Genomic DNA, 60,462 nt, shown 5'->3' with positions numbered 1-60,462 from the left:
GGTTTAAATAAGCTGTATATCCCATTCCTCTCCGAAAGTATGTGTAAGCGGGAAGTGCTCGCTTACACACACACGCACACACACACACACGCACACACACACACACACACACACACACACACACACACACACACACACACACACACACACACACACACACACACACACACACACACACAAGGTACTCGCGCATAAACAAATTCATGCTCGCACGCACGCACGTACGCGCGCACAAATACACAAAATCCCACACACAGATATGACACACGTTCACCCGCATACACATTTACACGCGCCTACGCATGCACACGTGCGCCAAAATGTACGTCCGCACGCATACGGAGCTGTATGTGCACAACCGCGCGTATGGCTGGATATGTAAACACTCACGCTTGTGCCACTCAAATTGAAATATGGAGACAAGAATACGCGCGCTAACACAAATGCGAGTACATAGGCACGCAAGCTTAAGGCCTATACACTCCCTCTCCTTCCCTGCTGCCTCATAAAAACATGCGTGTACAGACTGAGTGGCACTCGCTTTGCAATTGCCGCTCAAACTCCAGCTGTAGTAAGTCGATTTACGGTTAAAATTTGGCCGTTCTTCGAGTCAATGTACACTCTGCCGAGAGGGTGCAAAACGATTTGCTCCTGTTGTGTGACATAACCACCCATTCCTGAAAAACGCACTGCTTCAAAGCACCACCGATGTCCGACTACGTGCCATAAATACATACCGTAGAAGACACTACTCTCTCGATGCAGGCAGCTGAAGGTTGGTGATATTCGGTGATATATTGAAATAAACTTTTCTAAAATTTTGCCTATTCAGGTACGCAAGTGCATTGCCGTGAAGTTCCACAAAATGTTGATTGTCCAATGTCTAGAATTCCTTACTACCTCCATGCCACAAGGCATGATATCTTTTGGGCTTTTTTAACGTAATACCAAGACATGCGCATGCTTGTTGTGATGGTGTCAAAGAAATAAAATCTGATAATAAATGCGATGACTTAACAAAAGAGGAACCCAATGCAATGATTCAAAAAGTAAAAATAGAAAATATAATATTTGAAGAGCACTCCTGAAAATACCAAAACTTGTTTGCGCACAACAAGTATCAATACAAACCCAAATCTTAAGTTTTATGTTCAGGCCTTGTGGTGACAAACTGTCAAATTCTGTAGTACGTGGCGTTAAACGAACTATCGCGTAAGACGGTGTCGAACCTCTGTTAACCTGATGCGAGAGAATAAGTGCCAGCGAATAAACCATTCGGCACCGCTTTCGACTCTTCCTCATCGATACGCTTGGGCTTTTATAGATACCAGGTTAATTTGCACCACTGTATTGCGCCATTTCTAGAGACTTGAGATAGATAACACTCGAAAGGCTGAGTCTCCAGACAACACATGCTGTAGCGGGTATTACGATAGCTGCCATACTTTTATCACAGCTACCGTCTTTGTCTCCTAGGTCGAGCACAAATTTTCCTTGTTCCTATAAGCTTCCATTGCTGAGCCTTTAACCGCTCTGGGAACAAAATTCTTGCTAGCCACATCTGACCTATGAGCCCTGCATCTGGCTCAGGTGGTTTCTCTTTCAGAACATGTCTGTCATTATGGTAGCTAGCGTAGTTTCATCCCAGCTGCCGCCGTTGTCTCGAAAATAGAGTACAAACTTTTGTCGTTTCTCTAGTATAAAAATTATTAATTTCATGTACTCTGGAAAAAAAAACTGTAGCTGTCCACAGCAGGATCACTGCATTTGTCTCGTGTGGATTGTCTTCTAAAATATGACTGTCACCTGCCTTTATCAATAATGGACCTGCAGCTTTAGTCATTCGCAAAAAAAGCTTGTTCCCCTAAATGTGTGCTACCTACTAGCCGAGGCCACTTGGGGCGCTAGTTGGTACGTGTCCAGAAAGGAGGTATAATATGGCGTTCCTACGAACTGCCCAGTCACTGCTGTTGGTAATAGCAGCGGCGTCGTTTCCCTTCGGCCTCCCACGAGCTCTGCCTCTGACTTTTGTCAGCGTCGTTCGGCCAGTCACTGGCAACCTTCTGTCACTGATTCTTACACCGTATGATATGAAGGTCTTCATCATCATCAGCAGCAGCCTGGTTACGTCCACTTCAGGGCAGCGGCCTCTCCCAAAGTTCTCCAACTACCCCGGTCATGTACTAATTGTGGCCATGTCGTCCCTGTAAACTTCTTAATCTCGTCCGCCTACCTAACTTTCTGCCGCCCCCTGCAACGCTTCCCTTCCCTTGGATTTTTTGCGTATTCACCCGAAGCCATCGCAATACAGTATTAAGCACACCAAAATATTTGCAGAGTATGCGATGTGTATAGTATATATGACCCCGTTTTAATGCACTGAGGATGACATAGACAAGTCTAGGCGTTGTGTCAACGTGCAGCTAAGGGAGCACCTGGCTGCATATAATTCGTCAGGAACGACACATCTAGCCGCCAACTGTAAGGACTGCGGCTCTTGGCCTTTTTCGAAGTTACTCAGATTATCTTCAAAAGCACTAACCATCTAACCCGTGAAATGGCAGAGGCTTTCCACATAAAAAATAAGCAGATAACTGCATCAGCCCCCGTCGATCTTGCTACATGAGAAGGAATTCAGGTTTCTTGATAATTAGACTTTCATTAACTTGTAACTTTTCCTTTGAAATTACTTAACCCGTGATCCTTGACACGCGTGCGCAGCCGTCGTACTCCATTTTGTGTACATAGTTGTATCATTTCAATAAAATTTTTCAGTTCTTAGTAAGCACCTCACCATCTCCATTCTCTTCGTTCTCGACTTTGCGCGCTTTTACAGTTTCAACATGGAAGTAAACCAACAAGCCCAGTTATCGATTCTGTCACCCGTATGTGGCGCCATACCACAGATGAGGCACCGCAGAAAAGAAGAAGCTACATGGCATGATAAGAAGGTATATAAATACGTAAGTGGAGTTATGCTAAGCACGAGCACGGATTAACTTCTATATCTGGGACTGCACAAGACACTATAGACCTTATCAAAAAGCAACGTATAGCACAATACTAACGCCTCTCCAAGACCACACCACTCAGCCACATCCTATATAAACTAGGCATCCGCTAATTACTTAGCTTGGTATTTTGGTTCATTACATGCACTTGGTTCACGGGATAGCTTTGACCGATTGGTTGATAAACTTGAGCGAATCGTAAAACTATGCATTGGTAATTTTGATTGCGTCAAGTCTAAAAAGAGAAATTGCATTCCTTGAATGAATTGCAGCATACTGCGAACATCACGTCGCGTTCTTAGTTTTCGACGACTGAAAGAGGCATGTTACCTTGACAGTATCGTTCGCTTTAAAATTTCATACAATACAATTTTCATACGTAGTTCATTCTTAGTATGATGATAATAATGTTGCTTCATCATCATGATCCTAAGAATGAACTACGTATGAAAATTGTAACAGCTAAAAACTTCTATTTCCATGTTGAACTACAAGGATCATAAAAGTCTAGCCGACGCAAATTCTAGAGTTCTATCACTCAAACAGAAACTGCTGCAGATTTCCTTATATCAGATGGTTCAGGTATTTCAGGGCCCAGGGAAATAGCTAATGCGTTTAATGTCTGCTTCCAGTCAGTGTTCCCGCTCTGCAACAGCTCTGTCCCACTGCTGACAGGTACTAATCCTGAGCTCTGTATCGACGACGTGATAGCCAATAAAAATACTGTCCTAAACTTCATTCTGAGTTTACACACAAGGACGTGCACTTGACCTGACGATATTCCGAACAGCTTCTGGTCTGATACTGCTTCTGTCGTTCACGTTATTTGGCAGGTATTTTCACAACCTTTCACTTCAAGCATTGTCCCCCAGCCGTGGAAGCTTGCCAAGGTCCTGCATGTGCATAAATCTTGAGCAAAGCAACTTCTCTTAACTAAAGGCTTATATCGATACCAGTAAGGTACTGGAGTATTTTATACACAGGCATATAACAGACTACCTTGAATTGAATCATTTTTCTCGAACATATAAAATGTATTTCGTCCCCTTCTCAGCACAACACAACGGGCGAAATTTCCACATGACATTGCTAGCACTCCTGATATCGGCAAATTCATGCGTTATTTGTGCACTTTTCTAAATAATGCCTTCAACTCCGTTATAGACAACCATCAACTAAGTTAACTCAATAAATTTTATATATTCCTCGACTGATAGACTGGATAGCTAGGCAGCCATCCAATCGATATGCATCTAGTGCAACTGTTGTCCGGATTGATAGATGTACATAAACTTTTGAAACACCAGAGTTGTGTTATTTACGGACCGCCATTTTCGTCCACGGAATGCGGACGCCTTCAACAGAATTATGCCCGGAGCCCACATGTACAAATACCTAGGAATAATCTTCAGATACTACATGCAGTGATCACAGAATTTCGATCACGTTACACCTAAAGCACCAAATAAATGAGATAACTTAAAACGACCGTTACTCAAATCACCAAAATACACTAAGTTGCCAATGTGTAAAAATGCAATAATAAAACTGAATGTGTACAAAGGAAGGGGGTAGATTTCATTTCTCATCGCTACGATCGCGATTTTTTCATCCTCGTCGGCAACGCACCTTTTCCACGCACCTTTTCTACGCACCATGCGGGTTACCGAGTTCGTGAAGCTATTACATTAAGTTTTTCACACGTGCCATGGTTTTTCATTTTTACATTAAGTTTTTCGCCATGCCATGGTTTTTCCAACGAGACGTTGTCGTAGACTCAACGTGGAGCTTGTCTTTGCGCGCACTAACATTATAATATTTAGTTATTCCTCAACAATTTTCGAATGCTGCGGCGACTTACCCGGTTCTGTTGCTTAAGTGGCATGACCTGATTTTATAGAAGCGCTTGCGCGACATATCAAGTGTAGATTTATTTTTAATATGATCTACTACATTTATGTGTGTTTCTTGTATTTGTTGTACTCCCCTCCTGCAATAGCTCTGAATATGACTCTAATGTATGAAACTAAATGCACAGCTTGCCAGGTTGGCACATAAACCAATGCCGTTAAAAAAAGCAACCAAGCAAACGAAAACATAACGCGACATCCTGTAGGCCTTCACCGACATCTGCTCATATACCCTTTCCGCTCCAGTCGCAGCGCGCGCATCGTGAAATCGCTCTGAACGCCGCCATCGGAAGCCATGCTTGCAGCCCTACTTTTGAGCGTCATCGTCGGGTTTGCTGCATGGTTCGTTATGTAAGTACGGCTATACTGACATGTTGACTTGAAGTATACCTTGCCAAAAGTAATACGTGTACCAACCAAATAAATCTTTAAAAGGCAAGACGTTTCGGCTTCCATGGGGAAACACATGTGAACAAGCCTTTCGCATGGAAGGTGAAACGCCTTCAGTTTTAAAATTCTTTTACATCTGCTTACATTTTAAAAAGCCTGTATATAACAAACAGACAGATTACTCTTGAAGTCGCCACTCCAAAATTCTTTATTATTCTCTTCTCGCCCAGCGGCCCTTACTGCTATTGGGTAGTGTCTCCATCTTCAAGGCAGGTCCGTTGTCTGACACTAATGCTTTCATGTTGTCAAACACCTCTAGGCTTTTCATGGAGATAAGAGTACCGGCGTCCACCTCCCCACTTTTTGTACCGCCATCCTGGAACACTAGTCCACACACAACAGGAATACCTGCGTTTTCTTCGCGCTTTGAAATTTTTATGTAAATTTTTATGTCCATGTAAATAAATTTTAATTGCATAGTTGAGTGCTTGGGTAATGTAATCTGTTGAGCGGGTGCTTTAGACTTTATTGACCTGGCATTTGTGACACGACTGCACGTATCTTTTTGTGTAATCTTATGGGGGACCATGCTGACATTTTCGCCAGTTTCATGTAGGTCCGCCAGAGACTATGATTATCAATTTAATGTCGGCTATTGCCGTAAAACTCCAAAATTTTCGGAAGCTGTGTGGGAGGCAATGCAATTCTACCCGTCTGTGTATCTTGTAAAGATTCAGTTCCTTCCCAAATTTTTCTGGCATCTATTGCTTCCTGTTTCACATCAACAAACTTGAGCCCTATTTTGCATCTGTCATGCAAGCTCCTGAACGGTGATTCACCTGAAGTCGGTCTGTTGAAGCTCGCTGACCCGCCAGCTGGCATTTCCTTTCGGCTCTGCAATGTTCGAAAAGTGGGTGAGCAGTACTTGAGCTGTGGGCAACTGGTATCTTGTACCTTCTGGATAGGAACGGAAGCGACGAACATCCTTTAAAGCTGTTTGACCTTTCTTCTCTGTCATCAATTAGTTCACCTCCGCTTTTTAGATGTGTATCTCTGGTAGCCAAATGCGCATACTTAGCGAATATTATCTTGCTTGCGTTTTATCCCTCCCGTCACGTAGTGCGAGGCATCTGTGTTCAGCTCAAGAGACAGAGTGGCTACCGGAATTATGAGGACTGGTTCAGAAGAGATAACTTGTACAAGATCTTTGTCGGTCATTCCGCTGTCACCCGTTAAACAGAACGGTGCATCTTCTTGTGTTAGCCTAGTCAGCAGTCTAGTTTTGATAGCATAGTCGTGTATAAATGCTCGATAATGTCCTGCTAACCCTACTACCTCCCGTAGTGAGCGAAGATCAAAAGGTTCAAACGTTTCGCAAGCGTGCCACTGATAATTTCTTTGTATTCTTCACCCTCTCATGCAGTACTTTGTCCAAGAAGTTACCTTGTTCTTAGAACTCACCTTTACGATAGTTTCTGTCAAAGCTAAGAGGACATATCTCAGCGGTTGTTAATTGAGACGGTTGCTTTTAGAATACGCAATATTGTCTACGTAGACATTGCAGAAACATCCAATGAAGGCTGAACCATATCAATGATTTTGTGAAACCGGCGTTGCAATTCCATCCATCCGCAGTGAAGACGGTTGTATTCGCTGATGTGAAACGGAGTTATGAATGCCGTATACTGTTCTTTATACCCTTGAAGTCGTACTTGCCTAAAACCTTTCCAAGTGTTTATCCAGATAACTGAGTACATCCCTCTTTATCGCCAATTCTTCCATCTATTCTAGGCATATGGAATGAAAGGAGCTGTGTCAGGTTGTCAATTGTTCTATAGTCTGTGCAGAATGGCAGGCTCCCGCCTTCCTTGGCTGCTATGATGACCGGCGATGCATATGGGGGTGCTGATCGACGAATGATACCTGCGTCCAACTTATTCGCAAGCTCTCTTTCAGCAATGCTTCCTTTTCTCTGGTGAGGATCTAAGGTTAAAAAAGAACTTCAAAGTTTATGGTACCTCGAGGATATCCTCTGCAACAGCATAATTCAGCATATATTATAGGAACGTCCACTTTATTTTTTTACAATGCGAATTTCTTTCTGATTCCACACAAATTCCGGCTGATGGAGATCTTTGCTCACAGATCCAGTGTCACGCCTATTTATGCTAAGGTTCTGCAAATCATTAATAGGACGCAAGAGCCTAAAATCATACTCAATGCCTTCTATAAAGTGGGCCAGTACTCCTGCAGCTCGTGACAGATACTTTTTCCTCTCACTCCACCCGTATCCCTGCCCAATGACTGTTTTTCCTGTATATATGTTATCTCCAATGGCTCTGCTTTTTTATATTATTGTGACCGAAACACCACTGCATACACAAGCTGGCATCGTCTCACCATCCTCATGAAGGTGTACATGAAATTAACTAGATGACATCAGTAGGACGGTGTCATTTGCTGCAGAGACAAGTTTAAAATTTGCCTCTGCCTTTTCCCGCTTTTGAACTTTTGACTGTGGGGGTTTCTTTACAGGAGTTATAGGTGTTGCGATGCTCTTGCCAAAGTAGACCTCACATCTTCCAACACGACGGATCCTTCTCATCCCAGCGATTCACGCTCGTCGTCCCTGCAAGAACTTGTATAATCTTCTAGTTTTGTTCAGTCAAGAAATGCGCAAATAGCTTTACTAGCTAAAAGAGCGCTTCCAGTGTTTTTGGAGCTTTCGCTAAAACTTTTTACCACAAATGTCTAGGTGAGCCGTGGATGATAAGCGTAAAAAGCAATTACACCAAGAGTGCAGGTTCAGGAAGGCGAAGAAGTCGCTGTTTCTCTAAAAATGCTCGAGTGGTTCTCCCAACTTGAAACGGTACAATAGTGCTTAGTGCCACCTCTCACACAATCTCATGTTCAAAGTCAGAAGGAAACTCTCCTTACATTTAATCGAGCGTTCAGGCTCTTATTGCGAAAGTCGCCAGTCATGCCAATTTGTTGCTATCCCGCTAAGGAATTGTCGCATGTTATCACTAGGTCTTCATCAGACAGCCTTCCACTGTTCTTCGCAGCTTATTTATATAGAGCTATCCACCATTGCAAACTTTCAGATGAGCCGTCAAACTTTTCCGCACTGACTACTCGTGATGAATGATTTGCCCACTTGTTGAAAGCAGAAGCCAGTCTCGACAATATAGCCTTGTAACGAAATTTGCCGTTGTTGAATTGATATGATGGATGGATGGATGGATTAAAAACTGTATTAGGGTCATTTGGGGCGCGCCCTAGCTCGCAGCGGGTCGCTCCCACGTCGGGACAGAGAGGCCGAGCCTCTCCGCTGTGTCGCGGGCCCGTTGGACAGCCCATAACTGTTCTTCGAGGTTGGGGCTGCGTAGGACAGCATCCCACCATGAAGAAGTGTTACTTTCATCGCCGCGTAACGCGGGGCATCGCCAGAGCATGTGAGGTAAGTTCGCTAAGTCACTGCATAGTGCACATGCATTTGTCGTCTGAATTTCGGGGTACATCTTGTGAAGAAGTAGCGGGTTTGGGTATGCCCCCGTCTGTAGAAGCCTTAGTGTCAAAGCCTGAGGTCTATTGAGTTTGCAATGCGGGAGTGGGTAGATCCTCCGAGCCAAGTAAAAGCGCTTGGTAATTTCGGCGTACGAGGAAGGAGAGTCCCGATTGTTAGTACCCCCGGCGTCACGCTGCCCGGTAGCTACGCGGTTGATGATCCGTCGCGCAGCTCCGTGTGCAGACTCATTGAGGTTGGGCGGGGCACCCTCGATCTGTCCCATGTGGGCTGGAAACCAGATTAATGTGTGGGGCTTGATCTCTTTGCTTCCTAATATCCCTAGGGCCAGCTCGGATATGGTTCCTTTGGCAAATGCCCTAACAGCTGCTATCGAGTCACTGTATATTGATGTCCTCTTGTTGTCTAATAAGGCCATCGCTATTGCAGCCTGCTCTGTGATTTCAGAGGACGTCGTCCGAATCGAGATTGCGTTCGTTATTTGGCTTTCATGATTTACGCTAACTACAGCGAAGCCCTGTCCGTCGGCGTAGCGGGCAGCGTCTACGAAACTGTTCTGTGAAGCCCGTTCACGAGCCTTTTCCAGGAGAGCCTTCGCGCGCGCCCGACGTCTTCCCACGTTGTGTTCTGGATGGACGTTTCGTGGGATCGGCGCGACAGTGATGCGGTCCCGCTGCTCTCGAGGAATGCTGCAGAACTTTGTTTTGATTACTCTGGAGGGAACGCCCTGCTCCTGTAAGATGTGTCTTCCAGCATGTGTGGTAGATAGCCTGATGAACTGGGCCCTCTCCTGTGCTTCCGCTATTTCCTATAGCGTGGTATGCATGCCAAGTTGAAGTAAGCATTCCGTGGGAGTGTATATAGGCAGGCCGAGAGCTCTCTTGATTGCCTTCCTGATTAATGCATTGAGCTTATCCCTCTCCGATCTTTGCCAGTTGTTTATGGCCGCGACGTAAGTGAAATGACACATTACGAACGCATGTACTAATCTCACGAGGTTATCTTCTCCGAGGCCTTGCTGCCGGTTGGCCACCCTTGTGATTAGTCTGATGGCATTGTCCATCTTCTTAGTGAGTCGCAGCACTGTCTGGTTGTTTGAACCACTCGACTCTACCATCATGCCGAGAATCCGGATAGCATCCACTCTCGGAATATAGTCTCCGTCTTTTGTGCGCAGTTTTGTGTCGCATTCGGCGACTGGCTTCCATCCCTTTGGTTTCGGGCCTCTGCACTTGGGTCGATAAAGTAGCAGTTCCGACTTGTGCGGTGAGCACCGAAGGCCCATGGAGTCAAGGTATCTCTCGGTAGCATCAATCGCCTCTTGCAGGGCCGTCTCTACCTGACCTTCACTACCTCCCGTACACCAGATGGTCACATCGTCTGCGTATATGGTATGACTGATACCGTCAATAGCAGAGAGTGTCCGGGATAGACCGATCATGACTAGGTTAAAGAGAGTTGGGGATGTGACTGACCCTCGTGGCGTCCCCTTAGACCCCAGCTTGATCATGTCTGAAGTCAGGTCCCCGATCTTAAGGGTGGCTTCTCTGTCTGACAGGAAAGATCTCGTGTAGGAATGAAAGTGCTTCCCCAGGTTTAGGCTCGAGATTGTGTTTAAAACGCACGAGTGAAGAATGTTATCAAATGCCTTTTCCAGATCTAGACCTAGTATGGCTCTCGTGTCCCGCGTAATACAGTCAATATTGTGATGCTTGATGAGCTTCATCGCGTCCTGAGTCGAGAGTCCGACCCTGAAGCCGATCATGTTGTGTGGATAAATGTCATGGTCCTCCAGGTAGCGTGAAAGCCTGTTTAAGATTGCGTGCTCAGCAACTTTCCCCACGCACGATGTGAGCGAAATTGGGCGGAGGTTATCGAGGCTGGGCGGCTTGCCTGGCTTGGGGATGAGAATGGTGTTGGCAGATTTCCACATTTCCGGGACTTTGCCACTGCTCCATGCTTGGTTAATGATGTCCTTTAGGTATTCGATGGACTTCTCGTCCAGATTCCGTAGAACTTTGTTTGTGATCTTGTCCGGACCCGGAGCCGATCTGCCGTTGAGGGCGTGAGCTCGTCAGATGTAGCTTCCCGGAACATGACAGTTCTTTCCAGTGGTTATTTTCCTTTTCCACAAGCCCATTACAGCGCATTCTGCCTTATTTTCTTTCAACTGCATGACCACAATTCGCATGTCCTCCTAATGTCATTTTTAATCCCAATCCAACGCGCTTATGTTGAACTCTCGGCTAAATGTATACCTTAGTAGAACGCATGGTTCCGTGGTAGTGGAAAATACTTCATATTCAAGGTTAGATACATCCCATAAATACTAACGAAAAACTGTATTGCATCCCGTCGACAGCAAACGTTGTTCTATGTTTTTCAGACAACGGAAGAGACGACTGTCATTGTTTAAAGATCTCGGAATCCCCGGACCTCCTCCAAGTTTTATTTCAGGAAACCTTTCTGAGGTGATGCGGAAGGTAAAGCTTGCTTTATAAAAATGGTATTTAGAAACATAATAATTAAGTCGGTACAAAACAGCTAGAGGTGAGCATGTTTTGAAAAGTTGTGGGGCAATGTTCTTCAGCTGCATGAATACAGTGACAATACTGTTTGCACAAATCGCCTCTTTGCTACGTTAAAACGGTTGAAAAAGCGTTCAACGCCGGAAATATTCATCAGGAGTATGGTAATGTTAAATATCAATGTTGCATCAATGTTAAATATAAACGTTCTGTATTATTGAACGCCAAGGCGGCCGCATTTGGATGGGCGTGAAATGCCATAACACCTGTGTTCTTAGATTTATGTGTACGTTAAACAACCCCAGGTGGTCCAAATTCCCGTAGTCCCCCATAACACCGGGCATCATTTTCAGATTGCCGTTTTGGCACGTAAAAACATATAATTTTTTATTATAACAAAATATAGTTGTTCACGCAAGTAAAATAATTCCTACGATTTAACAATAAGGAAGCATTCATGCTCAAATAAACCTCACTAGCTTCAGCACAATAATAGATAACAGAGGACTTACTGATTCAAGCATAAGAACTGAAGCACGACACCTCAATATACAAACTTTGCTTAAGAACGACCCCTAGAAAGTTCGATTCACCTTCGAAAGAGTGCTGAACTATGCCAAAATGAATGCAATTACCATGAATTTCTGTTTCGTGCTGGAATTACTTCAATATTTGTTAGATTCGAACAACTTTAGAGATGAAAGGGAAAATTGTCGTTCACCCAGTTGCCGCATGAAGCAACAACATTACCTCGGATTAGGCAAATTTTCTCTGACTGCAAAGCTTACTTTCTTGGAAACCCGTAAGAATGTGCCTTCTATATTTTCATGCTGCAGTCGGGTAGATAAATATTTTATCTTTAACGAAAAATCGTTCTACTGGCGGACTTGTGCAGAACTTGGTTGCAACAAAATTGGTATAACGATACTGTAAAAGTAGCACTCCCCATTCTGTTACCAGGTCCCTACTAGGCAGCGTCCATAAATAAGTGAAAACAACATTTTCTCAACTTCAGACATTGATGTACGCATTCTCGCCAAATTTAAAGATTGACCATTGCTATTCTTTTCTCATAGTGATCACACTCCGTACAAATATCGGCTGTAAGAAGTAAGGTTGCACATATATTGCAAGGCTAAAAGGACCTTTCGGAGATTTAAAGAAAACGTTCTCCTCACCTAACACACATTTAGCAGCACGCGAATGTTGATGTGGAGAAGCAAGTCATCTTTCGCAGTTGAGCAAGCAAGAGTGACAGATGTTGTACTGCCCAAAAATAGTAATTTTAGTTCGGATGTATCGTCCTACTCCCAAAAATAATGTATAATAGATGTGTTATACGATACGCTCTTCTCAATTCAAGAAACAAAATTCACACAAGTCCCATAGTACAATTCGTTGTTGCTGCGCCAAGGAATAGAGTGGCTACCTGGCTACAGCAGTTTTTTTCTGGTGGTTATCTTTAGGGAGCACTGGTCGCTTTCAAGGAATGGCTAGACAAATACGGAGACATTGTAGGGTAAGCGTTTGTTGTTCTTTTGTTTGTTTTCAGAAATAAATATAAAGGAATATATACTAATGCCATGCGGCCCACAGGGTGAATAAACAAAGAAACTGTGTATCTGATGCCCTAATATTGCCTGGTTAAGTTATTTCCTTCCTCTTCAATACTTAGCAGTTCGTTGCTATTGTTCGCTGTATGACGTCCGGAAAATAATAGGCTGCAATGCATAATCATGCCATCTTTAGTGATACCGTGTTATCGCTCGGGAGGTTTTCTGTCCATTCATGTCTACTATTAACCTCCGGACCCTGAAATTTCCTCCCATAATTTCGAAAAGTGATGTGTTGCGCGAAACTACAGATAACCATACGAAAAATACATTACACTTACCGGTTTCTGGAGCCGTAATTCCTGTTTATGACGCCATACTGTCAACCCAGTACCGTATACATTAAATCTTCTACATGTATCCTTACTTTGTGGCGTGACGTTTTACAGATTCTACAACGGGGCTCATCCGTTTATTATAGTGAAAGATCTCGAACTAATCAAGAAGATACAGATAAAAGATTTCAACAATTTTACAAGTCGAGGAGTGAGTACAAATGTTCAACCTTCGTGCTTCTTCATTTTAAAATACCTATTCATCATCATTTATTGTTCCCTTAAGGGTCCCTTCATGGACATTACACAAGGGGGGGGGGGGGCGACAGCGATGGGAAAGAGCCATGCATCAGCTCAAAAAAAGAAAAAGAAAGAAAAAGTACAAACAAACGTAACAAAAAATTAATAGTAAACTGTAGAAAAGATCAGGTATAAACAGAACAATGAAAATATCTCAAACTGAGTAGCAATAAATTAAAAGAAAAGTGTAGACCTAAATGTGAAACACGCTAAGCATAAGTGGCAAAGAAGAAGAGAAGGAAAAATAGGCGATGACAGAAGCAAGTCGGATTGCTGGGAAAGGAAACGTGAGGAAAAGTTGCTATTTTGGGCTGAAATGGTCTGAAAGTAACTGTCTAAATTTGGAGGGTATTGACTCTAAGACCACGGCTTCGGGAAGATTGTTCTATTCTTTTATGGCGATGGGGAGGAAGGGTTTGTTCAAGGCGTTGGAAGAACCATGCAAACGCTGTACGCTAAGGGAGTTAAGTAAACGTTGGGATGAGCGTAACGGAGCATGTAAAAACTCGCGCAGTGCAGGAAAGTTAAAGTATAATTTATGAAAAAGACAGAGCACTGCAAGTTTCCGGCGGAGTGCCAGGGGTTTGAGTCCGAGAGACAATTTCATGGCAGTAATGCTGTGCCAAGGTGAGTACTGGGAAGTTATGAAGCGGGCTGCCCGGTTCTGAGTGGCTTCGAGCGACTGAATCAAGTAAACCTGGTGAGGGTTCCATAAGGCTGATGCATACTCCATTTTAGAGCGGACGTATGTTTCGTATGCTAGTTGCCTGATGGATGGAGGGGACATAGCCAGAGATCTTCGGATGAAACCAAATGTCCTGGAAGTGTTTGCACAAAGTTTGGTGATATGGTCCACCGAAGTTAGCTTGTTAGTAATTTCGACTCCCAGGTACCTGTATGAGTTTGTTACTGCTAACGCCGTTGAGTTCCGCGAGTATGGGACAAGGGTAGTGGAACGCTTACATGAGATGTGCACGCATTTATATTTTGAAATACTAAGCTGCATGAGCCAGTCGGAACACCATTTCTGGATTTTGTTCAGGTCGTCTTGTAATGATTCCTGGTCGCTATTATCGGAGATGCGGCGATAAATGACGCAATTGTCCGCAAAAAGACGGACGGATGACGAAATCCCAGATGACAGGTCGTTGATGAAAATTAGGAAGAGAAGCCCAGCAAGAACGGAATCCTGGGGAACTCGAGAGATAACGTTAGTAGTTTCAGACGCATGACTGGCGATGACGGTGAACTGTGAGCGGTTAATTAAAAAGCAGTGAATCCAAGATAAGATAAGAGGATCGCGTGATAAGCATGGAAGTTTACACAATAGACGTTGGTGAGGAACGCGGTCAAATTTTTTTGAAAAATCCAAGTAGGTGACGTCTGTTTGGAATGAAGAACCTAAATTAAGGTGGAGATCGGTTGTAAATTCGAAAAGTTGGGTTTCGCACGAGAAGCCTGCCCTGGAACCATGCTGTTTGGGAAAGAAGAAAGAATTGTGATCGAGGTGATTCGCAATATGGGAGTGTATTATATGCTCGAAGAGCTTGCATGAGGTGCATGGTAATGAAATGGGACGATAATTAGAGGGGTCAGCATGGTCGCCGCTCCAAAAAATTGGCACAACCTTGCTTGATTTCCAGACATCCGGAATTTGACTGATATTGAGGGACTGGGCGAAGACGATTTGCAGGATTTGGCTTGTGAAAAGTTTCGTGCCTTTAAGTATTTTAGCAGGAATGTTAACAGGTCCGGGTGAAGTGGACGGCTTGAGGTTATCGATGGGCATTGAAATTCCCTCAGATGTGATGGTTACGGGTGGCATTGGAATAACATTTAGGCTCGGTAAAGTAATGCTCTTATCCGCTGGCTCGTGAGTGAAAACTGAGGTGAAGTAGGAATTCATCGCGTCTGATCGCTCGCAAAGCGGAACGTCTGTGCCGTCTTGTCTTTTTAAGGATATGTTATAGGACCTGTTCTTGTTGGGCTGTAGCAAATTCCAAAATTTCTTGGGGTCAACACGCCATATTTCTAGAAGATCGTGACTGTAGAATTTTCTTGTGGATGACCGCAATAATCTAGTGTATTCGCGAAGGATGCCAAAGTAGTTCTCCCATTCTGCAGGTGATCCGGAGTTCTTGGCATTACGGAAGAGGCGCTTCTTTTTTCGTGATAGCTTACGCACCGAGTTAGAATACCAATGCTTAGCGGCATCCCCGCGGATGCAGATGAGTGGGACGTAAGCGTCTATGAGCGATAAGGTTGTATGCCTAAAAACACAGAAATTTTCGTTCACGAATCTTGTAGCTGTGGACGCATGAAATGTCGTGAAAAAGTGTTCGGGGTCGGAGTTTATGCTCGCGAAGTCAGCTTTACTGTGATCACGGATGTACTTGATGGACGGTTGACAAGGGGAGACTTCAATCGTGAGGTTAAAGAACAAGAGATTGTGATCACTTAGCCAACTGTAATATGAAACGGATTGAATTAACTCAGGAGTGGAAACAAGGATGAGGTCAAGAATATTTCAGCCTCGTGTTGGCTTGTTTACTGCTTGGAAAACATTTGAAGGGAGGACCATTTCAAGTAAATCTTTAGGCCCAAACAATGAAACGTTCGTTTCCTTCGAGCGCTTCCTAACCTTACGTGAGGCCTCCTTACAGCGAAGGACCGATGGAGGAAGCAAGCATACTCTGAAAGCTCCCTTCACCCGTCCTCACGTAAGGAGCGGTTGCCGCCATGCCTGGGTTCGAGATTATCTCTTAAAAGCTTTAGGCGAACACCAGAACACCCCTATTCAATAAAAAAAGGTTGTATCGTCGCACAAGCTCTAAGTTCATGAGCTAATATAGAGAAGCGTGGACGCTATTTTTTAGTTTTGTTTACTAAATCTAAAGAAGCAGTGCATTACAGTGCGAAACTTGATGTGCTCCAGCAACGCTGGCACGCCGGCGTCGTGCAACGCCTAGCAACGCTTCCATGCCGCACGCGTGACTGAAACGAACGTGCCTGGCAAAACGTACCGTGCTCGCGCTTCTCCGAAAGTGGGCGGCAGCGCGCACGCGCAAGAAAACGTCACGTGGTTAAGCAGTGAGGCGAAGTGCTCGTTCAGGGCCAGGAGCGGCGTAAGGACGCATGAAGGTAGCTTGGCCCAAACAATAAAACGTTCCTTTTAGGGGTGTGCGAATATTGAAATTTTCGATTACGAATCGAATAGGAATAAGGCGAAGAACTCTCTTCGAATATCGAATCGAATATCGAATACATATGTAGTATTAAAAAATTGCAAGAGAGGTAACAATAGCTTTATTACTAGGGGTGTGCGAATATTCGAAATTTCGAATACGAATCGAATATTTTCCTTATTCGAAGCGTATTCGATTCGAGAAATGCATATTCGGAAATTCCCGAATATTCGAAGATGGCCCAATAACGGTAGAAACGGCGAATATTCTGACAGGCGGAATAATTGAACAATCAACGAATTATATGCTTGCTCCGCGTTCTCCTCAGAACATGTTTATTCACTAAGAACTTCGCATGACCGGCTCATTATTTGTATGCTCTGTTTCAGTCTATCTGCATGACGCCCGTGAGACACGATCAGTTTCAGTTTATTTTTACCAACCTTTATTCTATGGCTCTTTCATAACCATATATGATGTCCTTTAGGGCTCTGTAACTATATGCGATGAAATATGTACCCCCAAAGCGTTACCTGGACTATCTTTAGATGTTTGGAAATTAAAAAGAAATAAATATGTCCGAGGAGAACGTTGCATCGCCATCGACGACTCCTGCCTTGTGTTCCCGCTTTTCTCATGTAATCGCGGCTCTCTGCTACCTGCTGCGCTTCTTCTTCTCGAGGCAAACACAAAACACGCTAACTTCGCCACTGCGCTATTTGCAACTATCTCAGTGCTGATACAGCCCTCGATCAGGCGTGTTCTCTAAGAATGGCATCAACTGCAGGTGACGAGCCACCGAGCAAGCAAGAAAAGAAAGCCGGAAGAAGTCTCCTTTGGCGGCACTACACAAAGCTCTCGGCGTCGACAGCTCGGTGCAAGTCGTGCGAACATACTCTTGAAACACCAGCGGGAATGACCACTACTATTCAAAATCAGATGAAGCAGCACCCTTTGGTGATGGAAGAGTACCAAAAAGAGGCCATTTGAAATCCTCCATTGAAGAATCAACCGACACTGGATGATATACTTCAGCAGAGACAGCAGTCATTGTCTCAGAAGAAAGAAAACGCACTTCAGCAGAATGTGGCAGCCATTCATTTCTCCACCATTTCTGCCACATCAGTTCAAAGCACTGGTCGAAGCAGCTGTAGAGTCGTGCTACAGTCAGCCACCTTGAACAAAATTGTCGCGTGTGCTCGTCCCGCGCATGTACAACGGCACAACAGCAAAGGTACGACACGAGCTGCTAAAAGTACTTGAACATGGAACAAGCACTCTCGCTATTACGAGCGATATCTGGACGTCGCATGCCAACGAGGGGTTTGTAAGCCTCACGTGTCATTTTCCTGCGGTGAAGTTCGACATGAAAAAGTTGACTTTGAACACGCGACACATGCCGGAGAGTCACACGGCTGTGAACATAGCTGCGTCATTGGAGCAGCTATGCACCGACTGGGGGATACCAATCGACTGCGTGAAGTACACCGTGACGAACAGCGGCCGCAATATCCAAGCGGCCGCAATATCCAAGCGGCCGCAATATCCGAGCGGCTGCCAGGAGACTGCCTTAGCTCCAGCGAGCCTGCTTTGCGCACACTCTGTACCTAGTGATCAGCAATGAAATGTCGTGTACTCCGACAATCAACACACTCTGCAAGAAGGCTAAAGCGATTGTAGAGAACTGCAAGCATAGCCCTAGTGCACACAAAAGACTGATCGATCTGCAGACGTAGCTGAACAAAGACGTGCTCTATGTTGTGTAGGATGTTGACACAAGATGGAACAGTCAGTACCTCATCCTCTCAGGGCTCCTTGAACTCTAAGAGTCTATCAGACTTGAACTCACATTTTCGGACACGAGCTTAGATATCTTTAACTCTGCAAAGTGAAGAGATGCAGTGGAGTTCTTGGAGGCATCGAAGACCTTATTTGACGCAACTGTGATCTTAAGTGCTGGAAAGTACCCCTCACTGTCCTGTCAAATTCCAATTATTTTTGGAATGCTGCATTGCCTCGAAGATTGCAAAGGCAACTCGGCGTTTGCTAACAATCTCGCAAAATCTGTCAAGACTCGTTTCGCTGAGTGAGAATTTGACGAAGTGGTCAACCTGTTTCTTGATCCAAGCTTTAAGTTCATCAGGCGTCTGGTTAGATTATCTGGCATTGCAACAAGGTAGCTCCGCGCAGCGTAGAACCCAGTGAGGACACTGCCATGCCAGCGTCGTGTCCTGGTGTCCACTGTATGGAAAGCTTTTGACGGTCTAGTGATGAACAAGGAGAACGCACATTTGGTGTCTGCCTCTCAGAGGGAAGTTACAGACTATACGGAAAAGCATCTTCTCGAAAGGGGCAAGGATCCTTGTGAGTGGTAGCAGTCCATTGGCCGCTTCACGTACTCGCCCACAAGTACTTCGCCATCGCTGCCATTTCAGTTCCAAGTGAAAGTCTTTTCTACCGTTTGAATTGTTGTCACAGTGCATACAGCGCGTTTACTTTCTGAACATGTTGAGCAGTTAGTTTTCCTTCATGATAATCACTGAAAAGTGCATTACTTGACTGAGAGCATTATCTGTCATTACCTGTGCGCATTATCTGTAATGAGTGTCTTTTTAACCTGCAGCAGCGTTGTAAAATGCAATATTTTTAACAAGCGTTATAAAGCTATTGTTACCACATTTTGCAACTTTTTAATACTACGTACGTACATATTCGATATGCGATTCGATATTCGAAGACAGTTTTTTGTCTTATTCGTATTCGATTCGTATTCGAAAATTTCAATATTCGCACACCCCTATTTATTACCCTTTTAAAAATAACATTACATTTTACAAGGTTGCTTCAAATTAAAGAGGTACTCAATTATAGATAATGGACTCAGGCAATGCCCTCAGTCAGGTAAAACGCTTGTTACAGATTGTCGTGAAGGAAAATTAACTGCTCAATATGGCCAGAAAGTAAACGCTCTCTATGCACTGTCACATTTCTACCGGTAGAAAAGACTCTTTCACTAGGAACTGAAGTGGCAGGGATCGCCAAGTACTTCCGGGCGAGTGCACTTAAAAGCGGGTACCTGAAGCGGCCAATGGACTGCCACCACTCACAAGGATTCATGCCCCTTTCCAGAAGAGGCTTTTGCGCGTAGTCTGTAACTTCCCTCTCAGGGGCAGATGCCAAATGTGTCTTCTCTTTGTTCATCACTAGATCGTCAAAAGCATTCCATACACTCGATGCCACCAGTGGACACGAAGTCGACGCTGGCACGGCGGTGTCCCCACGGTGTTCCGCGACGGCTTCCTGGAGCTCCCTTGTCACAAGGTTTTTCAGCCAGATCATCTGACCAGATGCCTGATGAACTGTGGCCATAAAGCGCGGATCAAGAAACATGCCTAGGCTGGCCACTTCATCAAATTTCCACTCCGCACAAAGAGCCTTGATACATTTTGAATCAATGTTAGCAAACCCTGAGTTGCCTTTGCAACCTTCAAGGCAATGGGGCATTCCAAAAATAATTGGAATTATAAAGCTTGGTGAAAAAGAAACCGAAAATGATCATGTCTCAAATGCCTGAAGCAGATAGACTGAAACAGAGCATACAGATAATGGCAACTCAGGGTTGCAAAGGCAACCCTGAGTTGCCTTTGCAACCTTCAAGGCAATAGGGCATTCCAAAATAATTGGAATTATAAAGCTTGGTGAAAAAGAAACCGAAACTGATCATGTCTCAAATGCCTGAAACAGATAGACTGAAACATAGCATACAGATAATGAGCGGATCATGCGAAGTTCTCAGTTAATAAACATGTTCTTAGGAGAATGCGGAGCAAGCATACAATTGGTTAATTGCTCAATTATTCGCAGTCTATCCGAATATTCGCCGTTTCCACCGTTATTCGGCCGTCCTCGGATATTCGTGAATTTCCGAACATGCATTTCTCGAATCGAATACGCTTCGAATATGGAAAATATTCGATTCGTATTCGAAATTCCGAATATTCGCACACCCCTAGTTCCTTTCCTTCGAGCGCTTCCTAACCTTACGTGAGGCCTCCTTACAGCGAAGGACCGATGGAGGAAGCAAGCGTACTCTGAAAGCTCCCTTCACCCGTCCTCACCTAAGGAGCGGTTGCCGCCTGCCTGGGTTCGAGATTATCTCTTCAAATCTTTCCGCGAACACCATTATTATATTAAAAAATGTTGTATCGTCGCACAATCTCTAAATTGAATAGCCAATATAGAGAAGCGTGGACGCTTTCTTCTAGTTTCGTTTACTAAACTTAAAAAAAAGTTGCGCATTACAGTGCAAAACTTCATGTGCTCCAGCAACGCTGGCACGCCGGCGTCTTGCAACGCCTAGCAACGCCTAGCAATGCTTGCATGCCGCACGCGTGACTGAAACGAACATGCCTGGCAAGACGTACCGTGCTCGCGCTTCTCCGCAGGTGGGCGACAGTGCGCATGCGCAAGCGAATGCCACGTGGTTAAGCAGTGAGGTGAAGCGCTCGTTCAGGGCCAGGAGCGGCGTAAGGATGCATGAAGGTAGCTTTATAGCTACCTTATGCTGAGGAAGCACCAAGGAAGCCTTCACCGAGGGCCCCTCAGTAAGGAAGCTTTCAGAGCGACATAAGGTAGCCTCACCCCAATGAAGGCTTCCTTAGAGAGGTAAGGAAGATTTCATTGTTTGGCTTCTTATGCTGAGGAAGTACCAAGGAAGCACCAAGGAAGCCTTCACCGAGGGCGCCTCAGTAAGGAACCTTTCAGAGTGACATAAGGTAGCCTCACTGCAATGAAGGCTTCCTTACTGAGGTAAGGAAGATTTCATTGTCTGGCCCTTAGATTGGCGAGGTGACGCAGTAAGAGCCTCCCAGTCGATGTCCGGGTAGTTAAAATCACCGCAAAGTATTAGATTGGCATGAGGAAATTGGGATTGCAAGTCTTGAACTACAGAGTGAAGGCCCGTAATAAAAGAATGATCCATGTCAGGTGCTCGATAACATACAGTTAGTACATCGGTACAAGAGGGAAGGCAAATTTTCAGACACATTATTTCGCTGTGGCTGTTTATGTCGAGTAAAGTGGATCAAAAAGTTGAATTCAGAAGAGCAAGAATGCCGCCTCCCCGGCGATCTACTCGATCTCGCCTGTAGATATGAAAGGACCGGTTGCTGTGGAGCGATGCTCTATCGTTAACATCAGGTGTTAGGCAAGATTCAGTAAATAAAGCGATGTCAGGTCTATGGTCTTCGAGGACGGCCTCAACTATTTCTTTTTTTCGGCAGGTCGCTACTTATATTTGTCAGTAGGACAGAAATTTTGCTAGTTTTAGCTGTGCGCAGGCATTCTGACAGCTGGACCTGCGGCAGGGATGTGTCGCACGGCATTTGCGTTAACCGCTATGAATGAAGTTCTACGACGAAATCTGTTTCGGCGTTGTAAGTGAAAAGTTTTCTGCCGATAACGACGAACTTATCAAAGCAGATCTTGAATGAGGCGTTAGTTTGTTGTCCACAAGAAAAAAAGCTTTCTTTTGGGCTAGCCGAACTTTAGCTGAGTAATCCTCACGAACTGAGAATAGGGTTTCTTTAAGTTTCTGCCCTGCAACAAGAATTCTTGATTTAGCTTTCAAGTGCGCAAGCTCAACTGTGATTGGGCGGTTTTTACCTGACTCGACACGACCTAGTCGGCGTGCACGTTCGATATCTTCGCTACCAATTGTACTACCTACGTGTTCGGAGCAGAAGGAAGTAATGTGCGCTTCAGACTGGTCCGGGCTTTCGCCGAGTTCGTAGAATACTCACCGACTCACAAGCTACGTGTCGGAATTACATGAACCGCAGAATAGGACGCAGAGCGCTTCACATCCTCCGCTCCTGCAGGGCTAACAACATAGTCAGGCATACAATTTTCAGGGTACCGGGACACGCTGGAATAGAAGGGAACCTAAGGGCGGACAAGGCAGCTCGAGAGCACACAAACCGAGCGGCCACAAGCACCGACCCTGAGGAACCCATACCAGTCAACCCAAGCTACTCAGACATTCTGAATTACTATAAGGGTGTCCGAATCAAAGAGCCTCCATCCCACAACAGCCTAAATCAGCATGAAGCAACCTCTTGGAGGAGGCTGCAAACAGGAACATACCCAAATCTAAACACACTAAGTAAGATTATCCCAACCCAGTATAGAGACATTTGCCCCTGGTGTGGCGCCAAGCCCACCTTATACCACCTTACATGGGAATGCGTTCATAATCAACGATTCCTTCAAATAAAAGACCCGAGTGTGGAGCAGTGGGAGAGGGTGCTCTCCAGCAGTGACGCGAAAGTCCAGCATGGACTAGTAAGGCACGCTCACCGAGTAGCCACCCTCAGTGGTACCCTGGAATATGGGCGTCGAGCCTGTGCAGATGGTGAAGAAGACCGTGAAGACGGCCGACCACATCTGCGACCGCTAATTTCTAATCAATTAAAGCAAATAAAGTTTTTCCTCCTCCTCCTGAAGTCCGAGGAACATTAGGTTTGTGCGTCGCAAGCGGTTTTCAGCGTGGTCGCACTTGTTTGTCAGTGCTTTAACGTCTGAAGCAGGCTGGGCCAAGTCGGTCGTTGTTTCGGATGCAGCTACTTTTTCTGGGTTTGTTTCGATAGTTTTTTCGAGTATTTCGACGAGCGCTGAAAGACGATGCAAGAAGTCTTCAACGTTTGTTTGAGCGGACCGGATCAAGCCAAGCTTGGCAAGTACGGTGCTCTGAGCGGATTCAATACGAGATATGGCTTGGTAAATTGTTTCCAAAGACGGCGGAGCTTCGTTTCTGTTCAGGCCTGGGTTTAGTTCGACATCACCAGACAAAACGAGGAGAAGAGAAATAAGGTAGGCGTTGAGCCAGTGGAAGCGAGCAATACGCAGCATCCTTTGACAACACTCGATGGCGTCTTTGGTGCGCGACACCGCTAGCAAAAACGGGTTGCTGGAGCGACAGTACGTGGCATAGGGAAGATAACTAACCTGCAGCAGATGAAAAAAGGGCGTCTGCATGACGAGCTGCGATGCGGTGGCTTGCCCCAAATGACTCCAGTGGTACAGCGGCTTATGTAGGTGCCGGATTACCACGCTTGTGCCAGGTTACCAGATGACAGACTGGTCCATCGCTGGAAGCAGCAGATGCCGGTCGATGTGGTCATTGTCGATGTAGTCGTCACCAGCTGGCAGCCAGGCGATTTCGTTGACGTCATGTGGCCCAAAAAAGCCTGAGCTTTCGGCGTTGGAGCGTGAAGTTTTTCTTGTTGTGGTTCGGTTTAGCTGATAAATTAAGCGTTGGGAATCATAATCGAAGAGCGGCGTGGTGAAAATGATTTACCCTTGGTTTTGGATAAGTCAGCGCTTTTGTCTGCATCAATAAAAGTTTCCGTTTTCTAAGTGTGCTTGCTACCACAATCGGAAAAAAGCAAGACGCTTTCGAGGGAATCATGAGAGATTCAAGTATCCTAGCCGGTGTGGTCGTTTCTTTTCTTTCGAGCAGGTGGCACCGCAAGAAACAGCCTGCAAACGTACAGGATAAATGAGAAAATTTAGATATTTTGCAGACTCCTTGATGTATACTATAAACGGCATTGCGCATCTGGGTGAAGTCAGAGCGCTGGCTGCCGCTAGCAAACGGTAATACAAAGCTGAAAATTTCTCGTGCCCTAGAAGCTTGCGCCTATATTTGGAGCGCAAGCACAATCTTCAAAATACTCCGTTTGGAAAAGTAGGTTTTCTGTTTTTTTTATTGAGTGACAATGGAATAAGAACTCGATTGAGCGACAGAACGGCCCACGCCGAAACCAGGAAAGTGTACAAATAAGCATTCGCTTCAAGAATAATTTGCCAATAGCTCATAGAGAGCCAAATGAAATGTGTTCGCTCAAGAGGCGGGAAGTACAGAGCTAATGCTCACGCAGCAAGCAGCACGCGTTCCTTCCCGTTGGACAATGAACGTTTGCGGCCAATCCTCCCGAATATACCAAAATAAAGAGTTCACTTCTGCCTCTTATCGCCGGAGACGAACCACCACGTGACAAGTGCGTTTAAATCCGGCTTGATTTGTTTCTTTTTACTCCGCTGAGAACAAGGGGGCGCAGGCTTTCATGTGAGTGTTATGCTTTCTTCTAAGAAAACAACTGGTGAAACACTCTGCAGGAATAAAGATGTGACATATGAACTGACCTTCTCTGCATACAATGCCCGAAACTAGACTGGTGTAATGTAAGGAGCCATTCGTTCGAATTCTATTCTTTTACCAGCCTCCGCTCATGACAGCCTGACGGTGGTTATAACGCAGACACACCCTGCCTCAAAGCTGTTCCAAAGGTAAAAGATGCGGAACACCATTGTTACATCCTGCCGGCTTTGATGGAGTTTCTTCTTAAGGCTTAGACAAAAGCAGCTGCAATAAATCTTTGAGAAGGTATTTTTAACCCATTAAGGACCAGCGTGACCATGTGGTCACGTTAGTCTGCACAGTGGATTTCAATTAATTAAGGTTAAGAAAACGGCACCAAAATCGCCTTTGACATGCCGATTGACAGATTAGAGTCCCCTTTATGGATACCAAGTGTCAGCAGCTGTCAGTCGTTTTGTGGGAGCCCCTCGCAGAGGCGTGAATAAGTGTTGCTATGCGAGTAGCGTCGCGATGCATCGCTCCAAAGGTTAAGTGTTTTTTTTCTTCACTACTTGCTTAAGCAATTGTTGGATATCGTTACCTCCATATTGCTCTTTGAATATGTGACCTCCGATGAGCATTTGGGAAAGAATTATGTTTGATTTATCCATGAACGAGTACGTTATCTTGTGCGTTGCCATATGGTCACGCTAGGCCTTTAGGATACCGAACTTTTTGGTTTTTTTTCAAACTGCATTCTCATCTCTTGCACGGCTGCTGGCGCGTTCCCACAGTAATACAAAGCTGAAAATTTGTTATTTGGTTATTTGGTGTATATGGTGTATTTGTGTATATGGTGTTAATTTGTTATTATTGGTTATTTGTTATTTTATTGTCTGAATAGGTAGACGTTGGAAGAAATAGCGAAGATACTCGAAGAGGAAGATGACGATGTGTCAGTGATTTATATCGAGCTGCCAGATCTGGCAGCTCGATATAGGCTAGCACCTATTTGGATGAACACTCGGCCGATGAAGACTCAGACAGGCTCATTGAGAATCTAAGCGGGCGGCAGCTATGAGCCGGCGCTGAAGCTGTTTTCTCTGACGGACGCAGCATTGGTGGATGCGAGTCTGACCACAACGACCCCGGCGGGCAAAGTGACGGAACATCAGAGGTGTCTTCTGCTGCAGTTCATGCGGCCATTCCTGCGAAATTATCCACTGCTTCTAAGTGGACGAAGGGTGGTCTCCAGAAAAGCCTTGGCATATTTCCCGACCCAAACTTTGCTGCTTAAAGGGACTTTTCAGCTATTGAGTTGTTCGAACTCTTTTTTGACGAAGCCGTCGTGGAGCTGTTAGTCGAACAAACAAGAAACGTTATATTGAATATGCCTGATCCAAAGGTTACCAAAGAAGAATTAAGATAAGTTTTCTCGGAGTACTTGTTTTTTTCCGGCTATAACCGCTTGCCAGAGAAAAAGTGCTATCGGGACAGCGGCACGGATATGTGCAACACGATGACCTAGAATGCTATGCGAAGAAATCGCTTCATACAGATAATGTGGTTCCTGCACGGAGCGAAATGCAAACCTAACGCTAAGTGACAATTTGGCAAAGTTGCGCCCATTGATGGCACTATTGAAAACAAGATTTCTGGAGCACTTTCAACCTGTGCGTCACCTGAGCTATGACGAAAGTATGATTGAGTATTATGGTCGTCATGACTGGAAACAGTTCATACGCGGAAAGCCTATCCGCTTCGGGCATATAGTATGGCGGCTACATGCCAAGAACGGATACCTTGTAAACCTCAAAGGCTCTCAAGGCAAGCAGGGGATCTCGGAACATCTAAAAATATGAAAAGAACTTCGGAAAAGCAGCGGCGCCACTTCTTCAAATGCGGGGTGAGCTCGCAGCAGAGACGCACAACCTTCCTTTTTTTTTCTATTTTGATAATTTATTCACAAGCATGCAGCTACTCAAGCATCTCAAGGCACAGGGCTACGAAGGCACGGGCACAGTGAATCAGAACCGTGTTCCCAAAGAATGCCCTATCGCTGGACCAGAAATCGTCAAGCGCCAACCTCGCAAGCACGAAGAGCCCGTGCTGAGCGACAATGGGATAATTGTTGTCCGCTAGATGGACAATTCTGTAGTAACGATCGTAGGCACCATTCAAGGCGTAGAGTCAATGTCATATGCAGACAGGTACTCTCGTATTCAAAAGAATCGAATCAAGGAGGCCCGTCCAAACACTGTTGCTCAGTACAAGATTTATGGGAGGTACGGACCAGATGGATGCAAATGTAGGTGCCTACAGGTTTGCAATCCGTGGTAAAAAGTGGTGGTGGCCGATTTTCACTTGACTTTGTGATGTATCTATCAGCAACACTTGGACGTTAATTCGTAGCACAGGGCTCACCGTCACGCACGTGGAGTTCCGCAGGCAAATTGCACAAAGCTACCTGATGCGCGATGGGGCAATAAGCCTAGAGGGCCTGGTCAATGCAGAATCCCAAAGACTGGTGATGTCCTGACTGGTACAGGGTATGACCAAGTGGCCCACTTTGTTGCGCCAATACCTAATGGCAAGAGGTGGAGGTGTGCATGAGATAATTGCAACAACGCGTTGCACCCAAAACGCACAAAGTATGACGTCGGCATATGTATTCCATGATTTAAACCATATCACACTAAATAAGTGCTCGACTATTCGCTATGTATGTTTTTTGTGGCGTTTCATGGCTTGAAATAAATGTTTTTCACTGCGCGCATTTTGCTGCAGCGTAAGGGCCCAGCGTGACCATATGGTCACGGGCTATATTTCAAAAACTAATTAGGCAAGAGTATTAATTTTTTGCATGTGAATTATTAGTATAAAGGTAAGTTAATATATTAGATTTATTTCAAGATAGCAAGAAAAAAAAGAAACCGGTCCCTAATGGGTTAAAAGAAGCCTCATCCACCACCTGCTGTGGGTTTACCCTGCATTAAAATAGACGAGGCTCCGGCACCTTGTTGGAGCGGTACTTGTTACCATTTATTACCATTTTTCTGTGGGTACACGCGTTTGCGTGAGCTGCTTCTGCGACCTGGCAAATATTCATATCTTCAGGCTCATGGCCTTATTCTGTAAGTTTTTTTAGCAATTCGATTTGTTTTAAGGAATGCGGTGGTGTTTGAACACTTACAGATGATGCCGGGCCTCACGCGAACCCACCCGATCCTCACTCAAAGCATGGTGCACGCTGAGGGCGACCGCTGGAAGAAAATGCGCAGCCTCATCACGCCAGCCTTTACGACGAGCAACATGAAGAAGGTAGGCAGCGATGCGGTTAGTTTTATTGTAAAACGCTGTATTTGTTTCCCATGGTAAAGCAGATACACGAACCAAGATGTAGAACCGATCGAATGTGGTCCCAGACTGGATTATAAAAAAGTGCTACTGTATTGCTAGTGTCATTGATTGCTGGTCTGCAGTGCTGATGCTTTTGATGTCTGGTGACGTTGAGGAAAACCCGGGGCCAAAGACAGCCGAGATGTTGGAGCAAATCTTACAAAATCAGGCTGCATTTGAATCTAAGATAGATGCTATAAAGGAGGAGGTATCCGATTTAAATACTAAAACTGACAAATTGACCGGCTATCTTAAAGTTATTGAGGAAATGGGTGAGCGTATTACTAGCCTGGAAACTATTGTTTGGCAACAGGAACAGAAATTAATTGACTATGAAAACAGGAGCAGACGCAATAACCGTATCGTTTTCGGCCTACCTGAAAGTTCTGGTGAAACCGAATCAGACTTGAGGGGAGCCGTTGTTAGTAATCTGTTCGAAGCAAAATTGGGCGTTGTAGTGAAATCAGTAGACCGAATTCACCGGCTGGGTAAGGAAAAACCAAATAGTTCAAGACCAGTCATTATGAACTTTTATAATCACTCGGAAAAGGAAAATGTTCTCAAAAACTGTGGAAAGCTGAAGGGGTCTACCATTAGCATCAGCAATGATTACGCGAAGGAAACCGTCGATGTCAGGAAGAAGTTGTGGCGAAGCGGCGAAGCAGAAAGAGCAAATGGCGCCAAAGTGAAGCTGGTTCATGATAAGCTTAAAGTAAACGGTGAGCTCTATGAATGGGATCGAAAACGGAACATTCGTTGTCAGTGCAAGCATAAACAAGATAAACCAAAACGTCACAACGGCTCTGAAGTTTCCGCTCATCGCGGATCGCGTATGCCTGGAGCGGTGGATAGCGGGGGCGGGATGCCACCTCAGCCGGCGCGATCATAGCTCAAATTTCTTTTAATAAATTCGCGAAGCATTGTAAGCAAAGTAACAGATTTAGAATGCTTACTTATTACATACAGTCCCCACATTATGGTCATAACAGAGACATGGCTGAATAGTGTCATAACGGATAACTGCATTGTGCCGCCGGGATACAAGATTTTTCGATGGGATAGGGACACTCGAGGTGGTGGTGTAGCGGTGATAACTAAAAGCACAATGGTGGCAATAAAAGTAGATTGCCATTTACCAGAAACAGTGTTGTGCAAGGTGAATTACGCCAACATTACATATCTTATTGGGGCCGTCTACAGACCGCCCAGCACTCCGCCCGAGTTTCTTGAGGACTTAAATATGTTTTTGTGTGATCATGTAAATGGAAACACAAGACTAATAATGGCTGGAGACCTCAACTTACCGCATATTAACTGGGAAAGCTTTTCAACTGGTCATGTAGAAACCCGTAGCGCTGATAGGCTATTAGAGCTAATGTTTTCTCATAATCTCACACAAATTGTCAAAGACTGCACAAGAATCACCCCTACGTCACAGTCATTGTTAGACTTGGTTTTCATATCAAGTAAAGTGGACGATTACGCCGTATCAGTTGAGGATGGCATATCGGACCACAGAATGGTTGTGGTTTACGTGTTCTGTGACATCAGCATTCGAGCAAAGCGTCACGCTCATGCACATGTTAAAGACTACGGTCGTGCTGATGATACGACTATCATTGACTTTTTAGAAACGTCGCTTAGCGAATTTGAGGTGATATCAAGGCTTGAGTCGGTTGAACAGCTTTGGGAACGTTTTAAGAAAATTGTGCAGTACTGTTTAGATAACTACGTACCTACTCGCACTAAAAAAACAAAACGAAGAAACCCATGGATAAACCGAAAAATAATTCAGATGAAGCGCAGAATAAAAAGACTGCGCAAAAATAAAAAGTTCCCGATGGAAATATGGCGTGCAAAAGAAAACTTGAAGGCAGAGATGGCGCAGTCTAAAAAACAATTTTTTAACAACACCCTCACTAACTTTCTGAAGAGCTCTCCACGAAAGTTCTGGCTGTTTTTTAAGGAAACGAATGAAGGAATTGAACAGATTGTAGAAGGAACGGAAGTAATTACGGAAAGGCCTGTTATCGCTGACAGATTCAATCGATATTTCCAGTCAGTGTTCTGTACAGAACAGGATGACAACAAAGAATATGAATCGGCTCCAACATTGCCACTTCAAGCAGGTAATATTAATATTAACCGAGAAGGCATATTTGATCAGCTGCTCCTTCTGGACACGAAAAAGTCATGTGGGCCTGACGGTATACCGAATGAATTTCTGCGAAGATTCGCGGAGTGGTTGTCGTATTACCTAGTAATTATATTTCAGAAGTCTTTAAAATGCCACTCGCTACCTCAAGACTGGCGCAGAGCAATCGTGGTCCCAATTTTCAAAGGTGGCAATAGAACAATGTTAAGCAATTATAGGCCTGTGTCTCTCACATCGGTGTGTTGTAAAATATTTGAGCATATAGTGGCAAAATACATCAGACAATTTCTGGAACAAAATGACTTATTATGTCCGTTTCAGCATGGATTCCGCAGTGGCCTTTCAACTGTAACGCAGTTGATCGAAACGATTCATGATTTTTGTGTTGCTATAGATGCCTGTGTACAAGTCGATGTTATATGCATAGATTTTGCGAAGGCTTTTGACAAAGTTTCACACCGTAAACTGCTCTACAAGCTTCGCAATGTCGGTCTTAGTGAGGATGTTCTCGATTGGATAGGAGCGTATTTAACTGATCGCCAACAAGCAGTCCGAGTGGCAGATACTATTTCAGGAAATCGTCAGGTGTATTCGGGCGTGCCGCAGGGTTCCGTACTAGGGCCACTCCTTTTTCTGCTATACATTGATGATATCTCAGCGGTTGTCCAATCACCTGTAAGAATTAAGCTTTTCGCAGATGATTGCCTAATTTATTGTCCGGTAACATGCAGGGAAGATCAATTTAAACTCAACCAGTGCCTTCAAAACTTAAGCTCGTGGTGTCAAAAATGGGGTATGGAAATTAATTTAACAAAAACCACTTACACACACATAACAAAAAGAAAGGAAGTGCTCTCGTTCACATATAATATTGCTGATAATATACTGGTAAAAGTATGTAGCTTCAAATATTTGGGTATAACCATAACAGACAAATTGAACTGGCGTCCTCATGTTGAAAATATTTGTCAATCAACATTCAGGAGTTGTGCTACTTGCAAAGAAAATTACGCCATGCGACGAAAGAAGTCAAGTTGATTGCTTACAAGACATATATCCGTCCGAGCCTAGAATACGCTGGTGCTGTGTGGAGCCCACATCAAAAGGTTTTAAAACATAAACTAGAACGAATTCAAAGAATGTCAGTTCGCTTTATCTGCTCTAAATATCGACGACGTGACTCGGTAACTGAAATGTTAAAAATATGTACCTTGGAACCACTGGAATTAAGAAGGCAGAAGCAGCGATTGAAATTGCTTTTTCAAATACTACACGCACATGTGAAAATAAACAAGGATGATTATCTGACGCTCTTTCACAAAAGGCTACCACGAACAACACGCAGTACATTCGTGCAACCAATATCAGCTCGAACAGACTTATTCCGCTTTTCTTTCTTTCCTGACGCTATTAAAATGTGGAATGAATTACCGAATGATGTGGTACAAAAAAGTGCTATGAGTGATTTTGAGGTTGGCCTTGACAAGTATTTCGCTCACACTGTATAGCTTGTATTTGTTCCTTGCATGTAGCTGTGTGTTCTTTTTCTACAAATGTTCTATGTATTACAAATGTTCTACTACAAATGATCTTCAATATTTGTTCTATGTATTACTGACCCTCCCTGTAACGACCCTCAAGTGAGGGTTAACAGTATGACTAAATAAATAAATAAATAAATAAATAAAATAAATAAAAACTCCATATCAAAGCCTCGATTTCACAGTGAGGGTGCCCTTGTTATACTAATGTTGATCGCTTTCTCGCCATTTTCATAGGTATCCCAAGTCTATAGCTTCAATTTAGAGGAGACACAGACAAAATAACTTTTTATCTAAGTGCTGCTAATTCGTAATGATTTATTTCATTCTATAGCATACGTTTTTTTAGAAACATAGGTTTTTATAAATCTCTTGTGGCAGATAACTGTAGTAGTTCAGCTGTACTTCTTCAAGCGGCCTAATTACTCGCATGAGAAATTGAAATTCATATTAAACACTCAACAAAAGTTAACTGACTAACTTTAAATAAGTACTTCATAATATACATTGAAATTAACTAATTGTAGCTTAGTTGAGTTTGCAAAGTATATGCATTTAAAACGTATTCTAGAGATGGCACGATAACTAAATGTCCAGCTACTAAATTTATGCAAAACGTTATGAAAAAAAAAAGAGTTCGAAGAGTCCGGACTTGTCACGTTAGGACACACTTCGGGGGAGACACCCGAACTCTCTTTCGGCTAAGTGTACTGAGGCCATATTGGCTGTACACGCTGTGGTCAGGTAACTCGACACACAATATTCAGGTGCATTCTGTTCGAGTAGTATCATGGAATCCCTCGAGAGGGTTGCAAGACTCCTGCTGAGGGAGTCTCTTAAGAAATTTAGATAAGTCAGGCGACACAAATAAAGGTTCACGTGAGCACTGCTGAAGGACTCTGGTAAGTATTCTTAATAACTATTAGGACTCCAACAGTGTGTCAGGTTACCTTTTGGGCGTGGCGCAAGACATTTTCAAAGAGAGTGAAGTAACAAATCCGTGTAAGTAATTTGGTGGCAATGTCGAGCCGCGTTTAAACTAAATCAAAAATGTTGCCAGCAATGAAAAGTGACTTTACAAAATGATCACTGTGAAAACAGCAGATAAGAATTAAAAAAAAAGCATGGCTAACTTACCTTAAAGCACATGGAAGGTTAGGAGCAAAAGGAGAATATTTCCTGAGTCTTCCTTATTGTATTCTGGAAACCTGAAATACATCAGTCCGCAAAGCGTCACCATGAACAGAAGACAGTTCTTTTTATTATTAAACTATAATAAATTGTGAACCAAGCAAAACACTTTTGAAGAACTTTTCAACATATAGCTTGCAAATAAACGTGCAAGGAGCATGTTAATAATGCCAATCCAAAATAGCAGGCCACTTGTGCAATACTTTAAAAACCACAGTTCTTGTCGCTTATGATACTTCAAAAGGTATTTTCATTTAGAACTAATCGTGTAACCTCCGATGCAAATGAGTTACTCGTAAGCTAAAACAAAGGGCTACATGGATGCAAGTAGGAGGCCGGGATTATTAAGTCCAATAAAAATTCTTCCAACCTAAATTACACAATCTATGCAGTACAACATGTTTCCTGAAAGCAACTTGTTGACAATGAATCATCAAATTTAGGTGTTAAAACAGCTGTGTTATGTTAGGCTACTCTTACTGGCACTTTTGCCACAGAACTCGTGCATGTTTCTTAGCTTGAGTTGAACATTGAACTTAAAAACACCATATTAAAAAGTTGTGTATATATTCTAATCTTTCATACAACGTGCAACTGTGCATAAAGCCTTCAGAACTGGCTATATTACAAAAACAGACATCAGAATTATTTTTACTAGAACTTTTATTTGGCATTACCATATTTTATAAGTACTAAGGATAATAACTGGCACCGACAATATTACGGAGGTTGCAGAGAGCACTATTACAAAACTGGCATAAAGAAAACGTGCTGGCGAAATGTATAGCACAGGTAGCTGTAATTTGTTACGACAAATATAATGCATGAATGATGAGGACAAGGAAGGAAGAAGAACGGGTGACAGCTAAACTGTGTCCAGTGACACACACAGTTACGTACAATACGCATGTTGCTTAGAGAACCAAATCCCGCAAAGAGAAATGAAAGATGTGAGGATGGCATCTTTTATTCATCACGAGTAACCCTGTTAGAGTAGATTATGTAGCTGCTGTAATCTGCCCTTAGTAGATATATGACATTTTTACATTACGTGACACATTTTCAATTCACACATATAAAGGTCTTTTGATGTTGCTTGTTTGCATTTTTAATCTCAACGGCACGGCTGAATTAGGGAAAGCCTCACTGTGGGTTGGCACTTATACAGGCAGAAGTGTTTCTAGAAACACTCAAGGTCACATACACATAATTCTAATTTTTAATGTTTCGATCTTTGTGTTTCGTGTTATCCATCACAGTATTTTACTGTGTACACAAAGTATTTTAAACAAACGTACTGAGAGATTTCAATGTAAATTGCCAACTTAAAGAGGTGGAGACATCATCTCAGATTTCTAGAGACAACAATAGCAAAAAACAAATGCCGAAGAAAAAATTACCTACGAATGAACAATACTTTTTTTATTACATAGAATGCACCATCTCTTCCTGTGATGAATAGCTTTAATACCGAGACAAGTAGGCTGAAGAAACAGTTGGACAATACTTGCAAAAGTGACAGCTATTAGAACTGCCTGATCATTGCCAATATCTTCCTAAAGAAGCTAACAGTGATAGAGTTTTTAATTATTTCGGGAGAATGCTGACATTGTGCTACTGAAACCAGCCAGTGGTGAACGTGTGGTTAGTAGGAGTCCCTAGACTGGCAGCCCTGAAATATTTTACCCCAAACATGGTGGACCATGCTTTGCATTTACAGATATTACCTTGCCGCAAAACCTTTTTCAAGCTCGGTTGGACAATTCTCTGTGGAAAAAAAAATCTAATGCACAAGTCATCAGAACTGGTGCTAATATATTAGTTTTTACAAAGAAGAAATTTTCGAGTGCTGTACTTTGAAAGGCTGTCTCTTCTATCAATTTTTATTTGTGAAAATTTTCGCATTGTCTTGAAGCAGGTATGTTCAATAATTAGAGAAAGTCATCGCTGAAGCAATCAATACAAAACTAAAAAGACGATATGTAGTCAAAATGTGAATGTCGAACATTGTGATACTCAATTCTACATTTCGGAGAAATGCCTTTTTTTGTACTGTTCTGGTTTGTAATAATTCAGTATAGCAATTCTGGTGAATATAGGACAATTCGCAGTGCTTAATAGAAGCGCAGGGGAAGAAAGGCCAGAGTCGCTTCAAAAAAAGGTCTTGCCTGCAATTTTGTTTCATTATGTTATAGCCGAAAACTTCAAAGGGCACTCAGTTTATTAAATCGAGAATTATGTGGTTTCGAGCTACCGAAGCCTTAGAAAATGCCTTGAGGAAAACTCCAGTGACTTTTAGAACTGGCGCAACCAAGCATCTGCATAAAATGCGCTATACTCTGCGCGTTCATTCGTACTTTTTTGTATTCGGTTGGATATCATCGTCTGCTTCTCCTAACATTGAGCGTGGAAAGCTGAAAAATGGATGCAGCCTGAAATCACCTAGAAGAAAACTTCGCGTAGGACAAACAAAAATGTATGCACTGAAAAATAAGCAGGGTAATATCAACCATCTCGAAGGTATAAAAAGAGCAGCGGAATAATTCTATACTGACCTGTACAGTACCCAGAGGACTCAGGAGAACTACATTCTAAACAATAATGAACAGGATACTGAACCTCCTTCTACAACTACAAATGGGGCCAGAAGGGCCTTGCAAGACAGAAAACGCGAAAAAGCGGCAGTAGAAGATGGAATAACAGTCAATTCAATCAAAGATGGAGGAGACATAATGCTAGAAAAACTGGCGGCGCTCTATACGAAGTGTCTATCGACTGCAAGGGTCCGAGAAGACTGGATGAAAGCAAACATTATACTAATCCACAAAGAGGGAGACGTCAAAAACTAAAGAATTATAGGGCCATTAGCTTACTCCTAGTATTATATAAGATATTTACAAAAATAATAGCCAATAGAATAAGGGCAACACTGGACTTTAGTCAACCCAGGGAACAGGCTTGCTTCATGAAGGGTTACACTACAATTGGTCACATCCATCTCATTAATCAGCATACGCAGACTACAATGAGCCTCTCTATGTCTCCTTCATAGATTATGAAAAAGCATTTGATTCAGTAGAGATAGCAGCAGTGATTCAGTCATAGCGTAATTAAGGAGTACAGACCGCTTACGTAAATATCGTGGGAAATATCTCTGGAGATTGCACAGCAACCTTTATTCTACGCAAGAAAAGTAGGAAGATGCCTATAAAGAAAGGGGTAAGACAGGCAGACACAATCTCTCCGATGCCATTCACTGCGTGCTTGGAAGAAGTATTCAAGCTATTAAAGTGTTAAGGTCTAGGCGCAAGGATCTTGGGCGAATACCTGCACAACCTTTGGTTTACCGGTGACATTGGTGTAATCAGCAACACTGCGGACAAGTTATAGCAAATGAATGAGGACATTAACAGGGAGAGTGTGAGTGGCGTTGAAGATTTTTATGCAGAAGACAAAGATAATGATGAATAACGGGGAAAGGGAACAAAAGTTGAGGATCGCAAGTCAGCCTGTAGAGTCTGTGAAGGAGTAGGTTTCCCTAAGTCAACCAAGCACAGAGAACCCTGACCATGAGAAGGAAACTCAGAGAATAAAAATAGGTTGGGTCGCATACGGCAGACATCGTTAGCTGCTGACTGGAAGCTTACCGTTATCTTTGAAAAGAAAGATAAGCAATCATTGCGGTTTACTGGTGCTCACATATGGGGCAGAGACTTGCAGACTGACAAAGAAGCTTGCGAAAAAGTTAAAGACCGCGCAAAGAGCGATGGAACGAAAAATTCTAGGCATAACTTTAAGAGAGAAACAGAGAGGTATGAATGAGAGAACAAGCTTGTATAGACGATATTCTAATGGACATTTAGAGAAAAACATGCTGCTCGTCAGGTCGTGTAAGGCGTTGATTAAATAACTGTCGGACCATTAGGGTGAAAGAATGGGTATCAAGAGAGGGGAAGCGCAGTATAGAACGGCAGAAGACTGGGTGGTGCGACGAAATTATGAACTATAGGGGTGCTAGTTGGAATCGCTTGGGGCCGGACAGGGGTAATTGGAGATCGCAGTCAGAGGCTTTTGTCTTGCAGTTGACATAAAATAGAATGATGGTGATGATGATGAATTCTTTCCAAGTGTAGTTATTACTTATAACAAAATTTAAGGTATCCTCGCTTATATCCCACCGGACAAGAGCAATTCTTATTGGTGCTTCTTTGTCACTGGCCCATAAGATTCACTCATAACGCTGCGTTTCACCTGCACCTGGTTGGAGGTGAGCTAGGAGTTTGCACTGCTGCTGCTTGAAAGCAGAGATGGTGGTCAAGGAACGTAGCCTGCTTGGGAGTTGCATGTCGGCTGTGTGACCAGTGCTACGATGATGATACATTCATAACGACTGCCAGCAAAAAATCTTTAATATTTACGACAAAGGCTGTCTGATCTAAGGGGCACAACTTCGTTGTCCTTGGCGTATCAACTGCTGAAATTGGCGTAAATCATATTTGATGAATGCTTAGGAGAAGCGATCGAATGGCACTCTTATGCTTACAGATGGCGAGCCTCATGGATGACACAACAAATGAGTTGTTCGATATCATCGAGACGCTGAGGCGGAATCACAAATCCATCGAGATTGTGCAGCTGTTCCAGAGGTTGACGGCAGACATCATCATTAGTTCAGCGTTCGGTATAAAATCTAATCTGCAGCAAAAAGATCCAACGAACAGCTCAGCAGAGTCACTGTTTCAGGATACCTTGAAAACGTTTCAACAATTTCGACGTGCGTGGATAAACCGCTTTACTGGTAAGTGTACAGATTGTGTACTGAACTTCGTGGAAAACGCAAAACACACACGTGTACACTAATTCACTTGATGGGAGGTTAAAAAATTCTTGCAGGAATCGCCCCAAGATGTGCGCAGACTGTTATACGCTTTGTGCTGACGCAATGAAGCAACACAGCGCATTGGTAGGCCAAACGCTTCGTGTACGAGCCGTCTACAGCACTTGCATTTCTCTCGCGCGCATCCCTCTTAGCAGTTTTTCATTGAGTCAGCCTACTCCTTATGGACACGCTGGGCCATCTTCCACGTGTTTGAATATATATTCGCAAAACTTCGGAGAAGAGTATATGAATGTGACACTGGTTCCACTATGCAATGCACCGAAATATTCATGGATTACTTTTTGTCGTTGAGAACCGGCTTATACCTAGAGGCACAGAACCAGTCAAACAAGCTGATTACGGCTTGCGTTGGGGCTAGTTGGAATATCATACCTGTATTTATGAAGGAGGCATGAAAATGAGAGGCTGAACCAGAGGGACGAGAGCAGTACAGCATTTCATTTCACAGCATAGTATTGCAAATTCTACCCTCCTCCCAGTGGTTCATCTGTGCAGCTCTGCTTTTTAAGCGCGAGAAAGTTGTCATAGAAGAGGTTCCTTGGAGAGCGGCACATCACCAGTGCATACGCAGGACAAATCACCAAATTGTGTGGCTGCTTTGTCTGCTAAAGCGGTGCCACGCAGGTTGGATTCCTTGCAGCAACGGCGAAGTTTTAAACGCAGTGTTTTATACTAAGGTCGCAAAAGCAAAGTTGGAAATAGGCCTGTGAAACATATATATATATATATAAATATATATATATATATATATATATATATATATATATATATATATATATATATATATATATATATATATATATTATACCCGTATGTATGTATATTATATACATACGGGTGTAGACGCGCCGTATGTAAAAATACTGAAAGATATCTATAGCGGCTCCACAGCCACCATAGTCCTGCATAAAGAAAGCAACAAAATCCCAATAAAGAAAGGCGTCAGGCAGGGAGATACGATCTCTCCAATGCTATTCACAGCCTGTTTACTGGAGGTATTCAGAGACCTGGATTGGGAAGAATTGGGGATAAAAGTTAATGGAGAATACCTTAGTAACTTGCGATTCGCTGATGATATTGCCTTGCTTAGTAACTCAGGAGACCAATTGCAATGCATGCTCACTGACCTGGAGAGGCAAAGCAGAAGGGTGGGTCTAAAAATTAATCTGCAGAAAACTAAAGTAATGTTTAACAGTCTCAGAAGAGAACATCAATTTACAATAGGTAGCGAGGCACTGGAAGTGGTAAGCGAACACATCTACTTAGGGCAGTTAGTGACGGCGGATCCGGATCATGAGACGGAAATAATCAGAACGATAAGAGTGGGCTGGGATGCGTTTCGCAGGCATTCTCAGATCATGAACAGCAGGTTCCCATTATCCCTCAAGAGAAAAATGTACAATAGCTGTGTCTTACCAGTACTCACCTACGGGGCAGAAACCTGGAGGCTTACGAAAAGGGTTCTACTCAAATTGAGGACGACGCAACGAGCTATGGAAAGAATGATAGGTGTAACGTTAAGGGATAAGAAAACAGCAGATTCGGTGAGGGAACAAACGCGAGTTAATTACATCTTAGTTGGCATTGGCATATGTCTACCTGTCGAGCGCAGGGGCCGTCGGAGCATGCCAGACGCGACGCAGAGGCGATCTGTAGCAACTATCTCGCCCGTGATGTTCCTCCCGAACGAAATCCAGTATGATCGTGCGCAATTCTACTGCTTAAGGAAAACGAAGGTCTGTGTTATCCTGCATAGGCGCAGAGATTGAGATCGGTATGCAAGACCCGAGCGGAACTCCAGTGAGAAGGGCGAGAGGTCGCGGCAACGATAAGCACCTTCTACCGCTTATACGCAACCGTTTAATCTAGCCGAGCTCGAGCAACGACCAAGAACAACCTGTGTGGCCGATAATGACAATTACAGATAAGGAATCTGCATACGTGATGATGATGTGTCAAGGTGAAGAAGAGTCAGTCATGAGTCGCCCTCAGAATATATTTTTACGTGTGGACATACAAAGACGAAAGATGCTATTTACACGCTATTTACACGGGAGCCAGGCAGCCAGGCTTACACTCGCTCGTGCCAAGGGCACCGACCAACTTCTTCGTCGTTCTCGCAGCGGCTCGTCTTTTGAGCATCGCTCGATGATATCGTAATATTACCCCTCGGCGGCAAAAGCACCGTCACGGTGCTGTTAAATATCCAAGGGTCATGGAGAATTGTGGGGCTTGAGTCGGGCAACGTGGACAATGTAACTGGTTGTCACAGCGGAGGACGTAGTGGGCGCGGCTAGAACGATTTCATAGGTGACATCGGTCACTTTGCGTGTCACGCGATATGGGCCTGTGCAACAAGAAAGCCGTTTTTCACAAAGGCAGGCTTTACGCGATGGTGACCAAAGCAACACGAGGGCGCCGGCCACAAGATGGACATCACGGTGACGGAGGTCTTAGCGTTGTTTTTGCATGTCTTGAGACACTTGTAGACAAGCGCGTGCAAGTTGCCGAGCATAGTCAGCATGGACGATTGCATCATGGGCATAATCGCTAGTTGAAGCTGCGGCGGACGGAAGCACATTGTACAGTGGTAGCGCCGATTCGCGGTCATACAAGAGGTAAAAACGGGAGAAGCCAGCAGTTTCGAGACGGGAAGAGTTGTATGCAAAGATAATGTAAGGTAGAGCCAGGTCCCAGTCACGGTGGTCGTCTGAATCGTATTTGGATAGCATGTCTGAAAGGGTGCGGTTCAAACGCTCAGTGATGCCGTTCGTTTGGGGGTGGTAGGAGGTGGTAAATTTATGCTGTATTGAGCTGGCACGCATGATGTCGTCAATGACATTGGCCAAAAAGGTGTGGCCGCGGTCTGTAAGCAATTGACGCGGAGCACCATGCATCAAAATAATGTCATCTAGGAGGAAGTCTGCAACATCAGTTGCGCAACTGGTCTGAAGAGCACGGGTTACGGCGTAGCGGGTCGCGTAGTCCGCCGCGACTGCAATCCACTTGTTTCCTGATGTTGATTCCGGAAATGGGCCGAGAAGGTCCAAGCCCACACGATGGAAAGGCTCGGCAAAGATGTCGAGCGGCTACAGGTAACCAGCGGGGAGCAAGGCAGGCTTCTTGCGTCGTTGGCAAAGTTCACAAGCGGCGACGTAACGTCGTACGGAACGGGCAAGGCCCGGCCAGAAAAAACGGTGACGTACACGCTCATAGGTTCTAGATACGCCGAGGTTTCCTGCCGTTGGTGCGTCGTGAAGCTCTTTTGGAACGGTTGAGCGGAGGTGTTTAGGTAATACAAGCAGTAACTAAGAGCCTTCCAGATGAAGGTTATGATGGTACAGAGTACCGTCGCGGAGGACGAAGAGGCGCAGAGCAGCATCGGCCCGAGAGTGTTCAAAACGGCGGATGAATGCTCTGATGTAGGCGTCGCGGCATTGCTGGTCGGTGAAATGAAGCAGCCGGGATACAGAGAATACACAAGGAACACAGGCGATATTGGAGGAGACAGAGTCGTCAACAGGGTAACGCGACAAACTGTCAGCGTCTTGGTGCAGGCGACCAGACTTGTACACCACGGAATATGAAAATTCCTGTAGCCTCAAAGCCCATCGAGCAAGCCGGCCTGTAGGATCTTTTAGCGATGAGAGCCAGCATAGAGCATGATGGTCAGTGACTACGGAAAAAGGGTGACCGTAAAGGTAAGGACGGATCTGCGCAACCGCCCAGACAACCGCAACGCATTCGCGTTCTGTAATGGAATAGTTGCGCTCCGATAGTGCTAGGTGGCGGCTCGCGTAAGCATAACGCGATCCTTGCAATGCTGACGCTGGCCGAAGACGGCTACGCCATAACCGCCATGACCAAGATATATATATATATATATATATATATATATATATATATATATATATATATATATATATATATATACATATTGTTACCAGTAAGCACATCTGGAAAGCAAGATTGTTAATTTCAGGAATTGTAGACAATTGCGTTCGGGACCTCCTACCCAATAACCCTTCGCGACGGAATCAGAGGACACATATCGCGGGGTATCCAGATAGCTGAAATGACGGAAAGCTCTTTAATTTTCACCGGTTTATCGATGACATTCGACCGATAGAGTGCTCTGGCCACTTTTCACGCGTTGCACCCCATACTGAATAGAATATACAAAAGCAATGCCAAACTTTCTTTGCCTCTTCGATTATTCGACGTCTATTCGACTTCAGTTGCTGCTATCATGGAGGCTGTGACGGAGTTTGGGTTCAGAATACGTATTCTTTACGTGGCCAGAGCACGGAAGAGGGGAAATGCGACATTAGAAAGCATGCACCGTTTGATGTTTATGAGAAGTATCCAACGCGACCTCCTTGGACACGTGCTCAATGCCCTCTGGGGCTGCCTTGTCATCGCTACAGTGTCCTCATGAGTTGCCTGGCTGCCGCCACAGTGACTTCTGAACGGCTGAAACACGTCCGAGATCTTTCCAAAAACACGGCAGAAGCTGAAACGCTTACCTGTGCACTCACCCTCAACAGTGCTGAAAGGAGGTAGAGAGAAGGCAAATATTGAGTAGAGCCGACACAGTCGTGAAACAAGTGAGCAACACCTTTGCCACATTTAGCACATGGCAGCATGCACACACGAGGTGAGCGCGGGACTTGGGACAAACGCATGAGAAAGAGCGCCTCGTACAGCGTCTCACCAATTAATGAAACGCTAATAACAGGCATGGCAGCGGTTGTAGGTGAACTAGAGGAATGCACATTTGAAGTAGACTATGGTGCGTTCTACCATTCTTAAGGTATTTTAAACACTTGCTTTCTGTCTCTCTGTCGGTCCATCCGTCCCTCCGTCCATCCGTGCGTCGGCTCGTCTTTATGCCTATCTGTCTGTATGTCGAACCATTTTCTCACCAAACCAACCAATCATCGTACCAACATACGTCTCTAGGTACCTGATCGTGGGTATGTGCTGCTCTTTAGTAAACTTCTTCACGTGTACCTGAGTCCCTTAGTATGTGCCATTAAATACGTGTCTTTGTACAGCGGACGCACAAGCACTCAGTATGTGCCACCGGTTATGTTTCTCTATTTAGTGGACCCTTTCTATGCTTACTAGAGTCACCGGGTGTATAAAAGTGGGTAGGTGCACCTTTTCATCAACAAGACAATTGCGTCCCGTACTGGAGAGAATTGAAGCCACTTCATAGACTCTATTCAACCTTTTCTCCTTATATAGTCAACTGCGCACCACGGCGAGACTTCGCGGTGGTGGTGTTATATGGCACAGCGTGTCCCGAGTGAATCGCCAGAAAGAAGCCCTGCTGCCTAAACGCATCATACATGACGTTGTCGCGCCTCTACGGTGGCAATACAGTGTGTCATTGCATTGCCTCAGTGCTAATTAAATTAGCGTAGACGTTCATAGTGGCGTGGGCTCAGCCGCATCTTTTTTTAAGAAGGAACCGTGCAAGTTTGTCCACGCGGACAAGTGAAACACGCCGAGCCGAAGCGAAGCCGTATTGGAGCAGGCCACGTAAAGGAGACTCTACACAAGCGTCCACCCGTGTACTACGTACGCAGCCGTTATGTGTACTACGTAGGCAAACGCTTGTGGTGAACGCAAGGGAAGATGTAACCCCTCGTCACAATTCCCTTATGCGGTAAAGATCGAAGCGAACTATTGTCACTCCACACAAACAGAGCAGAAAGCTTCATTTACATCGATTCTTACAGCGCGAAAGTTCTGCAGGTTTTTTTTTCTTATTCCTATTTGTACCCAATGATCTTGTCGATTTCTTACAGTGTGCTTCCCCGAGTTTGCCCCCATATGGAAAGTAGTCATATCGTATACTTCGGGGCTCAAGAAGAACGCCACAGACAGGATGATTGATGAAATCTCTCCTATCGTACAATTCCGTCGTGGAAACCGCGAGGTAGGCCTTCTCAATCGTTCAGGCGTGGTTGATGTTTAAGTTCCTGATCCTTCTGCGGAAGCACGTATGTTTGGTGACCAGCTCAATTTCACAAAAAACAACATGCGATGGCCATTCATGTCAGCAAGTTGTAAGAGTTAGCTTGCAAATACCTTCGGCATCCTGTCAATAAATTTATAACGCAGACAATCAAGTAACGCTTATATAATAGTTTCCACCGAGATCTGTGAACTCGCAGGGTTGTTGCTAATTGCGAGATACGCACATAATTAGAAGCCTAGCTTTGACGGCGACGAAAAGGGTATAATAAAAGCTTAAATAACGAGCTTTGAATAAAGCTTGGTATTGCGCTATGCAGCCGCGCATTTCATCGGGTCAGTTAACATGGCAGCCAATGGAACCAGCGGCAGCTGTGTGGTAGATTCATTAAAGTATCATTGATCAGCAGTCATCCATGGTGCCATCAATGTGTAAGGTACATCCAAGGCTAACTTACCTAGGGTCGCGGAAGATTAACATGTCCTGAAGCTCGATGACGACTGCACCGGATCTTACGATGTTAGGCTTGTCAAAATGTGTTCATTGAATCGCCTTTTTTATATGACTTTAGAACGGCAGAAGCGATCTCCTGCAGCTGATGCTCAATGCAGAAGTCGAGGATGAAGCCCCCATCGACGTCAATTTTCTCACGACTTCAGTCGATGCAGATAGAAGGCAGGAAGGTAAAGCTGACAGCTGCCTATTGCTCATAGCGTAGCTGATTATTGAATAAGTGGTTTAATCGTGACATATGGCAATGAATTTCTTCTCTGCTATATCCTTCAGAAAGCCAGCCCGCCAAAGTAAACAACAGCTGGAAGAAGCGTTTTCTATCAAATGCGGAAGTTTTGGCAAACTGCATCTCCTTCTTCGCAGCAGGGTGAGAATGCAAGAGGTGGCTGTTTGCTAACTATTGTATTAAAACAATGATCCTCAGTATTGCAATGTGCTCTGGAAAAAATGCATCTCACTGTGAGAAAACAATGTATAAAGTGCCGTGGTAGACATTTAAGGACCAACATAAATTCGCTTTCTAGGAAGACATGGAAACACAGCGCACCGTCGTTTTCATGCAAACTATGCTGACTCCAAACGCGATATTTCTTGAGGTTGAAAATTCTTCATTTTCTTTGCGTGTTGTGTGAGCAGTTTATTCGAACACTCGGCTAGAATGGGAAGTACCGTAGCAACACGACGAGCAATTACGCAACCTCAAGTGCCTCCAGGTATGGCCTTTTCCTCAAACAGTCGGCCTCTTGTCGGCCTCTTGTGGTTTGCGACCAGAGATGACAATGGGCAATAGTATATACCAAATTAGGGCTGCTGTAATCAACTGCTGATTCGTCTGCTGCAAACACTGCATGATATATATATATAACAACCAAGTGTGAACAGCGATAATGAATACACATCTTCCATGGAAGGTATAACATCAGTGCAGGCCTACATTTCATCACAAAAATTATTTGCTCTTGTCGCCCAGAAAAATTTCCAGTAACTTTATTGCTTGCTCCCGTACTATGACCACATATTACAACTTCTGTATAGCGCACGGATAAATTTTATTACTTTGATTTCCGCCAGAGGCTTCAATTCGCGCACACTATAATTACATCAACTACAGAAATTTATTAAACTTGCTGTCCGTCACAATGTTCCTCTACAAATATTACTTGGTCCAAGAAAGGCGAGAATAGGATGCGTCAAATTTCAGGTTTTACCCTAATATGTCCGTCTTGCTTATTGAAATCGCTGCAGCGTTAATGCACAAGTAAATTACAGGTTCGAGACGACAGCCACAGCTCTGGCGTATGCAGCCTATCTTCTGGCAAAACACCGAGATATTCAAGGCCGCCTTCGAAAAGAAGTCCTTGGCGTCCTCAAAAGAGATGTACAACATATTCATAATTCTCGGTGCCATTCTTTATTTGTCATGTGAGCCTAATTGAAAAACATGACGTTTCAGGGGATTTTTACGTACGACAATGTTTTCAGCATGAAATACATGGACCAAGTTTTATCCGAATCGCTTCGTCTTTATGCGCCCATCAGAGGGTGAGTAACGCCTTCACAAGAAAGCACTGTCCTTTTTTTAACGCAATTCATCGAAGCAGAATCTTTTGGCATTCGTGGCCATTTTGTTTCATAAGAAGGCGAAAATATTCTGAAGATGCCACTATCCCACATTTATCAACTTCCTGTTTGATATTCCACCAAGCCATAAAATATTCTTTCTATGCACCTATATCACACCAAATTGTGGTATCAGTGCAGCTCATAAACGTTTTTGCTGCTTTCAATTTCGTAAACTGTAATGAATGACATCAGGTTATCTCTGCTCAACAGCTTCACAACAAGAGGATGTGCCGCAGACTATGCCTACAAGGGTATCACTATACCTGCTGGAACCAACATCCTTATTCCCAACTACCACATACACCATGACCCAGAGTTTTGGAAGCAACACGAGATTTTCGATCCTGAAAGGTGGTTATCCTTCTCCTATATTAGTCGCATGTGTTCAAAAAAAAAACACCGATGTCGGTCATTTGGGTACATATTAGTGAAACGGGCTTAGTGACTAACCCTTCGGAAGAGCTCATCCCATGGAATCGAGATGTCTATAAAAGCGTTGCTGAATCAGGCCGATAAAAGCCTTTGCGAACGAAGGAAATCATTGTTGCAACTTCTGTATGTCACTACTACAGCTGTTTTAAGTAAGGTAATATGTCCGGCCTCACGATCAGCTTGAATGTTTTCTTAGCAGATCAAGCATAAGAACATCGCTGTGAATACTAGCACTGGTGCAGGGCGCAGAACTCTTATGTCTTGGGAAATTTTGGAGTTACTGGGGTGGTTGACTGAACGTACGTGAAGCACTACTGCGGTTCTATAATGTAAAACTACGGCAATCTGCTTTTATACCAGATTTCTGACGTCAGACCCACGCAACCACCAGGCAGAAACCCGCAGCGTTAATTTTCTTACGTAATCGGCAGACAATAGGCAAGGTTCACGAAGAAACAGAGAGGGATTTGGTGGGGACGAACTAGCGCGTGAAAGTAGGGAAGCCGATGAGGAAGGTGGTACCGGCATCTGCGATGGGCCCACTTTGCCTGGCCTAGGTTGCAACAGCTCGCCGAAAATCGCACCGGCAAGCAACGAACGTTACAGGTGCCACTAAAATAAATTCTTAGCAAAGGAAAGTTGGCAGAACGACGTCGCCTACTTTGGGGAACTTAAACTACGCTAGGGACGAGGCACTGAAGTAGAATTCAGCACCATCATTCCTCTATCTTTTACTTCAGCGTCACGTCTCTAGCGCAGTGTAAGTTCCCAAAATATATCTTACCAAGTAACCTCCCCAACGCACTCTCCTTGATGACGCATGCTTGCCGAAGTGGCTCGACATGTTACACTGCTAGGCGAAAGTTTTTATTTACTCAAGGGGAGCGCTTCGATCAATATAGTGTTCAGAAATGTCCCATTTTCGTTCTTCATTTTTTTCTCATAATCCTATGTAGAAAAATTATTTCACGTGGGAAAACTGTGAGCAACGACGTTTTGAGTGCTTTCAGTGAGTGTTGCATGCTTTTTCACGGGTCCAAATTGCCTATTTTTCGGAAACGAGGACTTTTTCGACGCCCGCTCACTCACGCAAGCCAACCACGTCTAGGCCTAGCCCGAATATGGACCCAGCGTGGAAGCTCCTTGCTCACGTAAGAATAAAGATGCCGAAAAGTTGAACAGTAGACCCTCCAAAGTGCAGACATCGCGATGAGCAAAGTGCGTTGAGAGCGTCAAATTGTCGAGTGAACGCCGAGCTCTGGCCCAAGACCCCCAGGCGCGTCACTCGAACGAGGAAGCCAGGAGGAGGGAGTCGCAAGTGAACGACCAAATGAATATTCAGGATTGAAGCGAGGACAAAAAGGATGATTACAACGACGAATACAATGGGCAGGACAACGGAATTGTAGAATGGTCTTTGTTCACTAAGCAGAAACCAAACAGAAAAGTCAAGCTTGAACACTTTCGCCTCACACGGGTAAGTTGACATCATTTTGCACTCTCGGTGAGGCCTCTTTACAAGATACACGTGCACGACATACCTAAACAGGCGATAACAGCAGCAGTAGAGATGACGACAAAAAGTTGGGAACACGTAGAATTACCGATTTTCCACTACGACTCTATAGCGAACCACATAAAGGTTACCGCCATGGACGAAGAACACGTGGAGAGGCTTGCGGTGCTGACTCGACTGGCTGAGAAAGTGAGTGGTGTCGTTCGCTTGAATGAAGTCTCAATTGAAAGAACGCCAACGCAGAAGGTCTGAAAGAGCCGGGGGTCATCAAGGTGCGTCCCGGCCAGACCATCGAATATATCAAGGATCACTTGAGGTGCAAGACTGCAACTATCCTAAGGCATGGCAGCTCGGGAAGACAAACATGCTGCTAATGACTTTTAACACGGAATCTCTCCAAAAACAGGCTCCTATTCGACTATGATATCACAAGCGTTCACGAGTACAGGCCGAAGAATATAGCCTGCTATACGTGTCACAGGATTGGGACACATTGTGATGTATTACCCCTCAGACGAACTTTGTAAACAGTGCGGTACGAAGCATCCTGAACGCAAGGAATGCGACGAACATTCTGTGTTGCATGCCAGCAACAGGGCCATATATAGCAAGGTTCAGCTTCCTCTATCCGCGGGCCGAAACAGGCTAAGAAAGTCGTGGAGAACGTAGCAGATGGTCAGAGGACAGGGACTTGGTCTGAAGAAGTACTGGCGGGAACGTCCGAATAGCTTACGCTTCCCACTGACTATGAACAACCAATAAAATAACTAAGAAAGGAAAGTAATCGACTTGAGCACACTGCTGCAGCAAATACTCGCACCACTACTACCAGAGCAAAGATATGTGCAGCAACCACTCACGCCACGGCAATGTGAATCAGAAACGAAGGTGAATCAGAGATGCCGGTAGACGGAGGAATACGTGCGCTTTCGAGCAGTCGGATCGGCCGATCAGTTAGCCGTAATGCGCTGCGACTATACAGCCCCAGCGGAATCGGGCACCGTCAGTGTCAAAACTACCCACAGCCTAAGGTTGGCCGTATGCGCAGGAAAGACATAATGACTAATGTAAGAAAGTCACATTAACACCCAGCGACTCGCAAAGAACTTACGGGAGGAATTTGAGACATTCACAATTGAATACAAGCAAAAGTCCAAGCAATATTCACGCAAATTCAGAGAAATATACCACAGAAACACGAATAAACTAAAACACGTAAGTAAGCAGATGAATGATGACCGCAAGACCTGTATGCATCCAATGAAACTGTCGGAGATTTAGGCAGAATGAAGCGACACTGAAGGAACCAATGCAAAATTTAAAACCCCTTGTCGTGCTGCTATGCGAGAAAAGGGGACCTTGTACTATTCAAGGTTATCTAACCTTTCAAGGTGCTTGAATGCTACACCAGAGCAAAGGAAAACATCAAGCACAAAGCCAAGCTGGTCTGTTAGACACGATTCCATGGCAACTCAACTGCAAATTTGTGTTACAATTTCACAGAAAATATGGCAGTAAAGCTGCTCTCGTGAAGCCACCGACCAATGGCTGCAGTCTGCGCATTCTACAGATCCCTAACGGACAGCGACCGCAACAAACCCTACGAAAGGCTCGGGAAGTTGCAGGCACAAGCCGGAGGCCTTCCCATTCTAGTGGCAGAAGATTCTAACTCCCCGCACGAAATCGGCGCTACGCCAAACTAATCCGAGAGGGCGTACACTACACGGTACTCTTAAAATGTCAACTCTGTACATATGCAGCGTAGCAGAAACATGAACCCCCGTAAGGCTACACGCGCAACAACAGCAAATAACACCGCATTTGACACTAGCCACTCCAGAGCTCATAAATCAATGGGAAGTCGAATTAAAGACTTGGCGAAATGACCATTTACCAATAGTTATCACGACCACTCACAAAATACTCAACAGAGGAAGGAAACTGCATTTTTTGAGTGGACAAAATTGCGAGTGGCTTTCGAACAATTGAGCCCTATGATCGCGGATGCCAGAGCAGAAACTATTCACAGAAACTGTTCGAGGCGATGGCACCACAACTGACATGAACATGCACCTTGCAAGCCTATGGTGGAAGGTCAACTGTTTGAGAGGGCAATCCCGGTATAAAGAAAAGCTTCACAAAGATGTCATGCGCCATGAACATAAATATCGGGTCATTAAGGAACACGAACAACATCTAGAAGCAGATGCATGGCAAAGTACGTGCGCGATGCTTGGCCGCAAGCCCGGCCTAGAAAGGATATGGTAGATAATGAGGCGCCTGCTTCGCCGAAAGAAAAGCGTGCCCCCTATCGCGGAACTCGTTTTGCGAGAAGAGCCTGCAGTGCCGGAAAACCGACTCATTCACGCTTTCTTCTCGCATGCTGCCGAAAGGCCTCCCGAACGGCTGCCTCCTGGCACAAGAGACGATGCGAAAGCGGAGCTGTACACACGCTTTACGCTTGGTGAGCTATTCGTGACCCTCCCACAAGCTAAGAGGAAGTCTGCTTCCTGGCACGATGGATCGACTCGGCAAGAACATAGAAGGCTAAGCAATGAAGCTCAAGAACAGCTCTTAACAATTTTCAATGAATACTGGTAATCAGGAGTAGTGCCAGATTCACTAAAAGTATCTCTCATCTACTCGATACCGAAGCCAGGCAAAGACATCAAAAAACAATTATTCTATCCCCCATTGCTTTAATGTTACCTGTCTGCAAACTGGTAGAGATGATGCCAAACATTAGAAAAGAGCACTACATCAAATTCGTACAATCTTGTTTGCGCCTTGCGCAGGCAAAATTTCGTCCAACCATGGGCACGCATGACTGCCTATGGTTGCTCCGGAGAATGACCGATGACTAGTCTCGCAAACAGGTGCCAGACTATTTTGATGAAGTAGATATGCGTAACGCATAAACAATGTCAAACAAGAGGCCATCCTACAGGAATTGGCAGCCAGGTACCCTAGCCAAAAAGCACACAAGTGATCCGTAGCTTCCTTCAAAGCAAAACAATCCAGCTTAAGGGCAGCGCACGGGGATGGAGTCCGAACACCTAGTCTTGGATAGCGGAATACCCCAGGGCGCCATCCTCGGGCCTATGCTGTTCAATATGGCCACGACATTGGAGGCATCTTGTGGGAATAACGTCTTCAGCATGACCCTCGGCCCTCTTTAGTATTTACACGGTCGATATCAAAATATGGACGCAAGCGGTAGATTATTTCGACGAGCGGAGCGTGCGAATGTAACTGCGAGCAGCGATCCCCAGCATTACCGAAACTTCAGATAACCTCGGACTGCAACTGTCGCCAGAGAAGACGGAACTGATCGCGTAGACGAAAAAAAAGCAACTAATCTGAGCAAGCAGATTACGTTATACATCGGCCAAACTGGTATTACGCCGACCAATAGACAAACTTAAGATCCTGACAGCACAGATAGCTAGCTGCAACAGCCCTCAGCAAAGGATTCGCATACTGAAGCAAATATGAATGCCGCTGTTGCACATGGTTTGATGAATATCAAGCAAATATGGTGAAGCGCGTCGGAAAGCGCACGAAACGCTCGCAAATGCAGCCGTGATTGGAAGCATTCTTTACGAGGCACCCGTGTACGACTTCTCTGAACGAAATTTCTGGGACATCGAAAAGTTACACAGGGCCACCCTTCCTGTGATCACTGGGCCAGCTAAGCGCACGAGGAACGAGGACCTACTCAAGCGCGTAGCAATACTACCCATACGGGGCCTAATGACTGGAGCGCGAGTTCGAATGCGATCCCTGTTGCAAAACACGACTAAAGGAAAACAGATCATAGCCTAGGATAAACAAGACCACGCCAGGCAGGCCAATGCCACCATTACAAACACCACAGACCATACGGAGGCAACAATGCCATATCGCCAGACGAAACACAGAAGAGAATCGCACAAAAAACTTCGAAGCACGCCACTTACATCTACACGGGCGCTGCAATTTTAAACAATACAGCCAGCATGGCCGGGGTTAGCTGATCTGCACCCCAACGGCATGGCTATCATACATGTCAGCTTTAAGGGTGTGCAACCATGCAGGCAGAACCCTCTGACATATGGGGAGTGGTCAACAACATTCCCATTGACATGGGGGACATTGTAGGGAAGAGTGTGTGAAATCAATAGCCTGCGCATCGTACGAAGCGATGACCGAATTGACAGCGCCTAGGACAGTTGAAGCTATGGCCAACGACACTGGAAGAGAGATAAAGAGAATACACGACAATTGCACAAGTGTTGGAATGCTATGGATACAGGGGCATGCTGGTACGGATGGGTGAAACGCAGCTCCTTACGCAGTTGCCGCACGGACGGGTGGGCTTGAACATACGTAAACCACCCCACACATCATTTCCTCGCCAAACGCTGCGGACCGCAATCCATACCTGGAACAATGGGCCGAAGGCTCTCCTAGCAGAGCACTGATACATTACATTGACACCAAAATAACAGCAGACAGAAACAGAGACTATTAGAAGGTACAACAGTGCGCGTGTTTGACGCCAAGGGCGGGCTTACTTGCATAGAAAAGGCTTCCTTCAACAAAGCTATGGCCAACACTGCATATACACCACACATACTTTGTAAATGGCACCAAATCAGAGAAGCTGCGATTGGGAACACTTACACCCGATGCAAACGTTATCAGGAGTCATGAAGAGCATATTTACAGCATCTCATTTGGAGCAGCGCAATTTTTTCACAAGGGAGCTCCGACACTGAACACTTACTGCGCGAAGATATTCGAATCTTAAGTAACCGAATACAAACTAACGCTGAAAGACTGAAATCTATCACGATATATGGCAGGCAATGTGGTCTGTTTTATCTAGTGTAGGAGGAGTCGACCAACCCGTGCGAGAGCGATTGAAAGGAACATGCTCCGAATAATATCAGAGCCTGCATAAGGCGGAAGATCAAAGACAAGACTGAGATGACGATGCGCCTCAGCCAACAATCCGGCAACCTAGGTTCTTTTCCTACCTTATCCCCAACAACGGCCGAGAGCCGTCCCATTCGCTAAATTAAAGGCTTTATTCATTCGTTATACTTAAATACATCCTTTTTGCCGGCAGCTGCAAGTTTCGAGTGCCAGAGCGATTGGCGTAGACTCCCCCTTTCAGAAAGGGGCAGTCTCCGGCTTTGCGCTGAAGGTTCCCACTTTTTCAAAACTAATAAAGCATCTTTAATGCGTACACGTCGCTTTCACGTGGCGAGTTGTCCCAGTTTTCTGAAGTCGTAAGACAGAGAGGCCATGTGGGTGCTGCCCGAAATTTTTGACCGAAAAATACCGTAGTGCTATTGGTGACGAAAGAGTAAATTAGGACTTATTGGTTTTTGTTATCTTAGGACTAATTATCTATAACCAGGGGGTGCACGTCTTATCATATGGGGAGTTTTGACAGTTCTTGTAGCATGGCCTGATACACAGGCGAACTAGGGGTGAACCAAAAATATATTGAATACCTATGCAGCTACGGTCGGAGAAATGCAATATAAATAATTTTGGATATCTTTCCATTGATGCGCTATGGGTATTCAAGGCAATGACCTTCGATCACTACGCATGCTCTTTGAGCGAAATGACTTGCTCAGAAGAGATACTACTCTATATCTGTGCTACGGCCATTGCACTCTGGCCTTCTCAGTTCCATTTGTCGTGCTGTTCGTGAGATATTAGCGCGTACTTCCCAAAACGACCTTGCTCTAAAACTGTGTATTGCAGCCAATTGTGATGTTAGACATTTAATTTGTGAACTCAACCGGTAAATATCTAAGGCAACTAACAATCCGAAACATTTTGCAAATGCGGCCGCTTGAATATACAACGCCAAGAGCTCTATTCATCAATTCAGTCCGGTAGCTAATGGAAGAAAGCATTTCATCCCTGATAAGTTAAGCTATTAGCGTCGCTTTACCCAAACCATAATATCTTAGAACAAAACATTCAAGAAATATGCTACATTCAATGTTTTCAGAAAGAAATGGAATGGAAGCTTTTGACGAATATCGCTTTCAGCCGGTAAACTAGATATCGCTACACGGAAACGTTTCTTGGTAAGAAACCTTTGTTTCATGAGTGCAACAATGATGTATTTTTCAATCTTATTTGCACTCCTTGCCTCAAACTCTTTGCAGATTCAATCCTGAAAACAAAGGCCTGGTAGATCCTGCGGCGTACCAACCTTTTGGTCAAGGCCCTCGGAATTGCGTCGGCATGCGCTTCGCTCAGTTTGAGATAAAACTCACAATGGCCAAGCTCATGGCAAAGTACAAGCTCGCTCTGGATGACCGTCACCTTAAGGTGCCCGCTTCATCGTGAAATATTCGGCAAAAGTTGCAACAGAAAGCCAAACACCCTTTTGTTTCTATCGAGGAGAACTAAAATACAATAATTCAGAACTGATATTCGTTAGGTATGAATACGGCTTATATTAACTAAAAGTCTGTATTCTCTATATAATTGATATATCTATGCTAACTTGAGCTCCGTATTCAATGTATAGACGCGTCCACTAGCAAATATTATTGCCGTAAGCTTCTCTGTCTATATTGCTCCATTATCATAATTAGTGGAATGAGGTGATCAAGCGAGGTATATCCCTAGAGCCAACATACGACACGTTCTCTTCTGTGTATCAGGACAATGACGCAAAGATGTCCCCATGCCAAACGATAGATCCAGCGACATTCTTTGTTTCACCACTACACGTAGCGGTAATACACTGGGTATAGAGTTGCGCAGTTCAGCTCAGTATCCTGTGTTCGATCCCTGTCACGTAAGCCATGGTTTGATGGGGACGAACTGCGAAAGGCGCTCGTAAAGTTAGATTTTGCTTGAAGTAAAAGAACCCCAGGTGGTCAAGTTTACTGCGCGGGAGCTCACTATGACGTGTGCATTATAAACATTTGCGGATTTTTACCCGAAGTGCACGAATTTCATTATTCAACATCTTTTACTGTGGAGTATTATGTATTGAATGTAGTGCTATGTAACCATGTACCTCGAGCATGACCATTGCAAAAGATTGATTTCGCTACTTGACCACTGTTCGCTCTTTCGTCTCAAGTTCCATGGATATTTATCTCGTCTTAGAAATTGAATATACTAGTGCTTAAAAAAAGTTCCATTATCACTGTGGCATCAGCATTGCTCAACTTGTTTCATTCTGACTATGGTGGGTAAATGTGAAATTTGTGCAGTAATCCACCCACTGTTTATTATTGCAGGAGAATGCATTGAAGCTTGAATCTACCTTCGTATTGGCCTACCCTAAGGACGGCATATGGCTCAAGCTTGAAGAAATATGAAGATCGGATCCTCATTTTCCTTGGAGTCAAGCGATCATCCGACACTGAGTATTTAGGACAGACGTGCGCTTGATTACATCCTACTGAATTTCAGCAAATACACTAACCTAATTGTACTGAATATTATGGGCGTTATTTGCATACGTTGGCATAGTTAGCATAATTCATGCACTTCCTGAGATCTATCTATCTATCTATCTATCTATCTATCTATCTATCTATCTATCTATCTATCTATCTATCTATCTATCTATCTATCTATCTATCTATCTATCTATCTATCTATCTATCTATCTATATGTCTGTCTGTCTGTCTGTCTGTCTGTCTGTCTGTCTGTCTGTCTGTCTGTCTGTCTGTCTGTCTGTCTGTCTGTTTGTCTGTCTGTGAATTTCTGTCTACCGGTCTGTCTATGTGTCTGTCTATCTGTCCAGCGCTTTAACGCCACCTATACCAACCAAAGCTTTAACAGGTCACGCCACAAATGCGCTAGGTATGTCCCACTTTTCAATGGACGTCTTTAACACGAACCGTATAGCAAACTGCGCCATGAAGGCAGTGGGTACGTGCCTCTCTTCATTGAACCTCTTGCCATCTTGGTTCACTTGTTTGTAAACTAGAAGACGCAGACAGCTTCAAAAATGATAGCTCCAGCATGTATACTTCGCCTTAGAGGACGCCGCCAGGACGTGGTTGTAGAGCCGAGAATCAACCCTGATTACGTGGCACCTGTTCCACAATGACTTCCCGCAGACGTTAACGAGTGTCCTGCGCAAAGAGCGAGCCCAAGCTGTACTGGAAATTCGCATGCAGCTGCCGAGCAAGAACATCGCGATTTTTACGGAGGAGATGACTCGCCTCTTTCGGCATGCCGAGCCAGATAAGTCAAAAGAGGAAAACGTTCCCTTCATGATGCGCGGTTAGAAGCAACAGCTTTTCCCCGGATTCATACGCAACCCACCTAAGACCATTACCGAATGTATTTCCGAAGGCACAACTATTAAAAAGAGGCTCGATATGCGAACAAGGCCGTGTAATCACTGACCGAAAACTGCATCGACGTTCAAGCACTCGGCAGCAACAACTTGCGAGAGACCACCATAGTAGTCGTTCGTGGGGAACTACAGAAGCTCTTTCCAAGGCCGACGCCTCAAATGGCCTCAATCGCCGACATCGTGAGAGCAGCAGTTCAGCGATCGCTTGGAGTTCCTGAGATGCAACCACAATCACCGCAGCCCGACCCGGAAGCGATGACCTACGCCGCCATCGCCCGCCGTCATGGTTGCCGTCCGCCGAAGTTTCATCGTACACCGCCACTGCCTGCACGCCCGCCCCTCGCCCAGCGCAGCTACGCGAGGACGACGGGCATTTGGCGAACCACCGACTACCGCCCGCTCTGCTATCACTGTGAAGAAGCCGGCCATGTGTACCGCCGACGCCAATACCGCAACTTGGGACTGAGATGGTTTGCCTACAACGCGCCGCGTCCACAGCTTCAGGAGCGCCATCGTGACATCGCCGGCTACCTCGCCACCACTAGGTGGAGTTGTCGACGACCGTCCTGTTTGCCCTCATCAGGCCGCTGTCTCTCGCCGCAACACCAACCATACACTAGTACAGCATGGGGCCCATCTGCGAACCCATATCTAGAAAACTAAAAGCAGCAGCCGATGGAGGTGCGGTTACTGTCCGTCGAACTGATGAAAATCCTCTTACGCCGATGAAGACGCCAAAAATCCTTTCTCGACTACATATGAACGAGACGCTGCCATCACAACGATGTCTGGAAGCAAAGAACACGCCAATGAAAGACGACCTGACGATAACACGTACCAGCCACAGGCCAACGTGACGCAGTCCTAATGCGGCGCCAAGACCTAACTGCAACGCAAGGCAAAAACAACCAACCTCGACGTGCTTCTCGACAGCCACGCAGACACCGCCTTAGTGGACACAGGAGCTGACTACTCCGTCATGAGTGGACCCACTGCCGCCCAGTTGATGTAACTTAAGACTGCATGGGAACGCCCGCAAATTCGGACCGCTGGTGGACACCTCATAATACCGGCTGGAATCTTTAGAGCAGAAATTAGTGTTCACGACCGGACCTATCCTGCCACCGTCGTTATCCTCCAACAGTTTTCATGGGACGCTATTCTCGGCATGGATTACCTCAACCAATACGGCGCAATCATCGACCTGAAGTCGAAGTTGATAATGCTGTCGGAAGACCAAACCATACCGCCGGAGATCTCTCGCAGTCCCCACGCCTTGAGTGTGCTTGAAGATCAAGTGACCATCCTGCCCCGATCCAGCATTGTTATCTCTGTCGGCACCGAAACACCCGCAGACGTAGAAGGCGTCATCGAGGGCGACCAATGTCTATTGCTCGACCATGAAACCATGAAATTTTCGTCGCAAGAGGGATCGCCCGACTGCACGGAGGGCAAGCGAAAGTGTTTTTGATAAACTTCAGCCAGGAGGGGAAGCAGATAAACCAGGGCACCACGATCGCGCACATCGAGCAAATTGTGGAAACCATCAATGTGTTTGTTCTCTCTGATTCTGCGCATCTACCCCGACCATTATAGTTCCCGAACCAGAGTTCGGCATACATCAAAGTATCCCCATGAGTTAGCAACAACAGCTCAGTAATCTCCTCCGACAACACAAAGACTGCTTTTCGAAGTCATCTAGGATTTGACAAACACCAGTCGCAAAGCATCGAATGATAACTGAAGAATGTGCTCGACCACGGCGCCAGAGCCCTTACCGAGTTTCGATGCGAGAACGTGAAAATAAGACATGTCGACAAAATGCTGCGCGATGACATCAACCAGCCATCGCAAAAGCCCGTAGGCATCTCCTGTAGTCTTGGTGAAGAAATGGTATCGCACAGTGCAGGAAGCGCCTGCATGTATCGGAAGTTTCCCAAATGGTTCTATCCGCTGTCTGTTGTCACCAATCCTTGCGTAATCTGATGTCACGTTTGTGCCACGCGAATGGTGTAGAACTTTCTGGAAGACATGCGGGGACCAGCTATTGCTCCGGAGCATTCGATGACTGATGTATAAAAGCTGACATGCTTGACCCGCTGATCGGAGTTGCAACGATCGCCGACTGTGCTCACTTATATCGTTGTGCTTTAAGTGTAGCCTTTTTTGGTGGGCACAGGTTCACCCCGTAAAAGTTAGTTTCGTCGTTCACAGTATTGCTACTCTATCCTTTACCGTCACTACTACGTGACAGTAGGACGAACAGGAGTGATTAGGAGAATGTTCAGAACTCTTATAATTTAGTTAATACTTTAAGCATTGAGAAAGCTTTGTCAGCTGTAGTCGCTGGAAATTTTGAATCTTAAAGCGTAGTAGGAATATTTGATGGTTGTGATGATGCGACATCTATTTAGGGGATACAAATAAAAACGGTTCGGTGAGCTCCATTCGAGTAAAGCCGTGTAACTGTTATATGTTGCATTATCACTGCACCAAGGTAAACTAAGATTTTCTCATCGCAGCATTCGCAGGAATATTGTTTGTCTGGACATACTCTAAAACCATGCTCCCATACGAATCAAGCATATTTTGTTTGTACAACGCAATCACACACAAACACTTATGTTTGGAACGCACATCAGACATTATGTGCCCTCTATTTCCGGAATTATGAAGTCAGTGCCACTATCAGTTCTCTGAAGGTAGCAGTTGGACCATCTGCGAACTCGAAATATTGCTCGGCGCTCGTACAGCACAGGCATTATATCAACTTAGAAGTGAGCAAGACATAAGCCTAAAATTTCACGGCATCTCTGCCTAATATGAGTAGAACTTCCGGTTGCATGCACTTTTACAAGAACATTGAGAGTCAACGCGTATTACCGCACTGTCCACTTTAAGAGCACGTATCTAAGAAGTCTTTTTTGCAAAGTTCGTAATTTACCCGCAGGCTTCTGGTTTTCCCATCAGGTTGTACAATATCCGCCCATGTTCAGCCAAATTCCATCTTTGTGGCTGTTCTGCTTCTCTAAGGACATCGGGATAAATTCTGCTCAATACTCTACCCACAGTTTGAAGCGTCGGAGGTCATCCATTCAAGCTCTACAGCAACAGATGTAATTACCTGAAACACTTTAAGCTTAGGCTATATATAGCCGATATATATAGCTATATATAGCCTTTTGCAGCAAATATACACAAGTTGACCTGCTGTAAAAACGTTTTTGGGTATTTATAAAACAATAAGCTTCTTTGTAAAACTGATAGATATCAGAGCTTTCGTGAAGTGAGATTTCTATACGGTCTGTCAAAATGATGCTCGAGAAAAAGGCAATAGTTTCCGACAAGATGGCTGCAATGACAAAATTTCTGATTTTTCAGGTAAAGGCAACTCTTGTGAAACTCGAGTATACTTGACAAACTCAACAGGGAACAAGAACATTCTTTCTGAAAGAAATACTTCTAATGTTTCGCCTGAAGTTGGGGAACGCTGTTTGAGGGTTGCGTATGGTCGAAAAGTGCCTGCTATCATCTAAACTGAAAAAGATTGTCAACATTGTTAGCCAAACCGATCAGTTATTCGGCGCGTAGCAATTCTTGAACGAAAAAAATGCCGTTTTTTTTGGCGGGGTCACCGTGAATGACCGCTACAAGCCACTGTAATGTCTGTTTCACAATGTGCGCACATTGCTAAAAAACTTACACAATCAATCGCAGAATAGATGCTCGTAATACATCATAGCTTTTTTAGCATATATTTAAGTACAGGATAGTAATTTATTATGTTCTATGGAATTTAAAAAAAGGCTCTGTCAGGTAGCACAATGTTAGCCCTTAATCTGGGTTATTGGAAGAGGTGGCCATAACTAGCATGAAAAATCGAAATACATGTTCTGGTAATATCATCATCATCATCATCATCATAAGCTTGGTTACGCACATTGCCGGGCAAAGGCCTCTACCATACTTCTTCAACTATCCCGTTC

At 44.6% G+C, this 60,462-nt stretch overlaps 1 protein-coding gene across 3 annotated transcripts; it reads left to right on the top strand.

Annotated features, from left to right (window-relative positions):
• The first annotated feature begins 5,166 nt into the window (after positions 1-5,166).
• Positions 5,167-55,572, top strand: LOC135916852 (cytochrome P450 3A2-like). Of its 3 annotated transcripts, XM_065450281.2 has the most exons (14): positions 5,167-5,272; positions 11,224-11,320; positions 12,832-12,884; positions 13,368-13,464; positions 28,074-28,199; positions 37,710-37,962; positions 43,881-44,011; positions 44,622-44,733; positions 44,837-44,930; positions 45,833-45,941; positions 46,017-46,105; positions 46,397-46,537; positions 54,311-54,476; positions 55,403-55,572. In XM_065450281.2, the coding sequence occupies exons 1-14, from the start codon at positions 5,217-5,219 to the stop codon at positions 55,481-55,483; spliced, it is 1,605 nt and encodes a 534-aa protein (XP_065306353.2). In that variant the 5' UTR covers positions 5,167-5,216; the 3' UTR covers positions 55,484-55,572. The 3 variants fall into 3 exon arrangements, with proteins under 3 accessions (XP_065306353.2, XP_070378641.1, XP_065306352.1); XM_070522540.1 differs by lacking the exons at positions 5,167-5,272; positions 11,224-11,320; positions 12,832-12,884; positions 13,368-13,464 and adding an exon at positions 27,836-27,906; XM_065450280.1 differs by lacking the exons at positions 5,167-5,272; positions 11,224-11,320; positions 12,832-12,884; positions 13,368-13,464 and adding an exon at positions 27,890-28,012.
• The last annotated feature ends 4,890 nt before the right edge of the window (positions 55,573-60,462 follow it).

This window comes from Dermacentor albipictus, chromosome 7 (assembly GCF_038994185.2).
Source record: "Dermacentor albipictus isolate Rhodes 1998 colony chromosome 7, USDA_Dalb.pri_finalv2, whole genome shotgun sequence".
Classification (NCBI taxonomy): Eukaryota; Metazoa; Arthropoda; class Arachnida; order Ixodida; family Ixodidae; genus Dermacentor; species Dermacentor albipictus.
Note: the sequence above shows the minus strand (reverse complement) of the source record. Positions and strands in the feature narration are given on the sequence as shown.

Bases quoted from the DNA above. Each gene is read 5' to 3' on its own strand.
- LOC135916852 (XM_065450281.2), top strand. From the start codon at position 5,217: ATGCTTGCAGCCCTACTTTTGAGCGTCATCGTCGGGTTTGCTGCATGG. The intron at 11,321-12,831 runs GTAAAGCTTGCT...GGTTATCTTTAG, and splicing joins TTTCTGAGGTGATGCGGAAG to GGAGCACTGGTCGCTTTCAA. The intron at 46,538-54,310 runs GTGGTTATCCTT...AACTCTTTGCAG, and splicing joins GAGATTTTCGATCCTGAAAG to ATTCAATCCTGAAAACAAAG.